The sequence below is a fragment of the Haliaeetus leucocephalus genome, unplaced genomic scaffold (assembly GCF_000737465.1).
Source record: "Haliaeetus leucocephalus isolate CR32 unplaced genomic scaffold, Haliaeetus_leucocephalus-4.0 Scaffold3, whole genome shotgun sequence".
Taxonomy (NCBI): domain Eukaryota; kingdom Metazoa; phylum Chordata; class Aves; order Accipitriformes; family Accipitridae; genus Haliaeetus; species Haliaeetus leucocephalus.
In genome coordinates this window covers 827,745-899,833 of record NW_010972439.1, presented here as the reverse complement: position 1 = coordinate 899,833, position 72,089 = coordinate 827,745, and positions in this window count along the sequence as shown.

Below are 72,089 nucleotides of genomic sequence, written 5' to 3'. Positions count from 1 at the left end.
CTGAGTTCTGCTGCATCCTACTGAAAATAATCAATTTCTTCAGCCTAGAAAGAAGAATTAAGAGTCTTTTGAAATACGTAATGCTTACCAAAAGTGCATAATACCCAGGGTTTTAAAGAGGGCAAGAGCATCTTGTTACATTAGTGGCTATTGGAAAGAATTTAATTTTATTTAAATATTATTACTATATAGGTCATACTCCTCTCAATGTGAGAAGTACCATAAGCAAATCGTTTTACCATCAATGAAAGGAAGCCACACACACAACAGGAAAAAAAAAAAAAAGGACCCTTACGGGTAAAGAAAGGAACACTTCCAGCCAAATCTTACTTGTGCCACATTCACAAAACACGTTTAAAAGAATTTACTTTGGAGAGGCACTTATGTCATGAAGAATGAAGCTCACTCTCTTACAAGTACAACAGACAGAATTCAATCCTTATAGCACAAGCTGCTATAGAAAATTACAGCACAGCTATAGCTTTCAACTCAGTACCCTAACCTGAAGACCCAGAAAACACACTCAGCCGTACAGCCGAGCTGATAATTGAGGAGATAGAAGATCCTAAACAAAGCGCACAGATATTCAGAATACAAAGCAGTCTATACCCAACACGTTCTTGCTGCATTCATTGGAAGAGGAAGAGTCCCCGCAACCTGGTCCTTCAGTTTAATTGCTTAAAGGGGAGCCGAGTGCTGAGTTCATTAAAAACACAACCACAAAGAAGAAAGCACAGCCACCTGCACTGCAATAATATATATGATCCTACACTGATTAACTACATGACTATGGAAATCCATATTCTTTTCTTGTTTCTTTGTAATCTTTTGTTTGGGGGATTTTTATTTTTAAAAAATTTCGTTAAAGACCATCAATAAAACTAAGTAATATATACATACTAAAAACGTCTCTCGAAAATTAGCAGCTGCATTACAAGGTTTGGAGGAGGAGGGTGGGAATCAGACACCTGTCTGCTGAAGTTCATCCCATATGTATGAAACCTAAATAGACTAGTGCTCTTTCCTTAAATGTAAATGAAGGAACTATGGCAACATTGCCTTTCTGTAAAAGCAAAATTGTAAGTGTTTCAGAACCTAATAGAAAGGTGTGTCTCCAAAGTTTAACTGTAAATTAATTTTTTTCTTTAGTTTAATTTCATCCTGTCATCTTTTATTTAACAACATCATGGGATCAAACAGTGAGTTTGATCCTGCATCACTTATGTCAACAGGAGTTTTTCAATAGAACTGCAATTATGCAGGATCAGAAAGGGCTAGGAAATTACTTATGCTAGAATAATCCATTATAACAATGTCTCAAAAATTAGTATACGTGATCCAATGGAGAGCAGAACAAAAGATTAGAAGGCTTTCATTTTGGGACTAGTATGGAAATTCCAATATTCTTCTACCTGACTGGTCTGCAGCTACTCTTTGTTTACGAACAAGGTGACTTAGCAACAGCTTCTCCCTGAAAAAAATCAGAAGGTATCACAGATGTGAGGATGAGGGTCAAGGATCACTAGACTATTCTGTTTAACATTGGTTCATAGGATATCCAGTGTCCTATTTGTCTTGCAGTAACTGAATGCATTTATAAGTGCCCTAAAAGATTAACTAAATAAAACCATCAGTAAAAAAAAAAATCAACTCCCATTTACTGAAACATTTTTATTCACATATGCACTAAGTCTCATTGAGCTCAACCAAATTTATGAGTATTCTTCACGAGGACCTTTAATGCCTTGGAATCTTACATATATCCAGAAAACACTACCCAGTTCAGAAGCAACTCTGACACAGCACTATTAAAAGGGAACACTCCATGAGGCAGGTTTTTCATTATTTCTGCTATTCATTGAGTACAATTGAGCTCTGACCCTCATTTGTTTTTAAATTAAAGAGGAAAAAAAATATCTTAAGATCTTGTAAGTGTTGCTTTTTCTTTGAGAAAGGGAGTAAGGAATTGAAAAAGAGGTCCCTGTTAGAGAGGAGAAAACACCTTCCAAATGCACAGAAGAAATGAAAGAACTACAAAAGGTCTAGTCGTCTGTTACTATTAGGAATATCCTCTCAGGACCAAAAATCAGATTACATTTCCCCTTGAAAAGATTCACTGCTTCCTGACATTGTGCTTCCATATTAACCTGTGATAAATAGCAAATTATGGCAACAAAGTTCCTAACAGTAATGTTCCTTTGAAGCAGCTCCACTCTATCCCTCAGGAACCTCAGAAGTCAACATCATTGTGCAGTGAAACAAAAGGGTGAGGTTGGTGAAACTGAATACTTAAAGCTGATTGTGTAAGCAACTGCTGTCTTCCTGCTCTCACAAGAGACAGGGGATAGTTGCATGGTACTGCTTTATCTCCTTGAAGAAACACGAGGTCCTCAGTCACACTTGAGGTGCACATCTAACAATAAATAGCTGCTGCTGCATGATTTGCATTAGATAAAGGTCTTAACATTATTCCAGTGAAGTCGAAATGATTAAGCAAGTGATGATTATAAACGCTCTTCCAGAAACAGGTGTTGTGTGCTTTTTTTTTAAATAAAAATAAAAAAGCACAAAGTGAAGAGGATGGGAAGTGAGGGGTAAACAGAAGTTCACCTTGTCCCAGCACAGAGCTCTTAACACAGTAAGAGGTTAAAGAAGCCAGTCAACAAGGGTAAAAGCCAAGATAAATCCTCTCCTCCTGATTATTTTGTACCTTACAGCAAAGTCCGAGCTACTAGATGCTATTCCCAGTGACCATTTCCTTTACAACAAACCTTAGGACCCCCTCGCAGCAAGGACCAGAGTTCAGCATTGCCTTCCGGAGGCGCGTCCTAATCCTGTAAAACACGTTCCTTTCCACATGCTCTGCCTTGCTTTGCAGGGATACGCTCAGAGTTACTTTCTGAACAGCAAGACATGAGGGGTGAGAATGGCAAAGACCTTCCTGTCTCAGGCCACAACATGGTAGCAGGACATGTTCTGGAAGAAGAGATTTACATTTCAGCCTCTGCAGTCTGGGGAGGGAAATTAACCCAGAGAAACTGCTTGGGTCCTCGGCTTTTCCTTAAAAAAAAAAAAAAAAAAAAGACATCATCAGCTCCTCCTGTTCTCTTAAAGAGAAACAATAACGCTCGATGCTTTTTCTACAAAGCTTGACCCTGTCAGCACACAGTAGGTGTGCTCAGAGAAGGGCTGTATTCTGGTTTCCAGGTCACGGTTAGATGTGGATGCAAGACATACAGCAAGCAGCTCTACCTGGCCAACACCAGGAGTGCCACGGACATACACAGAAGCAGAATATTACAATATTTAGAATCTTTAAGGTAAATTGCTTTTGTAAATAGAGATGAGAACTTCAGAGTTAAACAGATACTAAAGAGACTTTTGGGAACTGTAAATTTGGAGGCAAGTTTCACTTATTTCCTGCTTCAATGTTTATGTTCTTTTTCAGGTCAAGATCTTTCTTCTAATCATTAATGATCTCTATCTGAATAAAGAAAATAGCATTTTCAGACATGGTCTCTCGGTTTCACTGTAGAGCTTTTGTGGAGCCTTTGTAGCCTACTTACCATACAGCTTCTTGTGCCAATATAAAGAAACACTTAAAATCCTTGTCTCTCTTGACCTATCACACATTATTTTCTTTCCAGAACAAGCAATATTCAGCAAGAATTAATTCTTAATGTAACATTAAGTGGCCAAATGACTCATCTTCCACTTCCAAGCTAGCTTCATTCAGTCCCTTTTGTTGGGTCATCAAATTAGTCAACTTCTGTTCAGTAGCTTGAGGCAGACTTTTCAACACGTACTGTTCTTCTCATCAGACCATGGCCAGAGTATGACTGCTAATAGGTTCATCACATAATTGTGCTGTGAGTGGAATTTATCCAGAGATACGTTCCTCCCGGAATTAATATTTTCATTTATGACAGGCGTTTCTGAGTGGCACAGTTACAGCAATAGCTACAGTCAAACTTCAACCTCTCTGAACATTGGGTGCATTTCCACCGCTAAAGCAAAATCTTTGGTCCCTCAGATTTGAAACGTCTTAGATCCAAAACCTTCCAACAATGCATGGACAATAAAATGTGTGTGTGGAGCTACAATGCCCTGACTGCTAGATGCACAAGCAGCTATCTGGAATCGCCAACAGGGGCTTTCCTCGGACAAGTTTCTCTGTAAGATGCGTGTTATTTACACCAAACTTCCCCTATATGGAATGAGGGGGATAGCAGTACCACTCTTCTGCCCCTGAAGACTTCTAAGCTGAAGACTTATGGTCACCATTCCTTCTGAACGAGAAAGAAGAAGGAAGCAATACAATTTCCAAGCAAGAAAGAAGAGGTAGCATTGTAAGCTTAAACTATTCCTCAAACAAAGTTTATGTTTGCATAACAATTTGAGCACAGAAAAGGTCTTAAATCTATTTATAATTCTGTTAGAGTAGCTCAACCTGTTCCAAATCACACTTTGTCAGGCAATACAGATTTCAAGCTGTCTGGCTAAACCTGGCTCTGCTGAGAAGTAAAAAATTGACATGAAGGGACTCGTATGTAACATTGACACTATTGCATTGGAGGAGAGCTCACATGCCCCTTTGCTCTTGTTTATGTAATGGGTATCTTTAGAAACACTGCCCGTTCCGTGCTATTAAGTAGCCCAAAAGAACTAATGATGCACATGAAAGGAATTTGATGCAAACCCAGCCATTTACAAAAAACCCTGTATGGTCAAGTTCTGCCTTAAAACAAACAAACAAATTTAGTGAAGAAATTGAGAACTGCACTTATCACATGTGGTGGGTTGGCCCAGCCACCGTCCTTCCCCAACAGGACAGGGGAGGAAAATTAGATAAAAATGCTCATGGGTCAAGATAAAGACAGGGAGATCACTCACCAACTACCTTCACAGGTAAAATAGACTCAACTTGAGGAAAATTTAATTTATTGACAATTAAAATAAAGTTGGGAGTGAGTCCTGAGGCATTCTAGCCTCAATCACCAGGGAGACAGACTTCTAGCACCCTTTCAGAAAGCTCTGTCAAATATTCAGGGTCCTTAGAGCCACTGTCCTAGCAGCTAGTGTATGCCAGAAGGTGTGCAGACCACCGTGCTCTAACTGAGGAGCAGCACTTCCCATGCCTTGCCAACCAATTTTCAAACCAGGGAAAAAAATAACCCATAAGCCTTAATGACTCTTAATTCCATACACAAATATATTATTGAGGATATCAAGTATAATTATTACAAGTATATAGACAAGCGCCTCTGCATATGCAGTGGGACCACTAAAATCAGCCATTCATTATGCGTGCCCCCAAGAAAACACATGAACAGTGTGCTCAGACATGATTATCCAAAGCCTGTTTAGGAAAGAGCATTTTCGCACTTGAGAGGAGTTTCTCTTTTGCAGGCAGTCTTTCTTCCTCAGGGCAACTGTCCATTCTTGAATGATGGCTTCAAATACTCTCTCAGCTCCTGTAGCTTGAGACATGGCCAAAAGGGAAAAGAGACAGAGAGAACAAGGCTAATGGACTTTGTCCAAAATGATACTATCCCTTATCAGACAGACAACATAGAGTTGTGAAACAGGTAACAGGAGATAAATACAAAGCAAAAGAGAAGATGCAGGGATATACCTTTAAAAGAGAAAAGGCAACTTCAAGAAAAAGACCGTAAAAAAGAGTGAAATACATGAAGTTTAAGCAGATAAACAAATCCATTGCTTGCACACCTGGGCCAAATCCAAGGGAATTAGACCCACTTAACACAAGAAGTGATTTGACCTGTGACTTTTAATTAGCCCAGCAGAAGTAATTTGCCTCATGCAACTGCCACATATTTTTATTCAAACCAACCTTTAAAGTCACAGGCTAAATGTAACTGCGATTTAATATCCAAAGCTGCTTGGGAAGAAGTGGCATATAGCCAAGCACAAAGGAACAATTGAAAGTGACAGGCAGAAGAAAAAAGTCACCAAAATTCCCCATCATAGGATTATACATGTCATTTGATGTTGTCTAAAGGAACTGATCTTACCAAGAAGGGGAGGAAGAAAGAAACGGAGGATATGCACTGTTCACATGTACGACACTCCCTGGAGACAGAGGTACTCTGCTTGTGAATCAAGGACGGGTCATGGCCATGACTTTCCAAGAGTACAGAAGATGCTGTCAAATTATATCTGCTATAGCATACTCTCTCCACAGCCTATTCAAACCGTCTTCCCTCGTGAGGCCCTTTGTGATTTCCTTTGGCTTTTACAAGGTCAAACAAGCTGCCAGCTTCCCTTCTGGGCACAGAGCTGACACTGCCTTCATACACAGTCTCTCGTACCACGTTGTACGTCACTCAGCAGGATATAAGTAAGTTGTTCAAAACCGGAACGCTATTCTAATCACTCCAACCAAATGCTTTATTGCTGTTATTTTGAAAACGCTGGCTTACATATTGCTAACAATAACAATCAGTATGTTGTAATAATGGTATTAAGGAAAGTATCGAATATCTTTATAATACCTAAGGGTCATATAGTGGTATTCCATCAATTAATAGGAATGATACTCTATTGATTCCTAGGTGAAAATAAAAAAAAAAATCAATAACAATTAAGAAACTACGTGTTCAGACAACCTTACTTACTCCAAGGAAAACAGATTTTTTTTTTTGTTGGAAAATGCTCTGATAACAAAACAAGGTATCGTTTGAAAATAGAGGTTAGCACAAACAAGAAAATAGTAAAGATATTTTAGACCAAGCTTCCAAAACTATTTTTAAAGCCATATTTGCTGGGTTATCATTAAATATATAGTGATATGAAATCTCTAAGAAGGAGAGGACGTGGACAGTTCAAATTACTTTTCATTTCGTATTCACAAACCTTGTTTTGTGAGCATTTTAAGACATTGTGAAACAAAATGTATGGCATGAAATCCTTTCTCAAATAACAGAGGAAGAAAGCTCATCTCATTAAAGAGCATTTAGAAGGACTAGTCCTTGGAATTCACTGAGCACACACAAGGTTATAATACACTTGAGAGATCCTGGAAATGTCATAAGCTAGCAGAGAGCAGCTCGAGCAGTTTATGAATGACAAAAAAGCCAAGGGAGATGATTATAACCTTGCACTCATTCAGCAATCAAGCATCATCATTATCAAATACAGAGAAGCTTAAAATGCTTATGCATTTTAAGGTTGCTCAGGTCTGTCAACTCATTCAGCAAAATGTCATATGAAAGTAAAGCAGGGTTGGGGGGTTGGCCTGGGGACTGTTTTTTTTATTGCCCCAGTTACTCACATAATAGTTAAGAGCATGAAAGAGATTATTTTTAGGAAGACAGGGTCTTGCATGAAAGACAGTTTCACTTCTGACCACTTCAAAACCAATGAAATATACCTGCAGGTTTTTCGGACTTCTTTTAATAGTTATCAATGGACTTAGTCAGCTGAATAGGTCAAATTGATTGTACTGAGTAGTACATTTGTGTATCCCACATGCACACATACCCAACTGAGCTACCTCTGCATGAAGAGCAGATTCTTCAGTATTAAACCAAAAAAACCTCATGTCAACAGAACCTTTCCAAATTGCTTATTTCTGTATAAAAAGAAGTTACCAAAAGAAAAATAGAAAAGAAAGCCATCTTTAACAACACTGAAATACTAATTTAAATAACTGCTATCATTTTAGATGTGCTATAAGGTCATTTTAGTCAGAGATGATCATTCAAACTTGGAAATCAACTGCATACTTTCTTTCCCATAAATATGCTTAGGACTTCAACAACCTCGCAGCAGCAGGTTATAATTACAGTATTAAATTTTCACTGTTCTACCTTGTCCTTCTCAGGGCTGCCCCAGTCCTCTGACAAAGGCTTACCTGATCTGTACGTGATGTTGCACCCCAACCATGATGGTTTTCAACTTGGTGAAACTTCGCTACGCCAGTTTTCATTTCAGAACAACTGCTTTTGGTCTACTACATCTTTACCCAGATCTACTTAAAATAAATAGGACAGTAGCAAAAGAAACTCCTCTGCATGAAGGCCCATGAAGAAGAGGGGACCTAGATGGAAAAGGGACATCCACACCCTTCAGCTTTTCAAGGATTACTTACACCAGTTAAAGCTTCTTAAAAAAACTCCTCTCACCAGTTCCTTCTTAAAGAAGAAGGACGAGGGATCAAACTACTTATTTACAAAGCAAACAGTAAATGGAAGAAGTCTTACAGTTACCCTTTTAGAAGAATATCTTCAACTTGGACTGTTAGCAAGCTTTCCATAACCTTAAAACACACCGAGTTCATAAATTGCTTCTTGCTGTCAAACAGTAAGCACTTCCAAACCTTAATGTTGAAAAGGTATGACTCAAGCTACAAAAAAATAACTTTTTTGATACACACTTTAGTGAGGTTTTGGGGCTGAATTCTGAATGCATGGGACAGCTAAACTGAGAAGTTTTAGGAAAAATACTTAAAGGGCACTTATGCCTTCATATAAAGGCTGAGTATTACCCACAGTCTGAAAAATATTGATGTATCATCTCTTCGCATTGAAAAGAGAAGAGACCCAAATACAGATTCTATATGAAATACAGGTAAAGTGAAACACAGAGAAAGCTCATTTATGTAATTTATTTCAGTTTTAGATAGATTTTCCTGGGGTAAAAACTGCTCCCGTTAAACTGTATAAACCACGTACAGCTTCATATTTTCTCTGCAATCAGATATACAACTAGAGCTACAGCACAGGCATAAAGCTAAAATGATGGAAGACTGGTTTTATAAGAGGAATAACTGATTAGTTTTCTTTAAGAAAGTTATCTACGCTCAGATTGAAAGACTAGTTGCTGCTGCCTTTGTGTAGGACTGCGAGTTAAAAATAAATCAGTAATTAAAACCCAGCAATAGAGAATGGAAACAGCTCTCCAGGCAGGACATGCTTCTAACCTGGCCAGCCCAGCTGGAACTACCCCAGGTTTTCCTCTTTCCCCCTCAGCTCCCAAGCTAATACACCCACCCAGTGTCAGAGCTGCAGAAAGCCAGATCCACAGCACTCTCTAACCAAGACCTGGAAATCCTATGGGATGGAAGGATCCTGTTAAAGTGCTGAATTATCCTTCCAGTAAAGCAGTTTATCCCAACACCTAATCCAAACTTTGAACGCACTGATGGCTTTCACTCCGTAAAACTAATTTCTTTTCAGACTACAAACAATAGCAGCTTGGTTTCTTTATATCTTTAGAGGAGATGAATGATTGTGAGGGAAAACTCTCAGATCACCTCAGTAAAATGGACTGCACAATAATCATTGCCTGTGCCCTCTATTCTCGCAGGACTGGCCCTCTCCTGCAGTCAAAAGCCGATTATATTAACAGGAATGTTGTGCAATGGCAGCAGATGCAGAGTGAAACAGTTGCTGCTGAAGAGCCAGGAACTGCACAGTACCCATTTCAGGAGGTTTTCACTTCTTACTGGCTCAAATCTGGTGGCATGCATTAAATGCCCACTAGGAGAAAAAGAATAACAAGATACTCTTGGAGCAAATCTTCCATTTTCAAGTTCTTAAAGGAATTTCGTTCACACGGTCCAAGAGAACTCCGTAACCTGGGTCAGATTTCAGTAAGTGAGGACCACCAGGTTAACTTGAACAGCACACTCCTGATCCGAACTAAAACATATCAGCACACCCTCCCTTCCTAATCCAGGCACTCACAGTAACTCTTACATTCAACATTACATTCCCTGCTGTCTCCCCGGGACCCTAAAAATGACTGCTTTCTCTCACGTCCACAGCTGTAGTGTCACAAAGGATTTCAATTAATACCAACTGCCAAAAAAAGCAATCCTGACCTCCACGTCCTGTCCACTCACTCTAACGCATAAGAAAATTGGCATGTTTTAACCCGTCACCTGAGGTACACTTAGTACATGCTAAATACTTGTGCTGTGATGATGGATGGCGCACAGACCCTGACATCTTGGAGGATTTCTATTGCCCAGGTGAAAACCGAAGCATAATTAACTGTTCAGTACCAGGCTGGTTATACAGGAGTCTAAACCCAAGAGAAGTTTAATGTTATGTTCCTATCCAGAGCTGTAATAGCTAGGCACTAAAACCTAGCCGGGATGAGACTCATTCTTCCAAGAGGATGGATCCAGGAGGCATTCTTGGATCACGATTGACACTGGAAAGCAATGAGTTTAGTGCAGAGAATAGCAGCTTTCCTCCCATTCTTCACATAAATGAGTTGCATTTTCAATGGTTTCAGGAAAGAGACACATCCAAGCCCTTCATTTGCAGGGTGAAACAATTAACCAGCAGTCTAGAAAGAGCATTACCAACAGCATTGCAGAAGAGCGAGCACTGCTTTTTCAGAGAGGGGTTGTTCACCCACTAGACAGGATTGGTGAGTTTTCAGAAAACATGCCATTTCAAGCGCAGTAGAAGCACTATGAGAGTTTGACTTTCAGAGAACAGCCTCCTCGCAGCATAGGTACCGAGATGAATTCCCTGTAACGTCAGGGAATTATGCATAGGGAGCAGAGATGCTACAGCTCCTTTTAAACTATTCTCAACAGGCAAGACAGAGCTATCAGACTGTTTATACACATATATGCTCTGCCAACACATTTCTGTGTACAGATGTAAAAATTGATTCAATAATTGGAAAGGGTAGAGCCCCCTAAAAAAGGTACTTGTACTGATATATACAAAGCAAGCGCTGAAAACGCAATCATATCTAGGTGTTCTTTTCATGTCTTCATCTTGGTTTGATCTAGCTTAGAATAAGCTTTTCTGGCTTTTAATTATTCCCCAGGTTCTTCTTTTTAATTGAAAGGAAGTGACACAAGCATCATTTGTCAAGGGTTTTTTCCTCATCATGTATCTATTCTCACAATGCCACTAACAACTTAAAAGTAAGTGTTCTCAAAAATAAATCTTTATGACAACGTTATTTAGCAATCCTTCTGTGAAAGATCACCTTGCTAATTGCTAGTTAAAACAGAGGAACAGATCCCCTCAATCATTTTCTTCAGTTTGCAGAACAACCCTCTTCTTCCTACCCATATGAATAATACAAGCAGCAGGGAGAGCAATAAGTAGTGGCCTCATTTAAATCCAAACCAGTGAAAATCCAAACTCCATGTAATTCAATGACTCAGCTGACCTCTGTGGACAGATTCTGACCACAAATTGGTACAACAGATCAACATTGAAGAAAAATTCCTTTTGCTTTTCTTCAGACACATGAACTGTTCACATGGCTAAAACTAATCAGATCTGTGAACATTTGGAAGATCAAAGACTTACTTTCTGGTTTAAATTAGTTTCATAAAGCTTTTTTTCCTAAGCAAGCAGGTATTAATCTACTGCTTTCTGTGAATTTGTCAACTGCAGTTACAATCAGAGGTAGCACATAGGTCTCTGGTGGAAGCAAACATTATCACTATGCCCTACCATTTAAGCGTAAAGACTAAAAATACTAAGTTAGGGCAACAGCAGACACTCAAATTTCCTCCTTATATCCTGGTTTTAACGGTTATCTGGGTCCAAAAATTTCCCTAGAATTTGAAGTTCAAATAAGAGAAGGATGCCTCAGGACTGAAGCCTTAGGCCCACAATCACATACTTGTATAGGTGCCATTCAAATCATCCTCAATCTCCTTGAAGATTGAAGGCAAAAATTCCAGGTGGGCCCTGAGAAGAACTTGAAACAAACACCTGGAAAACTGCAGAAGCCCTAGCTTTACTACACAGTTTTCTCCCCCTGCTGTGTAAAGGGTAAGCTACACTGCCTATGTTCTTCTGCAAATAACTCATTTCCCTACATAGGGTCCTTCACACAGGATTCAGGTTCAGAACAGAAGAGTTAAGAACTGGAGACCTTCATGACACAACCGTGACTGTACTGTAGAAAAGCATCTACACTGCTTCCTGTTAAATGTCATGGAAAATACTTCATTTTTTATGTCTTTTTGTCCACTGTCCCTATAATTGCAGTTGCATTACTAGTTTAGTAGCATGTTTTCCAGTAACATACATTTTTAACAAGCAAATGCATCAGAGCATTGAAGGAAAAGGATTTGGTCTAGAACGATCTTGTTCAGATGAGGCTGTTAAGCCACAAAGGCCATAACATATGCAAGCAGGATTTAACTTTAAGTATGCTAGTCACAGCTGATCCATAAGGGCAGTTAAAGCTAGCCTTATATACACTAAAGTACTGACGGCAGCAGGGACAAAAATATTTTCATACTCAAGTCATTATTCTAAAAAAGAATGTATAGAATGCTTTAAAAAGGGCCACCCTTTGCTTTTATACTTAATTAAGGAAGGAAACTTCCTATAAAATTACTACATTATACAGCAAAAGGGAGAAATAATCTCTCAGCCTTTACATGCCAAAAATCCTTACCAGTAATGTACCAGGTCAGGAACTCTGTAGAAGTTTTAAAGTCTTTTCAGACTTGGAATTCACTTAGATTTTCTAGTATTTTCTTAAATTAGTCCTACAATATGTAAGGGGTTAGGACTTAGGTCAGAGTTGTTAAAATACACAGTCTCTCATTATAAACAAACATACCCCAGCCTACCACAATGATCCCACTGGACACGTGTACAGCTATCGTATTCAGAAGTGACCTGAAAATTAATATAGCATATCTACAGTTCTCATTTTCTGCTGCTGAAATGCAGAAATCTGACCCACACTTAAGTTTATCTATGCTAGTGTGCCACTGAATGTGGAATAAATTCCCATAAAGTGAAAATAACTTTTAAAAAGCTTATTGCACATTTATCACTTCTATATTTTCACAAAGGTTTTCATTTTCCTGTATGCCAAACTACCTTTTTTTTTTCCTATTCAGCTGGAGATGATTATTTACTTCATACCCTATGGTCTGTAATTCATCATGTGACTTTGTCCTTCTAAAGAAAAAAAAGACATGTGCAGCTACAAATTAGGTACTCTATCAAACTATTTTTGGTGGAGAAGAGAAATTATAGAAATCAGAAAGGCAGCTTTGGATTTCTGTCCTTGTCCCATCCATCCCCGTCCCCCCCCCTTTTACAAAATAAACCAACACACAAACAGCTAGCAACCTCTAACAGTTTTCTCAGACAAGTCCAACCCCAAAGTTATTAATTTGGTCTTTGTACCTTCTGCAGTCTACGATCAGTGGATCTGATCTCTGCCAGAACAGAGTCTTCTCTCAGTCCAGGACTCTGTGCCGTAAGAGCTTTACCCACAACCTATCACCCTGGTCCTTTGGGGAGTCCTCTTCCATAAAAAACAACCCACACAACTCCCTCAATATGAGTATGAAAGAAGAAATGTGCTCAGAAGTATTCATGTGAAAAATAAAGTGGTTATGAAAAGATTGCCAAAGCACAGAGAACTACTGAAAAGAACCTACTCAGAAGTTTAAAGGATGAGAAATATTTTTTCCAGTCTACATTTTCATCCATCATGCTTGATGAGCATATATAGATTCCAGTGGTTGATGACTCAAACTTCAAACAATTAAAATGAAATGGACCTTTTTAGTAAACTTCTTTCAGCTAATTTCTTGTTAGCACCAGCCTTGGTACTACCCTAGCAATTGTGTTTGTAGATACTAAACCTCTGCCCCTACAAACTATACTTCTTTCTTTTGGCTGTACTACATTCAGAAAAATTCCATGTGCTCTACAGCAGCATCAAAAAAAAAACCAACAAAAAAACCAATCTAAAGGCCTGGATTTCTTTTTCTTCTTTTATTTCTTTGTTGTGCTGAGAAAAAGTTATTTAATGCCCACTTTAAAACTATATTGTAGAAAAATACCACTTTCTTATCTCTGTATCTCAATCACAGAAATTAAGCATGCCAAGTTAAAAAGCTAAGATATAATTCCCCTCAAAATGACATGTGTATAAATGATTAAGTATATCACAACCCTATCAAAGCAGAGCAAATAGCTCTGAACTGAAACAGTTGAATCCTCTCAATTCTATATAGACTTATTTCTCAATGGCTTTCTTGAAATGAAATAATGAAAATATTTTATTAGAAAGTGCACTGACGCAATGAGCAAATTTTATCATCAACTACCATACCATATTTACAGAAAGATAATGTTGAACTTACAGATACAAAACCCAGCATTAGGAAATCCACTACAAGTTTGTGCAGGCTGTTCACGCTTTTTTTTTTTTTTTTTAAGCATTTATTACCTTACCAGATGAAGGTTCAAAGGAAGGGAAAAAAAGTGCAACATTTCATACATTTATAACAGACAGTCATCCAAATAAAACCAGGAATAGCACCCTAGCAATATGACCAATAACAAATTCCCTTCCATTTCTGTACGTACCACTGTCCTACAATGAACCACTAAAAATGATGACAAAGAACAGTAATTACTTAAGTTACAATATAATTCTGACTACAGAATTTAAGAACACAAGTCAGCTGCAAGACAAGTTGCAAACAGAATATTGAGAAAGAAGTTTTGCCAAACAAGTTTCAAAGTAATTAATCTTGCTTGAAATATCATTGACCCAGTTCTAGACATACCAGCATAAACTACTGTCACTTTGAACACTTCATGTTTGTGCTGTATCTACACAAATAAATCACTCTTCTAGACTGTATACAGAATAAGTGAAAACATAAACATGAGTTACTACATGGACCTAATACTGCTTAGTTTTCCTGAAAGCAGATGGGTATCAGTAGGCCAAGCTGATAAGGTATTAATACATGAAAGTAAAAAAAATAATAATTAAAAAAAGGGGGGGGACACGACAACACAAACCAGCCTATTCATTAAATATTTCACAGAACCCAAAAGTTTACTTTAAATAGGCAAATAAACTAATTATTGGACAAATTTACTATCTATGTGAATGAACACAGAGTAAGGACCATGTTCAACCAATAGTAAAGACACTGGCACATTCGTAAACCCAGCCTGTAAAGTACAAGAACCATAAGTTCCCTGACAACTTTTCACTCAAATAAAGAAACTTTCTATGTAGCTCGAACACATTGCACACGATCAGTCTCTTGACGTCTATCCTCCTCTCACAGTAAAGCTCATATATAAGTCTAAGTAAACCTTCAGAGTTTTGCTATACATCAGGCTGAGCTTAAACACCAGATTTCCATTTTGAGACTTGAAGTGGAAAAAATAAGTAAACACCTCCTTAGGTTCCTCCTCTCTGAAACTTTGTAGTTCTTCCAAATCTCAGATTCAAGCAATAAGTAGAAATAATCTGCAACACATAATCTGATCACCACTGCTCATTTCATTTACCTACTCTTTATTCACCAATTACCTATAGCATTATCACTAACACTATTATTTGCCAATAAGTAATAATGATATCCATTGCAGTGTGATCTTACACAAGCAACCCTAAGGATACTATTCGACCTAGCTTCAAATTCAATAAAATATTTTAAATAACTTGCAAATTCAAGAACAGATTTCAATGAACAAAAGCATAACAGAAATACATAGTCCAACCCAAACATCAGTGCAGGTCAAGTTCTGCCACACGTACCAACACTGAACCTCACCACAAGCTCTCCTAGTTTGCATTAGCGAAACAACTTTCTTTTTTAAAAAAAAAACAATTATACTCTGATAAAAGCCCACAAAAAGGAGTCCTATGTTGCTCAGGACAATACATAAATAATAAAAAATACTTTCTACTGCTGATGATCAATCATACCACACATACACAAAAGCTATGGGCTTAGTACTTACATCTCACCCAACACGAGGCTATAGAGCCCTGCTACCATCACACACATACTCTCTTCTTCTTTTCTTCTCTTCTCCCCCCACCAAATGAGAGTTTATACAATTACGTACAATTAGCCGCACCCTGGGCAGCACCACACCCCATACCCAATAGTCTGCATGTGCTCCCTTGACCTCATATCCAATTACAAGAAACAAGTTTCATTCTTGTTCAGTGATGCCTCATTAAATGGTTTCACCTGTGAGCCGATTCTCCAAGCACTTTGCTACAACAAACCAAGCTCTGCTGCTGCAAACAAGATTAAATAGCCACTATAAATCCCTCTTGTCAGAAGTATTATACGTTTGATTCTGTTTCCATACTGCTAGTAATTTTCAGTGGTAAATGTAGTACAAGGTTACAGGACATATTGTCAACAAGGTATGTGGGGAGAGAGAAGCAGAAGGGACAAGCAAAGTTACGTTATGTTCTTTGAAAATATTCATTTGTATCTTTCTGCTTAAAAATAGGGAGGTCCTCTACAATCATCTACGCTGTGGGGTATTGTGCTAATGGCATTGTATGTAAAGCATGGAAACTTAAACAAATGCCTATTGAAATTATATCAGATGATGAATAATTTAATGGATGAGCTTTATAGAATGTAAACATTCTCAAATTACTTTGCCATGAATTAGTAATCAAAAACTAAATTATTTAAATTTCTGCTGCAAAGGGGAAACCTAATGAGATCATAAAGATTCCTTGTAAGAGAATTCCAGACTAAAAGTATGTTTTCCAGGAAGGTAATTTACAGTCCAATAATTTATAGCAATAAAATTGTGTTTCTGCAGTCACGATGATTTATTTTCTGCACTTACCACGATGAATGTTTAAAGTACAGCGGTAACCTTCTTTTGCAACTGTGCAATATCATAAACACCAGGACAGTCTTTTTATAAACTAGAATTACTTTCGGTCTAATTTTCCAGGAGCTGCCTTCAGGAAATCGGTATGTGAGAATACAGTCATTACTGTATTTTAAAACATTTACATTGTAATTAATCTTCAAGAGTGATGCGCCTAAGAGTGTCAGCACTATAAGAGGCGAGAGACTTAAATATATTAAGATGCAACTATCCAACAGCTTAGTCTCTATAAGAATTTTCCATAGCAAAGAGACAGTTGCAGACTTCTCTTACTTAGTTTTACTCTGAAATCCTGAACTACCGATCGTTGTCATTTGTTTATTTTCTTATGGTAAGTATGCACTTTTTCTTCCGCTGTTTTTAGTTTAATTTAGACTCTCAGCATGAGGACAGCACACTAAAACAGATCAAATGTGAAAACATGATTGACAGATTCCTGTCAAAGTTGCCAATGACGAAGATATCTGTGAGACACTTACTATAACCTAAGAAATATAGTAAAAAGAGATGGAGATCCATTCCCAATCAGGCACACAAGCAGGCAGCTAGAGAGAAAGCTGCTGCACTGGAGCAAGCTGGACTCGTTAATAGGAGGGAAGAATGATGCCTTCACTGACAGCAAGTGAGTGCACCTGGCAGAATCTCAGGTTTGCAAGGTGGGGGCTCAATTAAGACGGCTCGCTGCTTGGCTCAAACTCTTTGGGAACATAGATGGTAACTAAACCAAATTTAAACGCTACTCTCTGCTTTATCAACAAAGAATGAGAGTAAGAAAGATGGAATATAGCTTTGAAGCACTGTTCTAGAATTATATACTTAATTTTTGTAAAATAAGTTGGCTACCTTTTCTGCCCTGAGTAGAACTGGAAGGTTTTTATTTTCCTAATAGCTTATGACAATCAAAAAAAGCTTATAAATTATAGAAAACACAGTCATCTTTACTATTCTGATGCTGTGTTGGGATCCAGGACAAGAAAATTTAAAGGAGGACTACAGGGTGAATTTTGATGAAGTAATAAGAATTTTCCTATGAAAGAATATCCATGAAAAAAACAGGGGAGGCAGACAGTGTAGTGCCATGCAATTGGGTAAAGGCACAAAGTAATTCTTTGATAATCAGGGCCCAGAATGTTGGTAAAAACAACAGTGAAAAGTATGATGCTTTTGTAAAGTCTTATTTTGGAAAATATGCAAGAACAGTAATTGTTCACATCATTCTGTAAAAGTACATAGGTATCAGGACAGGGTTCGTATCTGGAGTAACTGCACCACTCGCTCAGAGTAGTTCTTCACAGGGACAACAGACAACACCGCAGATGAAGATGAATGGGCTATTAGCTTGGAAGCACACGCAATATTTATTTTTGAGTTTACAGGCTTATCAGCTTCTGTCAATTACATTACCACCAAAAAGAAATCAAGAAAACAATAAAACTTGCAGTGCTGATCTAATCTCTTAAACAAGTTCATGAAGTAAATATGATTCTGAAGTTGGTAAAAATACAATTTGTAAAAGTACTGTGGGAAAATTACTTTAAAAAGTTATTGGGTTAAAACTAAGCCCATGTTCTCTCTCTTTCAAGAGGATGTAATTTTTGAAAAAGGCAAAGGGACAAAAACATCTGAAAGAGAATTTGAGGAGTGGCTCTGTAAGAAGTGGAACTTCTCAACACAGTCAGAATAAAGCCCAGTTGGCCAGCCTGTTGCTCTGGGAAGGAAAAAAAAAAACCAAAAACCAATACAAGAACAATCAGTTACTTAATTCTAACAGGCAGAAGTAAAAAAATTCCACATTTACGTACAAATACCTATCATAGCCATCTTTTCTCTAAAGTGCCATTTAGGTTGTGCATTCAGACACTTGAGAAAATCCACAGAGGAAAAAGCTGAAAGACGATACTAAGGTCTCTAAGGACTGACTACAGTCCAGTGGTAGAAAAGAAAGAGAGCTATAGCTGCAGGGCTTAAGCTGAACAAAGAACAAACTCTTTGCAGAATAAATTGTAGAATACAACAGGGGGAATACTAGCATCTTGTGTTGTATAGGTATAAACAAAAAAACAGATTAAATTCTGCTTAGTCTACCCCAACGGGTAAAGAAGGAAGGAGCACAAAGATCAGAGACTTGTACAAGGAACTGTATGTCCCAGGCTGTTGTCCAAATCAACCACCTTAGAACACGACACAACCATTTATTTCCTAAGAGAGTTATACGCAGCAGTAGAATTAGCTACAGTCTTCTGGAATTGGCAACTCAAATTCTTACATTGACAAAAGCCACAGAACACTTCCGATACAAATTGGAGAGCGAACTAGAGGAAGAGCCAGAGGCATAATTCCCAGGAGCTGACAATGGCTGCATATTCCAGACCACTCCAGATATCTGTGCCTCCAGGGCAGCGACACCAGCCCCAGGGGAGTCGCACAAGGAGCTGCACTTGAACTGTCCACAACGCTGAACATGGCTCAAGAGGGTCATCATCTGTGTGTCACCCTTCCCCGTGATGGCATTTCACAGTCCTGAGGCTACGAGACAGTCATTTTTTAATAGCTGTCTCTCTCATAACCACAGCATTAGCAAAACTATGTAAAAAAAACCCCAAACCTAGAACACATTGAGTTTATGAGAAGAATAAACAGACAATGAGAAAGAATACCCACCAGTGAGCAGGAGGATGCCTGTTCAGGATGCTGTTCCAGAGCTGAGCAAATTACAGCACCATGTTCCTCTCAGAGGAAACCACCAAACTTCAACATTGACTTTTTTTTCAGAAAGGAAAGATGAGGAGGATTAAGGCCATATTTTCAATCTCTGTTCTTCATGTCTATCTCCTCTTCTCCATGTCTATCGCTATTTCAGTATATGAAGAGCTTCACGCCACTCTGAACTCAGACTGACCTGCTCTGCTACTTCTAAATGAGAAAGTAACAGTACCCTTACACAAGCATGAGATGCTTTGGATTTAAAATAACTAGATTTATTTCATCAGCTGTAACAGCCCAAGTCAAATTTATTTTGTAATTCTTGTACATGATGTTATTTTCTGTAATTTCTCTTCTAATTCATACATTTTAGTGTTGTAATAAAAAAGAAAACCGTTCTCAGTGTTTTCTTCTCATCTAACACGATTAAGGCAAATTGTGACAACACTTAAACTCTTTAAATGAGCAAGCTCAGAGAGAAGCAGCATTGCAGCCACGGCAGCTCGGGCAGGTTATCACAGCACCGTACAGCTAGTGAATCCCAAAAGACCCACGAAGGAAAACTGGTGCCTCTAGACAACCCAGCTCCGTGAGAATGAAGTAGAGTTAGTTATAACCGAGTATGATGGAGTGACACAGTAGTGATAACCCTTAGTCATTCGCAAACTGACAATCCAAGAGTCAGTGAAAACTGCCCAGTCATACAGCACATTGGTTACTGCCGACCACAGTCACAAAGAGATACTCTGAGTGCTCGCTGTAGCTTACCGCCTGCTGGTTTTCCACCGTTTGCCTCCTCTATTCCTCCTTTTATATTACTCTTATTCTTTCTCCTGTCACAACCCTTTCTCTCTCAGACCTCCCTCGAAATACTTCTTCTTTCATGTTTCCCAAGAATCTCCCAAGAGGTTCCTGTATCTTCCATCTTTGTACCTTTCCTTATCCCTAATTCCTCCCTGCCTCCCTGCTCTGAAAATCCCCTGGTATCCATCCCTGGAGTAACACTTCCTTTCCAAGTCGTCCCTTTTTCCTTGAAAAGCCCCGCCTCTCAAATTCACCCCTTGATCCCTTATTGCCTTTTTTCCATTCTCTGTTTCTCCCAGACATCTCTTTCTCCACACAAAGACACATTATTATACACACATTTCCCACGATAAATCCATTCTTTCTTCTCCAGAATTCTGATTTTGCTGCCAAGACTCTTTCTCCCCCGCTTGACGCCTGCTATTACATACCTCTTTCGAGCGAAACTCCCTCTGCTTCCAAAAGCTCACATCTACTGCAGATACAGTGAGGAATTACAAAACCCACATCTTCCCTATCATGCCTCCTGCATCACTTCAGCCTTCACAGAGCCCTATTCCTTTTTAGTCTCTGTTTCTGTAACCTAGGGTGTCCCATAAACTTCAGACCTTCTCTCTCCTTCCTACTGCAGCTACTCCTAAACCTCACACCTTTTTCCCTCACACCACCTATTTTGAGTGCCATACCTTCTTACGTAAGCCCCAAAACCCAGGTAAGCTGACTTACATCTTCTGCTTTCGCCACATGCAGTATTATCGTTCTCTTTTCCAATATAAACTATTACATTGTCCACTTTGGACATATATCAAGCAAGACTCTCAAAAGACATTTTCTTTCTAAAAATTCAGAGCATTAAAACATGCTTTTGTACAGCTTTATTTAAAAGCTCTCTCACACATTTCCAATAATAGATTAAGTAATAGGATTGTTCAAACTGCTTTTAAAACTAAATGAATCAGTTAGGGATCTTTTGAAAGAGAATGAAGGTACAGGTCAAAGGCAGCTTTACTCTGTTAATCTCTCACAAGGATTTTGCCAATAATCCTGAGCTGATAAAAAAGAGATTGTGAAGGGTAGGATACTGCTTATGACATAATCGTTCTTAAAAGGGAAAGACACTTTTTGTCTCGACATGCAAATGTAAGAGCAACAGATTAAAATCACAAATCTAAGAGTGACAGATTAGAAATCAGTACATATGTGCACAGAGCTGCACGTACAGCAACCTGATCCAAAACCCAGAAAAGGAAATGGAGGTCTTTGGGCTAATTTACCTCACCAGGCATGGATCAGGCCTGAGGTGTACGACAGTGGCCACTGAGAAAAAGGACACTTGCAAATGGCCGGTTCGTGTTGCACATCTCCAAATTTCTAGCATGCTTAAACATGGTGTTTTCATCAGGTTTTATCTCTACTTCTGGATTTCCTGCATAATTTGGGCTGTTTTATTCCTAGTAGCAGCAGAGAAGATTGGAAAAGCCTACTCTGCTAGAGGAAATAAAATATGCCCACATTTCTGATGTGGAAATTATTAAGGGACTAAGTATGAAATTCCACAATGTCAATTTTTTACAGTAAAATGAAAGGAATGCTTAATGCTGGTAACAGTATGGCTCTACAGAGACTTGAAATTCACTGTGTGAGGTTAAAGAATATATCCAGAAAGCACAGCAGCTTAAGGAAAAAAGGCTTCTACCAGAGAAGAGAAGGTATTCTTGAGCACAACACATTTTTTCTAAAAAAGGAATTCCCCATTGATTACATTATAAAATATATGAAAGGCATGGCAGGACATGGGTATTCTTTCAATTGATTTCATCAGTGTTGATATTGCTTTGTCCCGTGTTTAGTAAACATACTGTGTTGAGTCCCAACTCTAAACCACTCCAGCTCCATTCTAGTAGTAGCTATTGAAACTTTTGTTCTCAAAGAAGAAAACACCACTTAAAGGGATAATAAAACCACGCAAATGCCTGTGTGGGGGGAGAGAGGGGGAAGTATGTGCAGAGGGGCGTGTAGGAACTCCCAAACGCAAGAGCAGCACCGAGGTGCGCTTATCATTAGTGTATCAATTCATTCCATGGGAGTGAGTATTACGGTTCTACGTGATTCCACTTCTGCCTTCTAGGCTGATCAAAATGTCTCTCACCCTGGAAAAAGCTATGACTAATTTAACAGAAATGTAGTTTTTGGTGGAGGTAAGACTTTTCCTTCATACACCTCCTTCCCTGGTACTGTATAAATCACAGTTTCTGCTACACAGAATCCTGAATCCTTTGCGGACAAGGCCATGGTGCCCTCGTAACTAACATCACCTCACCATCTGCAGTTCCCTGCTCCATACTTCAGCCTTCCCTCAGGCATTTGCCCACTTGCATTCAGCAGCAGCACAAAGTTTTGGTAGTACGCTAACCTCTTTGCCAAATTTTACCCCAAGGCTTTTACGGAAGGGAGGTAGCTGCCAGACCCATTTTACCCTCCAGCGCTTTTTCTTATAAGTTTTTGTTTGCTTGTTTGCCAGGCACTCCAAACGTAGGCTTGAAATTAATTGATCTGAACATAAACTTTATCTGAAGTTTTTCTCTGAATATAATGTAAGTTTTATTAATTGTGCAGAGAAAAATGGGTTTGCCTGATGTACCAAGATACACACTTACAAACTTTGCAACAAATTTTATCTGTAGTATAGCAGTGAAAGTATACAAGAATGTATGCATCCCAATACTGATTTTTGTGAAAATACATAAGTGGACCAAAACTTAATCTAATTAAACTGAAAATGTGAACAACTTTGCTTTCTTTTCAGAATTTAAAGTTTTTATGTTGCGTTAAAAGTTTTCCTTTTTTTATTATAGAATTTATTTAAACCCACTACCTAAATTTAGGATGCCAATGATTAAAGTAGACCTTTGCTTGTCCATTGGTAACTTGGAGAACATGTCATAAAACAGCCCTTTTACCCTCAAAGTCACACAGAATGAAGTAAAAATATAATGCTTTAAAAAATTAAAATGCAATGAAGGACAAACTTGCATTTTCAAACACAATGCCTAAAGTTCAGGCTTTCTAAGATACTTCACTGCATACAATGGAACTTTAAATTACTCTGTACTCCTGATCTGTAGATCAGGAGACTGTTTCAGATGCCTCATATTTTGAACATCAGGACTTTTTTTCCTAGTGAAAACTTTTTTCCCCCTCCAGTGTTTTTGCCTTCCATCCTTGCAAAGTAAGCCATGATTTTAGCATCTCAGTAGCACTAGCAGCTGTCTTTTGCCCATACCTGTCTTTTGATCAATTGAGCAGAGGCAGAGAAAAATCATAATTGTCACTGTTGCTCAAGGAATGATCAAGAAGAGCAACAGAGCTGCTAAGAAGATTCAAGAAAAGGTCAAAGAAAAAACGAAAGAGAAAATATATGCTCGGTACAACAAAGCACAAAAACAAGAAAATTGAGCTCTTCAGGACTAAGCAGGTTTTGGCTACATCTTTATAAACAATGTGCCGGCTCATTTTGCAGTTTCTGATTTTAATGATGTACTGCACAGAGAGCAAGTGATAATAGACAAAGGTTACCTTTAGTGCAAAGAAACTCCCAAATTTGAAAGCAATATGATTTTGTATTTGCACTTCAGTGGGGAGCTAGTTCAACTGGAAGAATTAATTGAGGAAGTAGTAAATACCAAAGAAAAGCAAAAAACTGAAGAACAAAGGGAATTCCAAAAAGAGGACAGAACGAAAAAAGGGGGACGTGAGATGTGCCAGCAGTCATCAAGTATCTGTCACAAGGAAACTGAAAATAAAAACCTACCACTCAAAGGAGAAATGAATTTAAGCATCTTTTGAGGAAGCAGGACTAAAACCAGTCCACTCCACACCAACACAACTCTACATATTAAGGACCAAAGTTAATCTCTGTGTCTGAATTTTACTTGATAAAATTCAAAATCTGTATTGTCTTTAGTTTCATACACGTAAGGAATCAATAGGGAACACATTCACAGCCCAGTGAAGAAATAATGAAGTCAGTGGAATGAGTAGGAGCATCCCCATGCAGGAATACTGACATTTCAAGAGAGCAAAGTGAATTTGGAAAAAAAGAAGAAAAAAAAAAAAAGAAAAGGAACAAAGTGGGAATTTGGGTTGATGAAATACAGTGTAACAGCTTTTCCTATGAATTGATAAAGTAGTGTCCTTTCTGTGGGCTGGAGCTAAAGATAGTTCTTTACAGTTGTCATTTTTATTTTGCAACAAAAAAGGAAAGAAACAAATGAAAAATGCAAGTTTTACAACAAAAAGCTAATTTCATCAGAAAAGTGGTAATTTTTCCCCAAAATGTTTCAGTTTCTGAATCTTCAGGCTATCTGCTTTTTAAAAAAATACTCCTATGCTATGATGTCTGAATTATTATCATTCCATAGAGCAAATATATATTCAAACTTTTTCTGTTTTTTTTATTTAGGGGGAAAAAAATGTTGTTAAGCCTGGAGGCTATTTCAACAGATTAAGGTCTGACATTTTTAGCATGTTAAAACTGTACCACAAATCAAGTCAACAGAATGCTCATTTAGTTCTCTAACAGGAATTTAAAAAGCAACAACAACAACAACAAACCCACAAAAGAAAAAAAAAAAAAAAAAAAAAAAAAAAAAAAAAACCACAGATTTTCCCGAACATTTTAAGACTTCATTTTCTAATTTTTTCTACAACAATGTGTGACCATAAAAGTACAATTGCACTCATGTTTCACAAAAAGCAACACCAGTCTTCACTCACTTGTCAGAATAACACTGCCACAGCAGCTGGCTTTACCCACAACAACAAAGAACAACTGATTCTGCCATGAATAGCTGAACTGAATTGACTCAGCTTAGCTATTCTGTCTCTGATGTGTTCTTCTGCTAATTACCAAGTAGTTCAACAAGCAGCAGAACTACAATCTCACTTTCCTGTGGATTTGTGTCTCAGGACCAAGCTTCCATAAGGATTCTCAGTTTTCTGTTCAATGGGTCTCTCTCTGACCCACAGCATTTGTAGGCCATCAAAGCCCCTGACTCTTCTGCCAATTCTGGTTGAAATTGGCCGACAGGTTTAAAAGGCACCAGGTGAGAATGAACTTCTTGTGATGTGCTGACCTGAAAACCAAGGGTTTTCATGGCACTCACTATGCAGGATTATGAGCTATTAAAAATCTGAACAATAGTCACCACAAAGCAAACTAAATCTAATAGACCAGTAATCTTCCTATAGTCATGATATGAAGGAAGCCCTCTCTGCTTTGGACAGGGAAAATGGAATAAATATTTTCTCAAACTCAAATAATTAACGGAAGTTGCGTGCCTTTTTTCATTAGCTCAACCTTGATGTTTCTCCTATACCAGTCATTATCAACACCACAGCTTCACATGCAGCTTGCTCCAGTTAGACCAGACAGCCTGGGATACATAACATGGACTCTCTAAATTTCTACCGTTCTATGGCCGCAGCTGAGAGATTCAAAGAAAGAGAGGAGAAAACACAGTTCTGACAGGATAAGTTGGAAACACGTTTGAAAAATTTGGTGCTAATGTTTAGAAATAATTCTCCAACAGACAAAAATGAAAGACATCTTATTGGACATTTAAAAGAGCGTGGGACCAAGCACCAGCTTTTCTCTGATGAGACTCCACAATTCATGTAAATCAAGTAATAATATACAGTAATACAAGGACACACTAGCAATATAGAAGTTCATATGCAAAAGTGATAGCAGCTTGAGAATTAAGAGAATTAGTCTTAACAACTATCAAGACAAAATTTATTGTAGAATTTACCACTTAACCATTAACCATTTTGTTAGAGGTATTAATTTTAGCACCAGTATAATTGCCTTGGAAATAACCTTGATAATAGGTTTCGTGACTTTTTTAAATTTAAAAACGTGAGTCAGTCTGCAAGGTAAATCCTGAGGAAGAAAACCAAAACTCTGCTAAGTTTAAAGCGTCGTGGTTTTATATGAAGATGAGGGGCCCACAGAAGAGTCAGGTACATAGAAAACACATGTTATAGACCTTCTTTATGTAACAAAATACATGATGGACTGGTATGAATGTAAATGAGAATGAGGTCTCAATTTTTCTAAGCACTGAAGGCGTAAGTTAAAAATTGCTAGCTTAGTAATACATTGGCAAAGATGGTAGATTACGTAATAGAGATTTGAAAGCTGTAATTAACACTGAAATTCACAAAATTACACTGCCATTTTAACAGATCTTGTAGGTTACAAACAAAAACTTAAAAGTAAAAAAAAACCAGTCTAATCAAGCTGTATATGAATTTGGCAAGGGTGGTGGCGCTGGGTGTGGATGTTGTTAGTAGATGGTGTTGTTGGATGATGATTTCTGCCAAATGAGATAGAGAAGATCTGACGGAATTATCTTAATTTTCCACCTTTTTTTGCCTTAAAAATCAATTAGTCTACGAGATTGGATTGCGAAAGAAGTGCCAACACCTCATATGACCATGCTTCAATCAGCAGCCTGTCAAATTACGAACAGGCTACACATTCTGCAGCAGATCTAAGCCTACGATTTCTTTTTCATTGTGGTATATTTTTTGTTCTTCCTTTTCTGTGCAATTTTTAACTTTTGCCTGGAGTTTTTTGTGAGCAATGAAGAGTGGTGGGTACAGGAACGCCACGTGCTTGCCCAGTAAATTTCAATCTCCTTTTTATTTGGGTTTTTTTTTCATACAACAATAAAGCCCAGATTCATAAAGCTGCTTGAACATCTCACCCAAACAAATGGAAACAGGAGGAAGATGCGCAAACACCTTTTGTCTGAAGAAGTCATTTTCTACTAATTTTCACTGCTTGTACATCTGTTATGGGTTCATTGGGACTGATACCCCAGGAGCGATGCTTCAGTCTGGTATCATAGTCTAAATAACAATGATTTAAGTTACACTGAGAACAGCTGATTCATATAAATTCCTTGCACCCTTAGGAGTCCTACTTCTGATAAAGATTTTAAGGGTCACAAAGGATACCTCTCTTTTACTTGAACCTGAATTAAGTTTTCCTGCTGACTACTCGGCCTGTGAGTGACCCATGCTGCAATCTTGGTGACACACCTTGAGGTGAGCTCACTGCGGGTGACAAATCCAGTGGAAAGGGCCTTAGTTTGGAACTCTGCAAACTGGAAGGCATTGAGAGGGGAAGAGCACTCTAAATCATCATCAGATTAGCACAAGAGTTTTCTCTCAGTCCTTGTGACATCTGTTCTTCAGGTTCTGAGGCTGGAAGAATCTGTCATAATCTCAGTTGCTGCAGAAGAAAAGATGTGCAGTGAGCATCTCCTCATGGTCTATATATCAACTTCAGTCTTCTCAAGAACAGCCGAAGAGGACTTTGAAAGTCAGTGACTTGGCAACTTAGAATTTAGTCTAGCGACTGTGATTCATCTTCACAGTTATAACTTGTCCTTCAAAGTTGCTGGTTAAGCTCCTGGTGCCTGTCTAGAACGTCATAATTGTTCTTATTTGTTTGGCTGTGTTTCCACTACCACTCACTGAGCTAACATTTTCCATCTCAGTAATCTGACCATGGGTGGCATCCGTATAAATTATTTAAACAAAATACTCAGGACCTTTTCAAAACATTGTGGCTGTCTTAGCTTTCTTCATTCTGACTGTGCCGTGCACATCAGTTTCTGTGGCTTATACCAAAGCCAGGTCCAGTTTTGATACCCTAGATTAAAATACCAATTTACTTTTTATCATTGGTATATACTCCCTTGCCTCTGAGATCTTGTAGTTATCAGATCTGCACAAGTAAATAAAAGCTACATATAGACTCTGCACATATTTTTATACATGTTGTACATTACACGTTTTGAATTTAAGTCATGTAACTCATACTCAAAACAGCTATTTCTTCACCTTCTCTATGCTCCTACTTTTCCATCCTTACCAGAGTTGTAAGCTCATCCACTTAGCATTTATGTCACTTATGTTCATGTTTGTGACTATCCAGATGCTTCCCTTCTCACAGGCATTTTTCAGTATTTTCATTAGCTCCTAAGGAGTCCTGTGCATTCATTCTATTCTATTTTCCTTCTCTAGGGTCAGGCCATCTACAGTTAATAGGTTTTCATCTGTCTCTGAGGTATGATCCCATTAAAATTCTGTTTTAACTTGTCATCTTCATCTACAAATGCACAGTTTTATGAGCAGCAGCTGAGCTTCCAATTCATCTTTGCTGTCTAGTGAGCCTTGGGTCCTCTCATGAAAGCTTGTAGTTTGAATGGAAGTGCTTTCAGGTGGCTTACACACTTCAAATAAGTTGGAGACTTATGATCATCAAGAGTTATTTGTCCACTGGATTCTCATTCTCTTTCTTTCTGTCCCACGTATATTTGAAAGTGCTCAACCTTTTAAGTTGCTGACCATCTGTCTCCTTCAGGTCCTGCAGACATCAGCATCATGCAGCTCCTTCCATCTGGCTATGCTTTCAGAAATGTTTCCATTTCAAAATCTACTGGAGATATTTCTCTAACAACAACAACTTTATTAGCCATCTGAGTTTTCCTTTGACACTTTGCCTTGCAACCGGAACAATTCTTTAATTTAACTTCCAAAAATCGAAAGACTTGCTTGGCTCCCCAACGTACTTCCTGCCATTTAGATTGTGTACACACACTGATGAGGTTCGGTCTCTCGTTTGAATAGTGTTTGTGATAGTTACAGCAGCAACTCCAGTCAAAATAACTGCCTCGTTACATTAGGCATCATGCAAACACAGTAAAATGATAGCCCTTGGACCCAAACTGTTTCCATCTACATTCTCCTTTTGAGATCACTGACATGTCACCTATCAATAGAAGTCCGTATAGAAACATCAGAAAGAGGACCTATACAGGAGCCTTTTACATTACAAAGAAGGTGACTAAATGATAGCACATTTGCATAGTTAATTGCTTATTTAATGGTCACATAATTAGCTGGCATTTCTAGCTGCAGTTTAATCTCTTCATTTAGGCATAAAATAGCACCATTAAGCATTTATTTTTGCTGCACTCTTCCTGTTATTTCCAAGCCTAAGATACCAGATAAACACCATGGTTAATTACTGTGAATGGGTAATGTCCAGTTTTTAATGACATCCACTCCATGTTTCTCTCATCAACAGATCAGAAAGGGAAAAAGTAATTACTCTGCTTTGTCTTTTGTTTTGTCCCTCAAAATTTATTACCTGCCAACTTAAAATACGTAGCAATACCTTTGTGCTTCATCAAAGTTGAACATATTCAATAAAACACTGTGAGGGCATTCAATTTTCCATTTTCTCAACTTTCCTTCCATCTCTATTGTAAAACACTTTTTCTCGTCCTTAGAACTGCTCTCCTACTTTAAAAACACTGAAAATGAATCTCTTTTACTCTTTGCAGAATTGTTTCAATAAATTAAGGGGGAACAAGTGGGAGGTTGAAATGAAAAACTGATTTTCATTTTATGATCTCAATAAAGTAACCTACTGATAGAAAGAAAAATCACACATTGACAAATCACACTGTAATACAATAAATCCCCTCCACCTTATGAGCTTCCGTGTCATATCAACAGGTTGAAAGTCAACAAATGCCATAAAGCTGAGGTTAGAAGTTTAGGAGGAGAGAGGAGGTGGCAGAGCAATCTCTCAAGTGTCCCAGTTTCTTTCACTCAGAAAAGCAGAAACGCCTGACATAGCACACAGGCCAGGTAAGTAACCGTTTGCTACTCAGGGAAAAGCAGCTAAGATGGTACCCAAATGCAAATTCTAAAAATCCATGAGTCTGACTCTTTCTCTGCCTTCTGTTGTACCTAACCGCTTTATTCCTGGATACTTAGTAAAACACAAATATTTCAAAAACTTTAATGCCACTGTGTCTTCACATATCGTATTATGTGAGCACATTCACTTGCTTTCTATACAACTCCACCCTCTGATTTTTCTCAAAAGGACCATTGCCACACTATCTCCCTAAAGGCTTAGTTTTTAATGGTTTGGCGGAGAACAGGGAGAAGCCAGGAGTAAGGGGGAGGAAGAGAAAGGCATCTCACCCGCAGTGTACCAGGTAACTCATAGGGAAACACAGCCTTTGAGAATAACTGCAACAGGCTTTATTCCAGAAATTACCCTGGAAGTCCATTACCAGCTCCACACCTCACAGTAAAACTGAAGACAAGGGCCAATCTCAGTGCTGAAGGGCAAAGGCACAACAGAAGCCCTTTCACTTGAGCTAAGTGAGCATGGGAAGTCTTTCGGCAGGTTCCTCAGGATCTGAACGAGAGGGATTCTCCAGCCTTGAAAGCGGAGAAGAATATTTCCTTGGAGTACAGCTGTACACCTCAACCATCCGACATCTATCGGACACCCAGCTAGGCTAGCACGGCACACCAAATGCGGGCAGCAGCATTTGCATTGACCAAAGAAGAAGAAAGTATCATTTCCTCTACGAGGCTGGAAAATACATCTCTGTTACCACATCCTCATGCCTCGGTTTTTGTAGTAAATGCTGTTAGTACTGGGAAGAGTAAATGAATGTTAAGTCAACAGCCAGAGAAATGAAATTAATATCTGCTGTCAAACTGTTACATGTCGATGAGGTTGTACAACAAATATACCACAGCAGGGTGACATTTGTATTGACTAATGACAAGCAACATGTAGCGAATTGAGTATCAAACAGGACATTCTCAAAGGGCAAAATCTTGAGATACAGTCTCAAAATATACTTGTGATATTCATCATCATCATGCTGTTAGAATATGCATCAGTCTAAACGTATGAAACTTACAACTGTTAATCGCAAAGTGATTTCTGAAACCATTGTGATCCCGCTGTACAAAGTAGCTATATAAACTTTTAACATGTACTATGGTATTTTCTACATCATAAGCTGACTGCACATACCTTAGCAAAAGTTATAGCTTTACTGAAAATCTAAATGTTTTCAGTGATATGAACAACACTGAAAAACTGTCCCTCTGAATAGGTTTAAACACACCACAAAATAAGGAAAGAAAAGTTGTTATACATTTACAGCTGGGAAAAAAAAACCAAACCAGTTGGTGATGTCCAAGTAAGTTGTAGCTCCTACACGTCATTTCACTTAATCTTTACTATTTCATGCATGTGGAAGTCTCTCCAGTTCTCCAGATTTACTCCTGTTTCACAATCCTCTGAGCAAGAGCAGATGAGGCCCATCAGGTTAATACATTCTTATTACGTACTCATGGATTTTAGTGTTCTCGCTTTTCAGACATAAGGTTTTATTTATTTAAATGTGGCATTCACCCTTTAGTACATTTATTACAATGCTGACATTTTACAATTTTTTTCCATCAGAATCACACACCAGGAGCATTAACTTTTATTGAGACCTTTATAAGCATTTATCCGAGTTAGAAGTTTTCAAGGCTACTTATCATTTAGATGTGGTGTTGGCTTGTATAATTTTACTTCATTTTCCTCCTAGAAGTCACACATGTTATTCAAGGTGCAACAGAAAAGTCTCCCAAACAGCAGCACTGCTCTGTGACTCAGAAAGGGGAATGGAAAGGATTGCTTTGGGCAAATGTGGGTTTCTTGTTTTTTGTTTTGTTTTTTTTTAAGCTTTCTGAGCCAGGAAAGAAAACCCTGATTTCACTCAGAGTGAAAAGAAGCCAGAAATCCTTCTTATCCCATTTTAATCTGTTCAAGAAGACCTCTCCGTTCTGCCACTCCATGTAGTAGGAGTAAAGGATAAGTTGAAGAGAAGGGTTTGGGAGCAGGTGTGAGGCAAGAGTCAGAAAGGGATAAACTGGCTTTGTTTTTTAAATTGTCCCGCTGCATCTTTCCTGAGATATGATCTCAGCAGAAAGGTTATAACCCATTTGCTCCTCGTGCTGTTGCCACCACTACCTTTCCTGATACTAATGCACCAGCATATCATCCTAAGAGCATCTACCAGGAAGAGTCTTCTCTTCCTGGTCGGAGCTGCCACCACTAATAAAACCAGTTTTGCTGTTCCAAACCGTTCAGTCCATGATAGAGAGCAGGGAAACACTGAACACATGCTTTTTAGTATTTCTAGTGGTTTAAGCTTAATAAGAGATTTCTCTTATGCATTTTAAATGTCAGGCCTAGCATCATTTGAAAATGTTCCTTTAAGCTACTTTCACAAGACAGACATTTACGAGATTCACTGTTAGGGAGATAGTTGTCCTTTCTCCACCTCCAGTACATCCCTTCTGGCCCTGCCCCTGTCAATCATTTTCTTGATTCAGAGTGATCTTGGATTAAAATAGAAGAAGATAAAGGTTAAAAAAATCTCCATAGTCGTCATATTATTTCTGGATGTGACAACAGTATTTGGGAGAGACAAACTAAAGGATTTCTAAGTTGATTATAATAAATCTCTGTCTATATATAGATTTATAGTTACTCTCTGAGGGAGTGCTAGCTAGTGCTAAATTTAATTATAAAATTACTTTTACAGACATTGCTACTCTGGATAATAATCCCACGACTGATATTAATCTTTTATGTTCAAGAACTCCATTCTTGGAAAGTTCAGTTCAGAGAACAAAAGAGATTCTTCAATCTGTCATGATTATTTTTTACAGTTTGAATTGATTCCATATTAAACTGCTTCTACAACTAGGAAGAAGGCTATATGAACTTCTAATTTTGGACTAACAGAAACATGACATAAAAATTAAGAAACTCTGGCCTTTTAGACATCAAGGAAACTTCAAAGACAAGTTCTTTCTTTCTTACTTCTTCTCCATTTGGTTGTAGGGGAGTAGGCTCCTTTTTTTCAGATGAGGATTAATTCACAGTCTGTCAAAAACTACACTTCTACTCTAACCCTGAAGAAACACTGTAGTGCTTCAGAAGTCTCCATTTCACAATTATGGCAAACCAAAGTCCAGTCCCTCAGCAAACGGCCATGGTAAAGGTTGTAGTTAGGACTGGACACTGACAAGATTGAAATGGGAATATATTGCAAGTGGAGTATCTGAAATTTTCAGTGTCACAGAAAACAGTAAAACCACAGTCAATTAAAGCCACAGAATGCCAAAAAATTCCTAGGACAAAGTACATTCATAAAAAAAACCCAAGCAGAATACATACACAGAAAATTCAAATAGTACACACAACTTTTCTAAACATTAATGAACCTAATTTACATTTATATTTAATTTAATGAATTTAACATTTGGAAACCTAAAACAAACCTTACAAAAGAACATAACCTGACTAGCTTAGGTGAAAATAGTTCTGCAAGCAGCAGAGCAATAGAAAACTCACTGTTTCACTACAGATCTGAGTTTTACAGCTGATTATGAGCAACAACTGAAGTTTTCTCCCTAGCATGGGAATTCTCTTTTTTGTACTCATGACCAAAACACACCATTAAAATGAAACCAGAATATTATTTTAGAATTACATAAAAATTAAAAACTATCTGAAACTATGACTAGCTGCCTTGAGCAACTAAGGCATATTTGCTAATTTTCAAAAATACCTGACTAAACTCTAAAAACAGTAAAACCAGTACAGCAGGTGACCTTACTTCAGTTAGTTCATGGTTTAATAAAGGCTTTCAGAATAACTCATGTAATTTAAACCAAATGCCTCAGATATACATTAATACTTTCCATGACTGCTGGACCTCATGTACATAGTATGGGCATAATGACCTGATCGTGACTCAGCCATCCTGTAAGCATCCAGGGGTTGATAACCCCCTATCCAATCCTAAAAATGTTTGGGATGAATGATGATGTAAGTGTACCTTTTAATGACAGAGAGAAGGCCTGGAACTTTGCTCATACCACAGGGGCAGGCAGAAGGTTTTGCATCAGCATGACTTGAGTATAGTGGGCCCATTTTGAAAAGAAATGTACTGCAATAGTGTTAATCTGTGGAAAGTTTGACAAGGATGCTCAAGGACAGAAAACTACGAATCATAAACCACTAGTGAGGACTTTTAAAAATCACTGTCAGTCCTTCAAAGGATATTCAGCACATCAGTGTAGACGTGTGCCATGAGAAAGGGAGCAAGTTGCACAATAAAGAGCAGCTCCCCAGCATGAAAATAAAGCAGCTGAGTATTGAACCCAACAAAAAGTGTGATTGTATCAATCAAGTCACTCATATGCCAGTTTTCAAGGCAAAGACTAGAAAGAGTCTGAAAACCAACTATGAAAGAGAGATGTACAGGTTCTCACACCAAACAATCTCTCAGGTGGGTCAGACGTCCGGGCTGAAGTCTTCACCTGTCTTCTAAGCGCACTCAAACTATTCCAGAGAGGTAAGTCTCAGGACAGCATTGCACATAAAAAGAACGGATTCTTTAGTATCCAGGCACTGGAAAATGGAAATTCTCTCAAGAATACGTTGAGAATATAAATAACAATAGGCGAAGCGTGACTGAAGATAAATAAGAGATCTGATAAGCAGCTGCAATACCAGCAAGAGACAAGAAAATGTAAAGGCAAATTACTGGCTGAACACTGAGAAAAGTAATGTTCTCCACCCTGTAATCTCTCATCTCAATCTAGGCTTAATTATAACTCAATTAGCGCTCTCTGGGAATGTGAGAAAGATAGGCTTAACTTCCTTCAGGCCAAAGGGGTATTTGAACTTAGGTACCTCATGTCCTGCACAACTGCTCTAGATTTGCAGGAAAACACATACTAAAAACCACCAATCCCTCTGCTTTGCACTCATCTCGTTGCTTCTCAAAGAAAGTAGTCTGAAAAGGACTGATTCTATAACTGGTTTCGGGGTTCTTTGCATTTATTTTGTGTCTTCCTACCAAAGCAGGCACCTGCTAGAGCTCTGCAGAAACACTTAACATCTGAGTCCTGATTTACGTGGTTGATTGAACTCCGGTGCTCAAAGTAGGAGCAGATTCCACCCTAGGCACCCAGGGAATTTTGGGGAACATCACAGACATGTCTGCAAGGTCAGCAGGATATGAGTGCAAGATATGTGCTGCACTGTAGTTTTGCAGCTAGGCTTACCAGCTTCACCTAGATAGCTCTTTACCATCAAAATCCTTTATTAGCTTTGTTCTTTGAGTACAGTATTTTAAGATATTTTGAGAAAGGAAGTTTTGCAATTGTTTCTTTTAACTGACTTTTTATTAGAAACATTTCCGCGTGCCACCAATGGTTGCTACCTATGCTACGTGTATTACTGTGGTGGGCTGAGCCCAGCCAGCAACTAGGCACCTACCCAGCCACTTGCGCACTCCCCCCCCAGTGGGTTTGGGGAGAAAATTGGGAGGGTAAAAGTGAGAAAACTCGTGGGTTGAGACAAAGACAGTTTAATAGGTAAAGCAAAAGCTGTGCACACAAGCAAAGCAAAGCAAAATAAGGTATTTATTCGCTACTTCCCATCAGTAGTGAATAAAAATCTGTTTAGCCATTTCCCAGGAAGCAAGGCTTTGTCACGTCTAACTGTAGCTTGGGAAGACAAATGCCATGACCACAGATGTCCCCGCTTCCTCCTCCTTTCCCTGAGCTTTTATGGCTGAGCACGACATTGCATGGCGTGGGATGTCCCGCTGGTCTGTTCGGGTCACCTGTCCCCGCTGTGTCCCCTCCCTACCCCTTGCCCACCCTCAGCCTAATTGCTGCGGGGGAAGAGTGGGCAAAAGAGAAGATACTGTGCAAGTATCTATTGCTCAGCGATAGTCAAAACACTGTTGTGTTATCAACTGCTTTAGTCACAAATCCAAAACACAGCACCATAGGGGCTGCTATGAAGAAAGTTACCTCCGTCCCAGCCAGACCCAGTACAATTATGTACTTTGGACTGATGATCAAGCTTCCATACTGCTTCACTATGAAAAAACAACAGCATTACAGATTCCCATTAGGGTGGTTTTACATGGTAAATCCCATTCTAAAAAGTATAAAGGTAAATCCATGCTTAGAATAGGGTAAGAGAGAGTCTAAACCACAAAACGTACCCAGCTCTCAAAGAAATGCTCAAATCACGGAAAATAAAAATTCTGTTCAACGTGGAACATAGCTACACTAATTCTGAAACACGGACATGAATGAAAAAGACAAAAAAGGCAACGCTCCAGTTGTTTTCTCAGGCAGCAGCAGATGCTTTCAGAGAGGCATAAATCTCACCGTTATTTTTTGTTCTGTAGTCTCCCTGGAATTTACCACTAGAATCTCGGCTGGACCTTGATTCAAAGAGAGGTTAATACGTGCTTCAGATTAAGAACGAAAATGTATGCCTGCTTTAACCAGGCACAGACGGTGCAAGGCTTTGGATTTTGATCTTACAATCACTCACACATTTTTACATTAGGAGTACCTGCCAGTTCCATTTACGCCATTGGAATTATGCACGGACTAAGCCACTGTAATTGATGAGTTCATTACTAGTCATAAATACAGAAAACAAAGCAAGAGGAAAACAGACACCAAACATTGGATTACAGACCGAGCGTGAAGAAGCCCTGATTCGTGATCCTTTAGAGAGAATCCTTATATAGGTGCACAGCTCCTTACATGTTTACATCTTATTAAAAGGAGGAGTAGAGGGAGAAGAGAGTGAGAGAGTGCATTATGATTTAGTGGCCTATGAGAGTACTTCACTGACTGGTGTGTTTCAAGGGACAGAATGAGGACTTTCCATTCTACAATACTGCAGAATATCAACGTGATCCTGTGGGTAAGGTTTACACCGTTATAAGATACAAGTAAGGGACACTTTTTTGTAGGCTCTGAAAGAGCCAAGGCTGAAGTAGTAGAAGGAGCAAACTGTAACTTTTCTATGTTGCCTCTTTTTACTGTGACCTTGGGGTCACCACAATTCTTTTTCTAATAACAGAAAATTCAGCTATAAACAGATGGTGTTGTTTCATCTTCTTGGTCCTTCTGGGCATACCATAATGATAACACAGTGAATGTTTATCTCAGCTAGTCTTTATCGCATTGTTTTAGTGGTAAAGTACACTTGACTTATTGGATTCTATACTTTTCATTAAAACTTATTTTATTGTTATCTGTTTTATCCGAGTCACTAGAGGTAGAAAAGGACAGAAGCTTTTAATTAGAGAACTCGGGATAAAATAATTAACAAACAGTAAATTGCAAGCAATAACCATATTTCTCAAAGTATCTACAATAAAATCTTTCTGCAGCTATTTGTAATGAGCTAAATACTTTCCAGAAGAGAAATAAAAAGACAGTTAATTTTATTAAGTGCTTCGCTTTCCATCTTGGTGACATTTTCATCTCAGTGAGTTAAATGCCCCAAAAGGGAGGAGGACCAGAGCCTTGCCTCTGTAGCTCAAGAAGTAAAACCCTAGAGAGATCCAGGGTGATGAATAAATAGAAGATCCTTGTAAATATGTGAGATCCCAGATCCAAACATTTTCCATGTCAAAGTGCAGAGGAAAATCATGGTCTTTCCTTCAGGGCCATCATTCCAAAGTTAGAGCTCCACTGGGCCAGCAGAATTTAGGTCGCAGGCATTAGCTCTGTAAAGGACCGCAACGTTGAACCCACTTCTTTCCAGGTCTCCCATGTTTCAGTCTGCTTGCCTTTAGTTGTGCACTGCGTCTTTCTGGCAAGGTCCCCTGCAAAGAGGTGGATCTTTTTTGCTTTCTCTGTCTGTTTATACCACAAAGGTCACCTTTTAGCAAATATAGCCTCTACGTAGCTTTCGAGTCACGCGTAGTTAAAGAAGGAATGTAGTCCTGAGGGCGGGACACAAAGAGCTCTGCAGCGGCGAGGAACAGTTCGAAATGCGTCTCTCCTGCTCTTACTCATGTGAGTACGCGTGTCAGCTCCCTTACATGTGAGCAGCAGATCACGGACCAGAACAGGGACGTGGCTCCTTCCTCCCGCAGTCACCACAACAGACTGGGAAAGGAAGCGGATTTGTTTGCTTCTGCGTGCTTTGCATACTTCAGAGGCTTTTCCTTATTTCTTGCCCTTTATGAACATTCATGCACTAGCCCCAGGTAGACACCAAAAGGCATATTTATTCCTTGATAACATAATTGTCAGCAGCTACTCTTCTAGCAGTTGTCAAAAAGCAAACTTCAGAAGAAAGATCCCCTAGACCTTGAATAATAGGTATTTGACTGTCCGCTCATTCACACACATTAAAAGATGTGCTACTGCACCTTATCCTTAATCACAGTTCAGAGTTATAACTCAGAGGGAAGTATTCTGGCTGAGATCACCTAAAAGCATATGAAGAACTACAGTGGAAGAGAACCCATAGCCTTATCTATGCATACACACATTGGCTTTTTTTATTCTTATATCTCAAGCATATAGGTTAGACATCATTTTTATTTCCTTTATCCTTTGTAAAGTTCTTCTACTCGTATACAGGAAAGCAATCACTCTAAATGGCAGGTCATATATTAGAAAGTACTTTAGAAACCCTGCCATGCAGTCTTCCAGTAAAAGCTTTATAAATATTTCTCTTTTTCTCATATTCATTTAAATGCAGAGGGGAGAACAACACAGGACACAGCTCCATGGGTTTCTAATAGTTTTTTAAAAAAAACTGTTGCTAAGTGCTTTTTCAGATGTTTAATATGTTAATCGCCTCAGAGACGGGTCTTTCAGCTTCCCATTTGTACACTATTCCTCTAGGTGAGATCAGGGAAACTGCGTTGTTTTGATCCTCAAATTCCATCTCCAACCTCATTTTGTTCAGCCTGGCAATACAGTTAGTAATGATTATATGTCTCTCCCACCATCAAGAATCCTGTAAGGTAGGGTATGTTCTCTTCGCCACTGCTTCAGTTTACGATGTGACTTTTTTTCCCCACTGCCAATCAATCATCTCACTTAAGTGTAATTTTATAATATAGATTCCAGACGTAAATGAATAAAATTTGTCAGTATTTTCAAATCTTTTAATCTGATTAGCAGTTTAACCATATGTTCTTATTAATTTGCATTTTCTCCCTATGCTGGAGATTTACAAAACAGATTTACAAGTCTGGCCCGCTCATCTGTGTACTTCTAACATAGAGCAAAGATTAACAACGCAGGGAACATATTTCTACCCCTAATTTGCTACATCTTATGATAATTGATTTCTGGTGCTATACAGCTACCGATGATGATAATATTCTTAGCTGCAAACACCAAACCTGAAATCTTATGTTCATGTCACAGAGCAGAAGGACAGGAGCTCACATCAGTGAGATCCTCAGAGAAGGTCAGAAGACTTTGAAGCTCTAAAAACCCCAAGTTTTATGAGAATACGAACTAGAATAGTTAACTTCTTAAGCAGAGAAAGTTCAAAGTGACTAGGAAAGACCAAATAGATGTGAAGGGTGGCTACACTGCTCCTTTTTTCACTGTCCTTGAAGGCATTGCTCCCGTCTTCATTTTATTAACTTCAAACATCATCTGAGCTGTAGCAAGCTCTGTTCCACCCGCCGGTCCTCAGGCCACTCCTGCCCTCAGGACCTCCTTGCACTCCCAGGCTCTGCACTTGACCTGCAGGTCTCTGCGGAGACTTCTACCGTCTCTCCCTCTGCCTCGCGAGAAATGGGCGACCTCTCCTTCCACGCAGGTCCTCTGGACTCCTCCACTCTATTTAAACAAAACGGATGAATACCAACGAAATCAAACACAGCAGGTGCCACAAGGAGGAAATCGCGGCTCCAGGTAAAACCGCGTTACTGAACTGTGAAGCGATGAGGCAGCATCTGCCCCAGGTCCTCCCTGGGGCACCGGGGCCTTTTCCAGAGCTGCGGGCGATGGCTCCACGCTCTGCGCCTTTTGCTGCCGCACACACGTACGACAGACAGCGTTTTACTGGGAGGTCACACGCTGCTTTCCTTGGGCCACATCGTCATCACGCAAGGCACCCGAGCTGCTCACTCCTCCATCGCCACGCGAGTGCCTGAAGAAATGCACTTTTGCTGCATGCACAAACTCACGCCTCGAATAATGCACAGCTCTTAACTTAAAAGTCATATAGTAATTTAAACTTAGCTTGGTTGCATTTTCGCAGGCTTCATCTGCAGCAGTGCTGCGCTCCAGGCACCTCAAGTAGGTGGGTAAACCTTTTTTTTTTTTTTTTTCCCCCAGAAGTTCCTGGAATGTAACTTTTACAAAGCAATCTCCTTTTGTACAGCAGACCAGCCGCATGGGAGAGGAAGCTGGTGAGCAGGTCACCTCTCCAGATATCTGCAAAGGTGCAGAACTTCTAGGGCATTACCTCTGAGGGACTGCGGCAGAAAAGCAGAACCGTGTGTGACAAAGTGACAACCCTGGGGGATGCTGGAGGCAGAGGACTAGCAAAGGAGCCGAATTCTGGGCACAGAACGAGGACACCTGCATTGAAGCTCCTGGAAAAGAGGCTTCCTTTGCAGCTTTACTGCTTCAGAAATGTTGTTTTGCATCCACTATGCAAACGCGTAATTTACTGTGAAAGAACCCACTTAATACCATGGGCATTCAAATGGCTGCACGGCTGGCCACAGCTTGGCACAAAAACCAAAGCTCAGTGCACAGGATCTTCAGGGTCTCAAGACAACCTTGATTTCTTACAGTGAACTACTGCCCAGCTCTGAAGGGGCTCAATCTTAGTGCTGAACTATTTTGTTATATTTTATATAGATAGGTGACTAGAAAGAGCTATCCATTCTTTTTATTAATCCAGGACAACCTGAAATATTTATCTTAGGAGTAAGCAAAGCTGTTCTCATTTAGTCTTTCCTTATCAAAAAGAGTTAAGATAGTAATCAGCAGTCATTGACTCATTTTACTGTTAAGAATCCAATCTGTTCAACAAGAATTAAGCCATAAGAATTAATGTGATAATCTATGACCCTTCTTTTCCCTCCCTGGAAGTCTTAGTACTGTTATTAAGGAGATTATTTTCACCATTTGCTGGGGTCAGCGTTTTACTACAAAAATATTAATTTCTCATGTGTGAAAGAAAGGTGATTACATCTGACAAGGTAGTAAGACTCAAGGCTGAGGATTCCTGTATGTCATAATCTTGGCATATTTGGGGATTGAAGAGGAGCATCATCTATCAAAGGATAACATACAGAATCATAACTGCCAACCAAATAAACCTCAGGCATTTATATACATCCATCAATACTGTCTCCGTGGCACTGTTGACGCCCGAACACCATTTTCTTAATTAAAAACAAAACAAAAACCAGACAGAGTGACAGGTGTTAATAAACCAGACCTTCAACACACTTAGCTCCTCCAGAAGAGTGTCTGAGACCCTTTCAAGAAAGCTTTCCTACTGGGCTGTCTTGCTCAAGGCCGGATTCCTGTAGCAATACACAGCAAAAGGCCACTCAAGCAGCTTTTGCTGACATTCGCAACATCAGTGTGCTGGTGTGCTAACACTCTCAATACCACTATGCTGATATTCTCAGCTGGGAATAGATAGGAACGTACGAGGAGTTCATGAAGATGTGGAGCTGAGGAGCAGCCGCTTTATCTAGCTCGCACTGCTTACATAAAAGCCTAAATTCTGTCACCAAATGCAGATGAAACTGCCAACAGCATCATGATACCCCAAAAAAGCAGCAGCGCGTGTGCACAAGCCAGTGAGACCACTTATGTTGGGAAGAGGCTGGTCACAGCTCCGAAAGCTTCTCTGTACCTCTTTGGTCACATAGGTGTTCTTCACAGGGCATGCCAAGTAGATTTTTCCCCTCTCCCTACAGATCACTAAGTAACTAGAAGGAATGATATAGTTATGATTAGACCTGGTTAGAAAGGATTTCCCCTCCCAAAATCTAATTTGTTTTTTTAAAAGAAAATTTTTAAAGTAATATTTTATCCTGCACTGTGTAGGTGACATAGCCAGACATGGTAAGTAACTTGTTCTCTACAAGAAGGGATTAAACATAAACTGAATTTCCTGCAGGTAAACCTTTAGCACAAAGGTACTTAAAGCACCTAGGAGAAAAGAAATATTCTGCTGCTTATGAAGTAAAATAAAAAAGAACTGGAAATCCAAACAAAGCTTGGAGTAGCATAGTTGCTTATTATGGGGAATTTTTCTGCGCATGCAGCTATTTTCAAGGATTATTACTCATAGTCGATTGAAAGGAATAGGAATATTCTGCCCTGGAAATACTTCTTCCCTACATACATAAATCAATGCCTTGGTCATGATAGTGATGGTTTAGTGGCAAAGCTGAAGAGAACGAACAGAGCAAGCAGATCTGGGGAAGCTCTTCCCACTGCTTTTCCACCACACTCTACTCCTGCCTGTCAGCTTTTGCTAACTGCTGGACACCAAAGGCCTTTCAGTCTTTAATTATTTAGACAGAGGGTCCCAAAAATCATCCAGAGGTATGCCAAATATAGTAAAATGTTTTGTGATTTTCAGAAACCATTCTCAAATTTTTAAATAACTTGAGCATTTTTATCAGCAGAAATACTCAGAGACAGTAGTGCACTACTTTGACTATCATCTAGACAGGTACATCCTTATAGTAGCCTCCATGGCAAAATTAGCAGATATGCACAGGGGTTTCAGCTTTGGAGGTGCACTCTGTCATTTGGCTCTACCTGTTCTTCTTGGAAGCATTTAGGTTAGTACCTGTCTGATCCAGACAGACCTTAAGAAAAATACAGGCATCAAAAGTCCCAAACTTTGAGGAAGATTTAAGTGGGATTCAGACCTATGCACTCTGCTTCCTAGCACTAATCTGACCCAAATCCTTGTTTGAACAAGCACTACATAGCTTGTGTAATGTTCTACTTTGAATCCGGATGCAAGTTCTGTACCTGCAATCCAACTCTACACTCTCAAAACTGATTTAAATGAAGTGATTTAATAGGACAAACCTACAGTGCACTAGAGACACTGAACTGCTTGTTACATCCCCATTCCTCACGGAAAGCCCCCCATTTTTGAGCAATGAATTGTCTGCAAATTTCCCCAGAAGCAGAAGGTATTGCAAGGGGCACTTTTCTGTGCTATGGCACTGCGAACCATTTGCCAAATGCCTGCTCCTGTTTCCTGAATGGGTTCATTTCTCATCAATATTTCCCAATGTTCATGTATACCTGAACAACAAAACAGGGAAAAAAAGTCAAGTGATGTCAGCAGTTTTGTTTGATAAACCGCTTAACAATCTTTCTTTTTTTTCCTTTTTTGCAATAGCTCTTGATTAACTTTTAACCAAATAAAGGATGAGTTAGTGTATTTGTTAAAGCATACATCTCACAGGCTTTTACCCCCAAATCAGCTGTTTTCTGCAATTCTACGAATTGTTCCTGCTTACACAAATAGCTCACAAAATTCTTCTGAGCTGTAGTATTTCTTTAAAGAAATAAAAGGCCTACTTAAACTGTTAAGTTTTATGTTTCATCAAGAGTTACAGCAGACATCAAAGTTAAAAGTACTTTATGTTATCCCTAGAGTCCTAATGGGAAAAATTAGGTTTTATATAATTAAATTTAAACTGCAAAATGAAGCTTGTCAATCCACATTAACATATTGAATTTTTTAATAGCCATTCTCCAAATAAGGAAGCATCACACCATAAAAACAAAAAATAAAATATTCTTATAGCTATAATGGTAATAATAGCTTATGTTTTAGATCATATCATCAAAGAGGCTAGTAAAATTGGACAGCTCCTCCAATCTCAAACGACACAGCTTTTATGCTTTTTATTGATTTAAGGCTTAAATACAATAAAATGAAAGAAGCGTACTAAAAATTAATAAGATAATGAAAACGGGGGCCAACACATTAATAAAGACTAAATCTAAAAGACAGGTTGGACTTCTTAGAAATGATGGTGTTAAGAGTTACATTATTAGGAAAGTAAAAAGTATAAAGCTGCTACGTAAATCCTGACAGAGGGGACAGATGTTCTAAAAAAACTCATAAGTTTCATCTCACAGATAAAACCAATTTTTACCAATGAATTATGGTCCTGGAGTTAACAATGCTCTCAGCCCCTGCAAACTTGTAAGCTAAGGAGTTCTTGCCCTATGGAAAACATGTTTCTTCATTCCATTTCGGGTCTCCATTCTCCATACTACTTGCAGTGCATTCTCACAAAAACTCCTAGTGAAATCTCACACCTTGTGAATAATCCAGGTAAAGAGATTTTCTCTAGGCAGAGCAGGCATGTACCTTCACCTCTGGGCATAGAGAAAGCCTGGCTTGCAGTCATCAGGGGGTCCTACAGCCACAAAACAAAATACATTCCAAATACACTGACAAAAAGCCCTCAGGACATCACAGCTATTTCACCTGAACTGAGCATGGTATTCATCTCAGATGAAGTTTAAAGATTACGTGTTTAGTCTAAGCTAATTGTCTAGGCCCTTTCTGTAGACAGTGGGAGAAAGAGGCATCTCCCTACAGCAATTTATTCTACTCTGCATAAACGTTTAATATGGGCAGCGTGGAAATAACAGCGACTTCCTGTTTACCGTAGGGGTAAATCAAGCAGATTAGACATCTAACTTACCAGACAGCTAACGTGTGATGAACCCTACTGGGAAGTGGTTGCGGTGATGCAGAACTTTTGATTCAAAGCCCTGAAAGGGCACTGGTAAGCTCCGTGCATTGAGCAGCGCAAAAATAAACCACAGTCACTGTCAAAGGTGCTTTGATTTAATTACACAATGCTACTGTTTTTGGAAAGTAAGCAAGCTAAGAAAACACCAATGAAATACTTTTTGCAACAGCAGACTGAAAGTCAGTGGCAGAACCCTGCTGTTCAATGTTCTTCCTCCGGAGCTCTCGCCACTGAGAGCACACGTAACAACTCTGCTACTTATCACTTGTCCCCCCACGTTTCTTAATCAGAAAATAGTAGGAATGTCGTCATCTGTAGTACATCTTAAACTATACAAGTTCCACATCCATTTTTCTGGAATAATTCCCTGTAAAGTCATTTAAAGTGAAACCTTGAAAAATTCTACTTTCTATTAGAGCAAGAGGTAGCCTTTCCACTCAACAAGATAAAAGGAACAAGAGGAAACGTACAGTAGCAACCAGTCTGCTAATGAAACAATTTGGGTCTCTTCCTTATTAAACTATCTAGTGCTGTTATAATATTACGCTCTGAACAACTTCAAAAAATCAATTAATTTGTCGCTGGAAAGTAATGTGGCTCTCCTGTCACTGTTGCTCTTGTTTCTGATAATAAACCACTATTTATTTGTAAGCTCTTATGCTATTTCCAGAAGAGGTTTAATTAATTGCCTGAGTCTCTTCAGCAGAAAAGCTCTTCTTTCTTCATTTTCTTCCCTTTTAGAGAATGACTTTCAAATAACACTTTATTTCAATTGCAAATGAGTTCCAACTTACTGGACCTTTAAAGAATTCATAAATCTGAGTGTGCATCAGTCAGGTTTAACTTGAATCTATGCACTGAAGAGAGCTTTGCTACATGATTTCAGGGTACGTCAGGACTCTTGCTGTACTGATATTTGGCAATGAACTGCATTCCTAGCAGATATTTTCTGCAGCCCCATAACCTTTTTCTTTTGTTCTAACATAGACTTAGCAGCTCTAAACAACTCCAGTACGCCCCACAGAGAACTGGCTGACAATTAAACCAGCAGGGACTTAATTACAACAATGCTAAACTGCGCTTCCTACTTCATGCATTAAAAAAAGGGATATGATTATGCTTATGCAGTCAGTTATGTATCAAACTGATAATGTACATACAAAATGTACTGGTTTTGCATTAAAATCTTCTCTTTGTTCACTGTAGGCTGATAATATACCAGTTTATGGTTCAAGTAGTCAATTTCCCATAGCTGAAATTCCTGAAATATTTCATGAATGTTTTATTGTAAAAGAGAGCTTTGTACTGGGAAAAAAAACGAATGAGGAATATTACATGAATGCCCATAAGCATCCATGTGTTGCTGTGGTGCTGACAGAGAAAGAAAAAAAACCCCAACCTGCTTTAGGTCAGAGACTATTTTTCTCTCTCTCATAGTAAACACATAGCCATGATGAATTCCAATCACATCTGACTAAAAGCAGAGACCTTTCCCAGCTGCGGCTAAACCAACATCCTAAGCTACCCCAGCAGATTCTCCTAGTGTAGACATCAGTGTATGAGGTAATTCCTTAAAGGCAGCATGAGAGAAGTGAGCCTTACGTGAGAGAGGTTAAAAGCAGCTTGAAAGAGAGAGATATTTTATTATTGTATTTTTATTTTACTTTATTGTAATATTCCTATCCAGTCAAGACAAGGGGAATATAAACAACTCTCAAGATGGAGAGCTGTTTAAATTTAATTTAAAACTCAGACAAGTTATTGTGGTAAACGTTGCTGTGTATGCTTTTAGCAACGCAAGATGATTAAACTTAACTTAGCCTATAGTGAAAGCTACAGCGGAGGAAATAAAGACTACTTAGTATAGCTAATAGATTGGCTATGAATAATTGAAATGTAATTATGTTCATTTTCAGGGTTATTGATATATTTGGTTGGGAAATAAAGAGGTAAAGAACTGCACCTTTGAGCAACTCTGGCATAAACCAGCTGAATTTTATGTCATACCCTACGTTAGAAAGAGGACTCTTTTGCAGAGAAAACCACCACTGCATGAAACAGGAGTCTGTCAGGGTCCTCAGCAGTTCTCTTACCATGTAATACTGTTTTCCAGGCTTCCCCAGAAAGCAGTAAGTCCCCCTTAAGTCTCCCCGTTATTTTACATACATTCTTCACAGAAGCACCTTACTTAGTAAAGGTTCAAGTTAGCAACTTAACCCTTCAGGGATCATCTGAAAATGGGAGAGCATACCATATTTTAAAATCAGTACCAAGTACCGTCAGCCTCTTCTGCAGAGTTTTTGGCAGTCTCCTCTCCCCGGGGGGCTGACGGGCAAGGAGCTGTTACTGGAAAGTCACTCGGCAGCCTTCAATGTCCTGCCAGAGCACCGGCATCCACCTGTTAATACCCCTGTTCTCTTCCTTAGATGTTGAGTGTTTGTAGATATAAATGGGGAGATTTAATCCACATTGAAAGTTATAGCCAAATACGGAGTATACAAAAGCAACTAAAATGTGTAACTTTATGAATTGAGGGTTTATTTATACCAACCAATTTTGCCAGAGTATCTTCCCCCCCAAAATATCTTATTCTGACATCCCACAGGCCAACTGTCAGGACACATTTTTCAGCGGAATAATTTTCCAGTACGATACAAACCAAATTGACAAACATCCTACCTGTCTACATAGCTGTCAGGTTCACTGACCCTACCACATAGGGTGAAGTAAGTGGGATGGGACTTCTTGCCAAGTTTCTTTGTTTTTAATGCTGCCATAACAATTTAGTCATAAATACTACATCACAGATCACACTGAAATCTCTCCTTATCCAATGGAGTACACAGCATATAGCGGAAAACTTTTCACCTAAAAGCATAAGGAGTTCATGCTGAAGTCCTGAACTAGTTGTCTTTCGGATCATGGATGCATTATGATTTTTTTTTTTTTTAATGTTCTGGCTAACTCTGGTTGAGAACCTACTGATTGCTGTCAATAATTTACTCTCTCCATCCCATGTTATTCAAAAGATCCTTACTTTTTGTGCATGTCTGTCTTTGTAATTCTTGTCCTTTGAATTGTGTAAGAGTGATGAATCCATTAAGAAGGCTTCTAAGCTCTTGTACAAGATCAGCAGGCCAAGTGCTATCTATCATCGAGGTATGTACTTTGTGAATGGAGGGGAGGGAATGCCAGCGTCTCTGGGATGTAGTTGAAATGCAAAGAACTGCTGGTTTTAAAGCTTAGGTGAGTCTCTGCATGTGGTGTATAGCCACATGTATAGATCGGGGACAAGGTCAATTTTCATTTTCATTTTGGTTTCAGATCATTTGCACTAGGGAGGATATAATTTACTGTGCTATAGATCTATAATTTTCCTCTTCATTTCTTCTCCCATTTTTGATTCACTTTCCTGGTAACTTTTGACAATTTCTTTCCCAGAGGTGACAGTGTAGATCTGTAGATGTTGCAAATATTTGGTAGCAATTTATATCAGCCTAGCATTTAGTCCAATATGGTATAATCAATAGAATTTCATATATTCTAAATACCAATTTGTTAGTGGTGTTATGTGGGGCAGTTTTGGTTACAATGTTCGTGGTTTCCTTTTTTTTTCTTTTGTTTTAAACCCCAGGATTATTTTTTTTTTTTAATTCAAAGCTATTCAATGATTTATTTTTTTTTATTAGGGCCCTGATGGTTAATTTTATCATGTTCCACTGAATGGGAGACTGCGTGCTATGTACTGTCTTCACAGTGGGACAGACACAGGGAAAACTCATTTTGTTCAGAATTCCTCACTGGGCTATGAAAATAAAACATGTGCAGTTCCTTTGAGATTTTCAGTCAAAATCTACTCAATGTCCAGATCTAGAGCAAAATTGGCCATCTGAGAAATCCCATCCCAAATAAAGGAGTACTCTAGATTTACACCAATGCATATTTAAGTAACTATTCTTTTTGACTTCCAATTTTATGTAATTTATTTCCTTATGCTTTGCAGTAGGTGCATTTGATGTTCTTTTTCTTATATTTAAAAAAAAAAATATTGGAGTAATGGTAACTTCTGAATGAGTTTATTCTTTTAAGAATGTTTCTCTAAGCATATTCCTTCTACAGTCTCTTGTAAAATTTTATTTACTGTATGTGCCAGGCTCGATCAGCTAAGAGACACCTTTGTGGGTTTTTTAGCTGTATTAATTTTGGAAGCCAAATGCAATAGTTTAGTGTAATTGGTACAAAAAACCCTGAAGCAAACAGGAAAGCAGGCTATTTGCTACCATATTGCACAGTCCATTCTTCTTTATTTGTGCTTCATTTTTATGTCAATGAATAAAAAGGAAAACATTCCTGTGAATTAATTTTTCAAATAGTCCTACAACTCAGGTATGCATATAAACCACCTAAAAAAACCCCAAACATCTGTAGCAGACACTGTTACTTTCATACATAAGTCATCTTGCCTATGTGTACATTTACTGAAAGAACCACAGGGAGCGCTTAAGCAATATGGGATAATGGGTAAGTTGTTCTTTATTCTAAAGCTTCTGTATTTCTTTATTTATAACTTCTAAAACACTCCTTCAGGTATGAAACTCTTCCTAAATGTTTTTGTGGTGAACTGATGGGTTCTAGTAAATCTTTCCACTTTTCTCTAAGGTTGTAAGTTTAAGGTGGGTGGTATTTACATTTTTATAATACAAGAACAGTTTTTAAACAAAGAAATGGAGTAGTAGTCCATCTTAGCTTAGAACAAAGAGACTGACAATAGTTCATCCAAGTAAGAACAAGTTTCGTTTTTCAGGCTTGTTTTAGAAGAATCGCTTTAGTACTATTCTAATACAACTCTTTGAACGCAACTCTAACACTCAAATTACAGCTAGCAAAAGCAATAATCAACAATAACTGTTCTTTATTATAGCATCATTCAGATGTTTTAAACGGAAAAAGAGAACTTGAAGAAAACATGTTTCCAGGATTATCATACAATGTTTTTTTACACTAAACAGAACCTGAGTGTTGGCACAATAACATAATGACTTTTTATCTGAAGATAAAATCTTCCCACAAAGGGAAGAGAGATGCAGGAAAGCCTGAAGAGTTGTTTCCACCAGGTTTGTCTTCTGGTGCTGGCGTTATTGCAAATATTTCAGGGACAAATTAGGGACTGTAGTGCCTAATATTGAAAACATGCTAAGATTCAATAAACCCAAAAGGGGTGAAGGTCATGAGGAACAATGTGAAGAAAATTCTTTTGTTTTCTCATGTTTGTTTAGCAGCAAAAGAAGAGTTCAGAAATGAGAGCTGCTAGTTGGAGAAGTGCTAAGGAGAGCGTTGGCGTCTGGAGGTTCACCGAGAGCTCTGGACAGACACTGCATTACTCAAAGTGAAGAAATTTCGCCCATTTTTTGGTGCGTTGTTTGTGGGGGTTTTATTATCTTGCTCTTGTCTCCCAACTTCAAGTATCAGACTCTGAAACACCCCCAACTCTACTCCACCAATGCCCACACTGAAGGATCTCGGGAAAATAAATTTTACATTACAGACAGCAAAAAGGAACAGAGATTTCTAAAGCCTCCTTCCCCAGAGCTTCACCTCAATGCACTGTTCATGTTCCCAACTTTCAAAGGTGCAGCGTCTCCACTTCCTTCACTTGAAGGTCACCGAATGTACTTCCCATCATCCCATGAGCAAAAAACTGTTCATGCATTACTAAGTCTGCCACCTCCTTCAGTTGTTCACAAAAGTGAGATATAGCAGTGATACCAAGAAGTTACACTGCTTGGGTCTGTGTATGAGGCATAACTGGTTTATTTTCAATTGCATATGTTTGTGCCATATCTGTCACCTTTTATATCTCTAAAAACTCTCAGCCTAGCAGGCAGCTCTTCACACACTCCTCCAAAGGCTGGCTTTCTGACTACTGCTATCTGACACAAACAAGCTTTGAGTGAAGTATGTTGGAGGCGTGTTTCTATAAACTAGGTATGACATACGTTCCTGTCAGAAAGATACCACTGGTATAAGCACATCATTTATTCTCCTGCATTCACGCAAAACTAGCTACTCTGTCCTAAATGTCTCATTCTCCCATCAGGCAGGGCATTCACTTCAGAAACATTCACCTCAAATATTTTTGAACTCTCCACCCACCGCCTCCCCTTTCTTTACAAGGGTGCCCAATCTGCATGGAAAATGTACAGCATGAAACAATAATTTATTGATAAAAATAAAAAAAAAATTACAACGATGCTCCTGTGGTACCAGCAACAATGGAATTAACAAGATAGGTGGGGACCTGGTCAGGTTTCATGCTGGGGACTCCAAAGACTGACACTGGAGCTGACCACTATAAGAATGAGCAGAAAGATTCATTTGTAAAGTACAGATGCCAGCCAAAAGGCATAAAGGTTACAGTGTTGTCAGAGGAGGGAGAGATGCAAGGCGATTAAACAACTTTTCTAAAATATATCTTTTTCTCTCAAATTCTCACAGAATAATATTATTTTTACTCTTGTCATAGCAAATTATTAAAATTCAATTTTATAAAAGCTATAACTCAGACTAAGTCACAAGCAGAATGCTTTTATTTGATTTTCCTTCGTCCTCTTATTCCTGTCTGAACCTCTGTGCTTTGAATAAACTGAAGACAAGATCCTATTCATCTCTCATTTTGTTTTTTGCAAAACCATTCCTAGACTGATAGGGCTTTACAAAGTACAAACCTAGCCTCCTGCATTGAACTGCAGCCATTTCACTTCACTTAAAAGGGATGCAGTGAAAAAGCTTCGTGGCTCAGTTATTTGCAAACATCTGGATTGCAGCGAGCCTTCACGTCAGATGTTAATTAAGACTGTGTGTGACGGAATTGGTGCTTAGTTACTAAAGGAGCAGGACACTACCTTGGAGCCATTTCACAAAAGCGGCAGCACACCACCACTGGAATTCCTCGCAGCAGGCTGGGTTTTCGGTCAGACTAGCCTGTCACGACGTGCTAGTGAAAGCTTCTCTCAAGGGGGGACTTGAGGCCGTTGTTGAACTTGCAGAAGAAAAAGAGGTGGGCATGGTTTGAGGTTGGTACCAAAGATAAGTAAGGAACTCGGAATAAGCTTTTTGACAACATCCTCACAGCAGAAGCCAAAGACTGATTTATGTTTTATCATTAATGGGCTCAATTTATTTCAAGCATTCTTATAAACTGCCATGAATATTAAATGGTAACAAATATTTACCATTAAACCTGGATAAATTAGTGTTTGTTTTAAAACCAGGAATGTTAACCACCAACATACTAATGCAGTCTTCTTGACCTACCTTCTGTTGTTACTAGATGACTTTGCATTTTCTCTGGAAACAAAAAAACCACATTATGCTTATAACCTCCTAAGCCCAACCACCTCTTCATTTATTTTTGTACTAATTATAGACATTTTCAATGTCAAACAAATTATTGGATTAAAAAATAATTGTCACTGGGGAAAGTAAGGGAATCAAAACAAATTGATGATAATGGACATTTTCATTCGTTCCAACCCCAGAAGCAATAAAGAAAGAATTAATATTGGCGGGTTCTGGCTTTCTCACTTTGCTTTATATTAACTCATTTCAACTTCATTAATGAAAGATAAAACTTGAAGGTTTGTTTACACATCACCAAACAGTAATGCTGAACTTCATACCAGAAAAGACAATGTGATAGTGAATGACATCCCCTCGCAAATTGAAACTATCAAGATACTCGAGAGCTGGAGGCACAGCCTTCTTATGGCATAACAAACTCCTCCAGCTGAAAAGAATACATTTAAGGCAATGTAAACCTAAAACATAACTATTAGTCACATGTATTCATCAAGAAGGATTCAAAAACATATTCCATTGACCAAAACATTTAAATGTCCATTTATATGGGTCTGTGCATCTGTATATATAGTTACTCATACAAACACACACACAGATTTTTTTTCAACTTGCCATACAGAAAGACATATTTATAATATACATATACGTGTGTGTATGAGGATGAAATACTTAAAAATATATTCAGCTTGCTGCAGAATCACCAGATTTTAAAGTGTTTGTCAATATGTAACTGCTTTGCAAGGAGCACATACACTAATCCTATCACTGAAAACAATAAATATGTTCTTGTAGCTTAAGTTGTTCAGTATTGCGGTTTGGGGACAGATTGCGTTATTTTCTTCCCTTGATGCTGCATTTATCTGGTTTATACAGTAGTCACATAGGCTAAACAAAATCCCAGAGATCCCAAATGAGATAGCTAAGTACATTTGTGTGAGTTTGAAGCCCCAGTTTAGTCATTCGGCTTCCACGCTTTTCCCAGAGGTTAGGTGTGCATGGTTAGCTTCCTTTCAAACCACATTTTTGTGGAAAAACAGACTTCCTAAGTTGTTAACACTACTACTGCCACAGAAAAAGGAATAATTCATGCTTTCCAGGTATTAAAACAAGCATCTCACAGTGTACATCCCATGGCTAATGGTTCATCTAATGGTGACTTCTTCACCCACAAAGGTGTTATAGGAAACCTCTACCCACAGAACTCATAGCTCTCCTTGTTTGCTGCTTTTGGTTAATTCATTGAAGTGAATCACCTTCTAAATTAACATCCACAGTTTAACTGAAGTTTCCTGCCTGCTGCCTGTCTATGACACTGAGAGTCACCTACAGAATCCAGAAAACATCTCCATTAGACAACACAGCAGAGGAAATTTCTGGAAACTGACCAGAGGACTTACAGTTATCTTTTGCGTATGGTCCTGTCTGAAGTACTTTATATGAATTTACTCAATGTTTTCTCAGAAATGCAGGAAGACAGACAGGATGTGATAAGCAAAGCTTAGCTATGCCCTAAATTAATTAAATGCAGTCATCTGGGAACTATCTGACAATACCTCATTCCACGCAGAGGGAATTCCATTCCTTATTGTATTGTTACATTTTTAAAGCTATTATCACATGCATAAACACACACACAAACTCCTTCTTCTAATTTTTTGCAACTATAATCCAATCGAGTGTTTGATTGTACTCCCCTTCTGGAAAATGAGAGCAAGGGAGCTAAGGGAAAAACACTGGTTTAGACCACAAACCCCAAGAATAAATACTGCACAAAGACATGTGGCTTTCACTCACACAGATATATCAAATATCAATGTCCTCCATCTGTTCTAAAAAGGTTCAGTAAAATGCCTTTGTGTGATCTCTTTAGAAAAATAGTATGGCATGGGAGGTCATCAACTACACAGATACTATGGAGAATATATGTTTTCAGCATGTACTACTGTAATATTGTAAACTTAAAAAAAAGGTGGAAGAAGGTACGCAAGACCATCTAGGCATGAAAAATATCATTATAAGTTAAAAGACAAAGACATCCAGCAAGGCAAGTGTATCAAGAGAGCAAAGAGTGAAAACCAGAAAACAGCAAAGACAACTTTTCTCCTTCTGACCATTACCCTTTTACCTCCCCTCTATCCCAGCCTTCAATAGTCCATCTGCAGTGAATCAAGGAGAAAGCAAGTGTAGTATATCTAGGCAGGAAAACAGAGAAAAATTATTCAGTACTCAGAGAACAGAATATGTGCAAGAGACCTGGATGGCCAGACCTCCCACTGCTAACCCCAAGAACTGCATTCGCAGTGAAATACATCAGAACAACCGAGAAGGCATGCACAAAAAAAGCACTCAAATTGTTTTATTTGTAACCTTTTGTTTTCAATCGTTTATCTTCATGTAAGCAAAACAACCTCTATGTTTTATTGTTCAAGCTGTCTATTGCCAGAGGATGCGGTGAAATGGGCAAACTTTTGGATGTGCTGTCCCCTTGGCAGCAGGAGATGAGCATAAAATGCTAAAGTGCAAACAGGCCACAAGCTGTGCTCCAGGAGGAGCTAAGGGTACACCCTGCTAGGCTAGAAAGAGCAAATGTGGGTCCTTGTGCTTCTTAGGAGTCCTCTCAGGGATGCATAAATATGCAGTTCTTGCCTAAGAAGGGAAGACATCAAAGATCTGGGTAAGAATTTGCACTGAGATCTTAAAAAAGGCATTGAAGTCAGCTGTGAGCCAGTGCAGAAAACAATCCTGATTGTATCAGGATGCGTTGGCAGGCGTGCTTCTATGTTTTTGTAAACTTGCATTGCTCTTACGTAGTTATACATTCTTAATGACTTCTGGAATTCATCTTTTGGGGACTAATTCATTATTTGCAGTTTATTTCAATCCTCCACAGTATCTTCTGATTTGGGATCAGTAAAATACTAATCTTTTAATCCATTCTGGGGAGAGAAACAAGGGAAATAAACCCTCCAAGTCTCTACCAGTCTATACATACAGAAAAACTATGTATATTTTACAACTTCCCTTGGCACCAAGCTTTTATGCTTTAATATATACATCAGGATGTGGGGGGGCCAGGATCCAATTTTGTTGTGAAGTTTATATGATTATTGAATAAAGACAACAGAGAGATCTCTTAGTTGGTCTGGGTGATTCCATTTCATTCTGCCTCAGGGAAAAGATTCCACACAGGATTTCTTGCCAGTGAGCACAAATTCAATTCAGCATTTCACAAAATATCATCAATTGTAAAACGTCAGGCTGTGATGATCTAAGTATTTGGCTCTGCTTTGGTGCAACCAGCTTGCACTTCCATTTGGAAAAAGCTGCAGTGAAATAACCGAATAAATATCTCAATATGTCCCTACTCCTTTGATGTCATCAGTTTCTGTATGGGTCGTTGAGGTAATAAAGGCAAGAAACAAGGCTAACTGACAGGATAATTTTCAAGCCTGTTAGAGAACAAGCAGCCTTATCCTACAGGCACCATCTTCCTGCACAGCTGGTCTTACTTCAGTTGAAGCTTTTCTCTTGCCTATACCCACCACTCGTCAGAGACACTATGCTTTGCAAACACACCCCTGGGTATTTCTTCCCGCTCATGATGAACTCAAAATATCAAACTGTGGTTTCCATATTAATGAAATTTTGTTATTTTCAGCATTTGTGTTTGGTATGCAATGTTGCACTTGAAGTGCAAAATTGTCACTGGTCAGACGTGGGCAGGGTTGATGCTGCCTGCCTTGTCCCCCAGTCCATTTATAAAGTGCAGAGAGATGCTTCCTGGTGATGTCTAGTGATGTCTCGGTTTTTCACTCAAGACCAGCTTCCATCTGTAACCTTCACTTACTCATATTTGGAGAATCACTTACAATTATATTTAATAACAGTAAAGAATTCTGCTTAACGTTAGCTCTTGATAGAGACTACACACAATGGATAACAAGCTATAATGGAAATAGTAATCTGTCAGAAACTAATCATGCTTCCTCAGGGGGATTCAGGGGATGCCATCACATAAGGCTATTGGATTTGTCCATAAATTGAACACTAACTTAAGGTATTTTTAAAGCCATGGACATTTTCTCCAATAGTCAGGTTATGACTTTATGGAAGATTTACATGTATTATATAAATAATCCAAAGACATGCAAAGACAGAAAAGATAAACCTTTAAAAAGTTATGCTAATAAGTTCCAGAATACAGTGTTTATATAGACAATACAGCTGCCAGTCCTAAAAAGTTCATACTATAGTATGTACATGGACTTTCTCAGAGCTCCCCTTTTAGATCACATATCAGTGCAGTACACTATGCAAATCCAATGCAACTTTCACAAAATAATCAAAGCAGAACACAAGTAATTATCCTTGCAGGTCATGCATTCAATTGTTTTTATAAGGATTAATTAAAAAGATGGCTTCCCACAATTTAAAGGCAAGACTCACATAAATATCTAAATGCCTGATCCAATTTTCAGTAAAGCTATCAGAAACTCTCAGTGGGAGGTGAAGTGAACTCCTAAACACGTACGGCTAAACTTTAACTGGCAGAACGCTACAGTTCACAGGGCCAGATTCAAAGTATATACAAGTCAATGAAATCATTCCTGTCGATTTCAGTGAGCTGTACACTTGATACAGACGCGGATGTTCACTTAGATACAGAGCTTTTCTGATGAGGAAAAGGGATCTTTCACTGATGCCAGGCCAGCACCACTGCGGGCTGCCTTCCAGTCTGGGGATCCTGCCTGGGGCCACCGAGGCAGCTCCTGATTCTGTACCCGTCTCTCCTGAGATGGAGAAAAAAGTGCATCTCCCCTGCCTGTGCCTTGCTTCTCTGCATGTTTATCATAGACCTAGAAAAGAGTGTTGCTGTCCTTGCTCCCAGGAGGATACTGAGCTGTGAACCTGCATGAGTCTTCTACTGATCAAACAAGAAAATGGGAAGGTGTGGTAGCTACCCAAACAAAGCCAGCATGCAAAATTCACATAGTAACCAAGTGTAAAAGAGGTTGAATATGTATGTATGTGTGCATACATGCACAATACTGAGGATTTTTATCAGCTGCCTTTATTCAGCTCTTTCTTCCCATATCTGACTTAGTATCCGAGTCCTGGGAGAAAAGTACATTGCCCATCCCACGGCATGATTCACCTTCACTGCAGAACTGAGTGCAAGCCCTCCCTCCAAAATCAGTTTTGGTACGCACACTGCATCTGTAACTCCTCTCAGCCAGCTGAGGCCTCTGAGCAATGTGGAGTGAGGAGCACCACCATGTGGCACCTGGGAAATAAAAAATAAAGTGACTGCAACCAGAACAGCATCTGCAGTGACACAGATAAAGCTGGCGAGGGAAAGTTGCTATGAAAAGGCACAAAACTTCCTTTTTTAAGGCAACTACACCTATTTGCCTTGTTCAGTTTTTTTAAAAAACTCTAAATATCTAGTAATGCAGCCAGCCAGCTAGTAGATAATTGCTGTGTAGCATGTGTAGGTGTGGGACCAAGGAGAGGAGATGCTTTGTGTGTTTTTTGGTTTCTTTTAAAACAAAGATTGTGTTATCATCTGGCAGTGAAGGTTTAGTTGCTATAGTTACATTTTGTAAAACATTGCCTGGAATACTGCTAAATTTGGCTTCCGAACCTTCTATGACACAATACTGTTTGTCACAAGAACATGGCAGGCTGTCACCCGGAGGTAACCGTTCATCCCTGTGACATGCTGAATAGGGTATCAATGCCAGATGAGCCTTGTGTGTAAAGGTGCCCAAGGAAAGATCTAACACACAGCATTGTTTTTCCACTCACAAGAATATGCCCATCCTTTCAAACTGAATGACTTTTAATTTTGATTAAGAGAAAAAAGAAAAAGAAAAAAAAAAAAGGCCAAAGATGAGCCAAAGCTAAACCTTTGTGCCAATGAGGACAGCACTGGGATGATCCATAAGATGCTGTGCTGCTACAAAACAGCTGTTTGCCACAAAGCACAGTCAAGGAAGCACTTGAAGGTGCAGGAAACAAATTACATACATTAAGCTTACTTAGCTATATACATCACAGGTGCATAACAACAATTTTCCCTTCCATTTCTGCTGCTTCCCCACTACCTTCTCCCCTCTGCCCCCTCCAATATTTTGAAGAGGATATGGTATGTTTCTTTTTCTAAACTGTTTTTACTGTCTTTTCTCTATATTTCTACCTCTCCTTTGGGCAGAAAGACAGTTTATATGTCCTACAGATATTTGTTACAAAGCGGCACAAGTTCGACAACAACTGGAGGCTGCCAAAGGTGAGAGCATGGCAACTGGTCCTTTGGACAACAAGCTTCTCCCATTTTGCACTATCAGAAATGAATAGGATGGCTGGGCAGTACTGAACTCCTGTCAGCCCCCACCAAACTCTTGTTCACTTTTAAAACAATCACCTTTGTGCTCCATCCCATTCCCCCTTTCAGCATCTCAGAAACATCTGCAACCTGTTTTATTGCTGTTTTCCAAATCTCCTTAGAGCACTGCCTTTCCCGATGCCTGTATAACACAACGATGGTTAAGCTTCTGCTGTGCTGAGGGTCCTCACTATTATCTTAACTAATAGCACCGCTTGCATTTCCCATCTGCCTGTATCTGCCAGCTGTAGCTTACACCTCAACTGCAAACTCAGCGATGACCATTTTTTTGTTCTGTGTTTGGACAACTTCTCCAGCCAACAATAAGATGCTGCAGTGATACAACGGTTTTTGGTGCATGAGGTAGGTCAGATCCACCTTGTTTGTACAGCAAGAAGAGTTACAGTTAAACCATTATTTGTTTTAAATGCATGTAGGTGAGCAATTAGTTCCAAAGACGTAGAGCTAAAAGAAATGTTGTATCTGTAATAGAATGTTTTATAATAGTGATAAGAAATATATAGCAGTCTCCCTGTATTTTCTAAACTTAAGGAAAACAAATCAAACAACATAACTAAACCCAATGTTTTAACCAACTGCAAAAATCCAGTATTTCACAAACCAAGCTTTGTAATATAGGACTGTGCTGCTCAAATGCTGAATTCTACCCTGCATTTGGGCTATGAGTAAATTTTACTCAGAACTGGCCCAGGTCCCAGATGTATGACATACTCCTGTGGGACCCTGTATTTCCTACCTTTCTCCGAAGCTCCTAAGATGTTAAGGTGAGTTTGGCTGAGGAAAGCAGGCCCCAGTGCTGGGAAACAGCTATGATACGTCATTGCTGGTCCCAGCATTAAGAGACCAATGCATTTTCCTCCTTGGTGGGTAGCCAGACCCCCCAACAGGCAGGTGGGCTGACCTCCTGCAAGAGACTAGCTGTGCATCTCCAACCAGGAGTCGATCTTCCAGCAACAAAACCAAATTCTGTTCTCTGGTGAGACTATAACTGATTTCTCAGGTTGCAACAACAACAAAATGCCTTAGGCGCCCTTTACACAATAAATATTACAGAATTAGTGTAACAAGTTCTGACGACTGAAAAAAAAAATATAAAGAAGAAGAAAGCCTACAATTAAAACTGCAAGAGTTCCAGTAGAAATAAAATATATACTCCTGTAGTACAGAATTGATGTGTAGGCGTGCTTACGAGCGTGTTTTACTACACTGTAGAAACTACATGTAAAAAATTGGCTGGTTTTCAAGATGCAATATACAGTAACATAGATTTCGATAAAATTTAAGTAGCCCTATCTAGTTTTCTAATTTCACAATGTGCAAAAAAAAGAAGTACTGTGTACAAAGTATTAAGGTCTGGTCTGATTTACAGCAGTGTAAGTCAGAAAGGATCCCGGACTGAGTCAGAAGCTCAAAATAGGAATCATAGGTTGTCTCCAGAGAAAAACATCCTCATGGTTACAGTTAACAGTAGTTAAACATCAGAGCGATTATTTGAATTCTGGTTGAGCTTAGACATTAGTTCAGATCTTGGTCACCTTCTACCACGCGCTCATACAAATGCACGCTCAGAAAGAGTCAAGGGTCCAAAAAGAAGAAGGGAGAGGAGCGGTGAAGCAGCCGGCTGAAGGCACGCCGGCACTGCCAGGCCCTGCAGAGCTGGGACTCGACCGCGGGCCAGCCCGCGTCCCGGCTCATGTGCCCGCTGCACAGCTTTGTACCACCACAACTCTCTACTGGAAAGCTGGCAATCAGTATTTCTCAAGAGATTTCTAGCTTTCCTGTTGTTATTCCCAGCTGGAAATAGTACTTTGTGGTTTTTCTTCTCATCTTTTAAGTATTATTTTGACATTTTTTTCTTTCGAGACCAGCTTGCTTTTGGAAGTACAGAGGTTTGCAGCAATAGCAAATAACCGCAAAAATATCAGCTAACAGAACACTTCTGACCCTTCAGAAATGTTTGGTTCAGGTGTTTAATGCAAGGCACAGTGGAAACCCTCCTGCTTGCACACACACGACAAACATTTTGAGCGCAGCTGGCTGCACGTTTTCCTGCATGGCCGTATTGCCATCACTAGAGACGGGAGGCTGAGGTCTCGCCAGCGCCCTGAAGCCTCCCCCACCAGCCAAACCTTTCACTGTTGCTCATCACCCTTTCCACAGTGTTGCAAGAGACGGGAAGAAAAAGATTGGACATAATCCTAAAATATAACCTACTGTATCTATTTCAATGCCTTCAGGGAAAGATTTCTTCAGTGGGCATATGGGAGAGAAGAGCAGTTTCTCTCTCCCACGTGGAAGTTCCTATCCACTTCACCTTTCTCCCCAAACGGTAAATCCTGGCAATACCAACGATTAAAAAGACAATATGAACATATGGACTTTTCTAATTGCTGTCCTGCTGCAGCTTATTAAAATAATAATAGACTTCATTTATGTAGCACCTGTCTGTGAAAGCATCCCAGACACTTTAAATACAGCGCATGATAAAAATAAGTATGCACAAGAGGAAAACAGAAATCATTAAATGTAACTCAAAATAATAAATACAACCAGTGTGCCTTGAAAGCTGTATTATGATTAAAATAATCCTATAAAACTAACTCCCTAAAAGAGCCTTTTCAAGTCCCAGGAGAAAACCTCGTCCAACACGCCAAAGCCCCAAGAACAAAGATAGAGACACTCTTGTCAGCTTTTGCAGTGTTAAAGCAACACATTTTTAAGCTCCCAGAGGAAAAGACCCTATGACTGTTTTTTCATCACCTTAGTACCTAGGAGGGTAAGAGCAGCAGAGACCAGATCTCCATTAAACCAACCACCGTGCACTCGTAGCACATAGGGACACGCACGGCGCGAGCCCCGCGGTGCTGGGAGGGGACCCGTTCCTGACACCCCCCACAAGCCTTTCGCCTGAGCTGTGGCAGCCACACAAAGATGGGAACGAAGGGAAAGCAGAGAAACAGGAGGTTGCTTTCATAAATTTAGTCTCCAAGGCGGTGCCAAAGGCGAGAAATACAACCAAGATCTCCCATGCCTAAGCCTAAATCTCTGTTCCTTGAACTTGACGCTGTAAATATGGGAGCACAACCTGGGAATCAAGCTGCTACTAAACTACTTGATCCACAAGGAAAATCTGATGTGATGCGTAATTGTACTGATAGCTACAAAAGCGAATCCAGATGAGAATCAAGAGCAGAACCTCATATACCCTTCTCAGGCTGCATAATTACAATTCTGTGATTCTATGATTCTATTCTATAATAATTACTGTATTTTGGACAAGTCCGCCAAATACTCAAGTAGTTCAGCAAAACCATGTTGTTAAAGTCTGGCCTTGAGCTCAAGCATGTGAGCATCCAATGAATATACAACATGGAAAGCGAGGGCCAAGCAGTCTTCCTGAGAGGGGAAACCCCATGCATGGACATAAAGCTCACTGAGATTAAGTCTTGGCCCTTTTGCAATCATCAGTACTTTTTCTCCTCTGTGTTCTCCATAACATCATCTCCTACACAAGAAACAGCCTGGATTTGTCCTGTAGACCAGACAGTAGTAGACCTTGTGCTGTGCAGAAATCGCTTGGAGGCGAGCAGTCGGTCGGGGAGGCACCTGCCTTGCTCAGCCCCATTGCCAAGCCAGGCAGGTGTGCAACAGCACAGGGTGCTGAAACACTGATATAGGTCCGATCACCTCTTGTAAAAGCCCCTTAAAACATAACTGTGCACATTAAATATTGCAGTTTATTAACTAGAAATAGGCTTCTGAATATGCAGTCACACACAAAGCAAAATAATTTCTTTTTACGTTATATCTTGATTATGTATATTTATGTATGTTACTGCCCTATACCGAGCATCATACCAAAACCGAATTCCCCCACGTTCCTTCCCCAGCCTTTCCACCGGCCAGACCTGTCACTTCTGAGTGACTAGTTTTTGACAGCTGAAGCGAACAGATCTGTAACATGTCACTCCTGCTCCTGTTGCAAAGCGAGCGAAAGGAACATTGCTGCCTATTATCAGCAGCAACAGGGGCCAAATTTTAGCAAGACATCTTTAAATGGCAACACTGGGGAAAAAACGAAGTGCATTGAGGCTATCAGCGACTCTAAGATCTCTGTCCCTAAGTGGAGCAGGGCCTCATGAGAGCTCCCTGATAGATTTAGGCAGCTCCAACCTGCTCTGACGAGGAACGGTCCAGAACATCCAAGCTGACAGCAGAACCACCCGGCGGAGGCACTGCTGTCTGGTGACCCACCGCACCAGAGGCTATTGAAATCTGAAAATACTGACAAGGGCTCTTCTGGCCCTCTATGATAAGAAAGTCATTACTGAGTGACAAGAGGAGTCTACGACCCGACTGAAGCTGGATTGAAATTCTCGGTATAAATCAATGCTCCTCATATACAAACACGAATCTGGAGACACAGCGAGACACCGCTATTTCACCAGTTTTGCAGCTTTCAGATCACTGTCCCTGACTGAAACAAAGTTCATAAAAATGAATAAAATTATCAAAATCTATGTATTATACCTCTGCTGGCCTTTGATTTTTCAAAACCACAACTTTTCAGGAATAATTATAACAATTCTGTAATTTCTGGGGACAACAGTTGCTTCCTATTTAAAGTACCATAGCAATTATTGCACATGAGGCAGCTCACGGTCTTAGAAACGTATGAAAAAATGGATAAAGAGCTCAAAAAATAGACATAAATATCTTTTTCACCCATGCAGGGTATAACTATCTCCAGTTACACTCAGCTCTCCTTATAGCACATTTGCAGAGGTGGTCAGATCATTCAATCTAAGGCATGTAATGTGGGTGCCTTGCACAGGGATACGGTCTCCCAGGGAATCACTTGCAAGAAGCATGCTCTAGCAGAACATATTCAAGAGCACCCAGATTGAAGACACCTTTGTAATTATGCCAAGTTCCCGAATTTATTCATTAACTTGCGCCATCTTCTTTAAATTCAACCCAAATCACAGTGCTTCTAGGAGGCAAAGACTGTTCAAAGATAAAGTAATATCACGACACAACCTTTAGCTGCTTTATTAACTTTGTCGGCAATGGGTGAACCCAAGTCAGAATGACCTCTTCCCCAAGTCACCTCGGAGTGGGGTGGAAAACACAACAGAGGATAGTCACGGGGAATGTGGTCTTGCCCCAGAAGAGCTGATCTGAGGGCAAATTACCATCCTTCTAACATTATCTCTGTGGCAGAGGGGAGAGACTTTGTCTCCTGTCCCATTTATCTTGGGAACAAGACTTCACAGCAGCGGCAACTTTTTAATCAATTCCTCACAAGGCTCGTTTCCATCATTTGAAGGTGCTGGCATATATCTCTGCCCTATAGTGATGAGACAAAGATTTGTGCAGCGCTTTCTCCAAACTTAAGTGTGCAATTGCATGAGTCATTTGTTTTCCAAAGTCCCCATTGTTCATGTTTCAGAAACTATTCATTCTGAAGGATTATATGTCCACGGTTAACAATATACTGATGTTTACTTCACACTTTTCAACCACCCACATTTACCAAAAAGAGTATGTGCTGTGGCAGCTGTGCACACAGCTATCATTCCCGTGAGGCAGATATTACACTGGTTACTCTCAGACAGACAATATAGAATCGAGAAATTAATTTGATTTGATTTAGTCTGCATGATTTGCAGATTTAAGGTACAGTTAGCCCCCCTTCAAACAAAAAAAAATGGTTGTACAGCATGAAAAGAAAATCAATAGAAATTCAAACAGCAAGTCAGAAAGTGCAGTTCTCAACTGGATTATCAAATCCCCAAATGCCAAACATTTTCTAGCACTAAATAAGGTAAAAGCCAAATCCCCAGCTATAGTTAGTGTAGAAACAAGGCTTATTACAAAGCCATGCATTCATTTCCATAGGCAGTGTCCTGAACTGGCCATGCCTCAGGCTATTTCCAAGCAGAAGTTCCTAGGCATGAGGAACTGAGGTCTCACTCACTGGACAGAGAAACAAACCCAACTCCCATGCCTCACAGCATCTCCAATACAGAGGGTATGAATGTCACCAGGGTCACAAAGTGGTTCCTGTTCCTTTGCAATGCTTGCCCTATCTGCTGAGCAATGTTTTGGAGATGCTGCATGCTCACAGCCCGGTCCACAGCTGTCATGAAATTTAAAACAAAAAAAAGTAAAACCCTGAAGACATACCAGACTCAAACCAGTAACTAGCTTGAAACATTTCTATCTTTTGTTTCATTCTTTTATGTTCCAGTGCAAATAGACCAATGCTGCACAGACCTGAAAATAATGCACTCTTCCAGGAAGAAGTTCCTGAGAAGGAAAAAACCCCAGTCTCAACAGCAACCAAAACAACTCTTACATACGGACTTCCAGAACGGGGGATGACTTGTAGACCAAATTCCCTAAGGAGTGCAGAGAAGCCACAGTATGGCAGCCTTATGGTCACAAAGCAACACAATGTGGTGTAAACAGATCGCAGTTCATTGTTAAAAGCAGCAAAAAGTGAGGAGACTCATTTCTATACATAATTTACCATTATGAACTATAGTAAAGACCTTCTGGTTTTTTACCCCCAAGGAAGAATTCCAGCAAAGGGAAAGAGGACTCACCTGGAACGCATCTGGGATTCAGCAACCTCGGGGCTGAGGCCAGCATAAACACCTTGTGCAGAGATAGGACAATGGCCAGTTCTAGAAAAAGATAAAAAACAAGAGGTCAAAACAGCTTAGAGCCAATTTATACTTTTCTTCTGTCCCAAAGCTACAGAGCTCAGCCTGGGATCTGTTCTACTTGTTCTGCAGCTCATGATCCACGAAGATGCACAATGGTTCATGTGCTTCCACTGCCAACACATTCTCCTTTAAATTCATCGTTTGATGCCTCCAACCACAGGCTGAGACTTGAGGTGCATCAGGCCGTGGAGCACTGCCATTATAGCTCCGTTACAGAAGGAGGACCTCAGGACCCTCCTGGCCCTGATGCTTTCTCACCTTTCTCCTCATTCCCTGTGAGTCTCATTTCTCTGTGTACTATATCCCTATGGTAACTTGTAAAATGATATCATAAATAATGCAGAGAACATGCTGGCATGTCTTACTTTCTCTCAGACACTCTGGGAAAAAAGAAAGCGATCACAAATGTTCCCTTGCTTAGCCAAAATGGCACAAAGTACTCATAGCCTATCAGCGGATCTAGCCCACTGCATGTGCAGATAGATCTGTAACAGCCGCCCAGCTAGTTCCCGATCTACTTTCTACAAATTAAAGACTCAGTGACCGATGCTCCTTTGCCAAACTCCCAAAAGAGAAAAATCCCTCTCTTGAAAGGCTTCCAGTTCTGCTTTCAAGTTCTAACAGGGCAGCAAGTGCTCCAAAAATTACCCTTCTCCAGCTCCAGGAGACGGAGAGAAGCACATCAGACAGTAGAAAATACGCTGTCTCCCATTTCAAAGTTTCTGATCTTAGATTTTATCTTAAATTACTGTAATTACTTCATTAATCTCCACTTGTAAAATGACTATAAAATCATCTCTTCCTCTGGTATGGACAGCAACAAATAACACTTACAAAGAATGGTTATATTTTATTTTCTCATCAGAGCTTGAAAGAAACTATTATCAAGTGTAAAGATCAATGGCAAAGAGGCTCTGCGGAATTAGCACAGACACAATATGAATTCTCTTTTTAATCTTCAATTTCATCTGTAAATACAAGCACATAATCTAGGTGTGTATCTCATATTTTGCAGCTCAGTGCTAATAAAAATAAGCCAGAGAGCGATGTAATGATAAAAACTTCCTTTCCAAAGGTGCAAAATGACACAGAAGAATCATAATGAGTTTTTACACTGCAGAGTCTTTCCTCAATTACTCAGGAGATAAGGATGACTTGAGGACTTTGTCATTCAATTGCAAATTAAAGCATCACTTCACATGCAGCAGCATCAGGCACCGAAATCACTTGTCAGGAGTTTGACACTTGTAAGGGCTTCAGTGTCTGGAACTCATCCTATCTTTTTCTGCCGACTTGTGTTCCTGGATGAGGCTGCTCTGTGCATTCAGCCATTAGGGTCTCACAGTGCAGCTGTTTGTCAAGCCCAAAATATTTTCAATAAAATGGAGGGAGGAAAAAAAGGAAAAGAGGACGCATATAGCTCTATCCCTATTTCCTAGCTTGGAATCAATAATTTTGCACTAAACCAAAATGATTTAAAAAACGATGACTCCTTATGGCTAGCAGCTATGCTTATCAACGAAATATTTTATGTATGCACAGAGTATTTTTAACATCAAAGATGCCATTTAAGGAAAGCGTCACCGCTCAAGACACACAAACCGATTTGATTGGTGTGGGTTGTTCTTTGGCATAATGCCCCAGCGGACAAAGCAATTTCCACAGATCTGAGTTACTTTTAAACCTTTCTCTTTCCTGATGAGTTATTTCTCCAACATTCAAGCCCAGTCTATAGACTGTTCTGGAGATCGAGATGCATTCCTCCAACTCACCAGTTGCCTTCACTACATTTTCTATAAAAAGATTTAAAATGAACTGAAACAGAAAACAGAAACCAAGCTCTCCCTCCATTATTGAATAAGCTTCCCACGTAAACTTTCTTCCAAAGCACCCATTCTATTTTCACTCTAAAATATATATGCAATTTTTTTCATGTGACCTGTAATGGCTTTGGCAGCAGAGGTTGAGAGAATGCCAACCATGAAATACCCCATTACTTGGAATTTAGAACACTGTAGTGAAAGACATGGCCCAGTCCTCAAGTACCCTCAAGGACCCATGGGATTTTATGATTTCTCCCCTGTATTCTAGGTGAATTCTCCAACCATGAGGCTCTTGGAAGAAATGAACCAAAGACATGCCCTCCTTCGTTTGATGCCCAATAGATAAAATAGGTGGGGAAATTCATAGCTATCCCACGACTTTCAGTGAAAGTCCCGAGTCATTCTTAAGTGAGAGACAATACTGTTTGTTGTTTTTTTTTTTACCCTTACCATTTACGTCCAAATACCAAGAGTCAGGCAGCTTTCAAAGTGTATGTTTCAAGGTCTGATATCTAAGTCACCGCACACATCTTTCACTTTACATAGCTTCTGGAATCAAAACCAGAATTACTTTATAGAACCGCATTTAAAAACTGTGGAATTTAGCTGTGCATTGGAACACAAATAGGAGCAGAGAAATTGTAGCCAACTGTATCAGGACTACCAGTACAGTAACATCTTTCCGACATCAACGTTAAAAGAAAGCTTTTAAGATTAGATCTGAAGGCCCTGGCAGAAAAATGCATTACACTAAAAATAGTACAAACTGCTTAGTACAGATTACTTAGGGAAACAGTAACTAGGACTACACCAAAGCTGTGAAAGTATCCACTCTAATTCCAAAAATCCTAGGGGTTGCTGACTGCAATCATGAAACATATGAATGCAAGAAAAACGGGGTTTCAGTTTTAACAATAAAAGTTGAGCGAATTCCCTGCACATGTGTTTGGGCCCACTGACAGGAGGCTTGAAGCAGAGTCCATCATTAAACTAGCAATGCACCCCCACTGGACATGCAGCAAGAAATACCTTTTAGAAAACTAAGTACTTTTTTTCACCCATTAAGCTTTATTCATTATGAAGAAGTGCCATGCAATAGAGACAACCTTCTTCTCCACCTCCTAGTCCTAAATACCCATGGCTGCAGCAATCCAGTCATTCCACTACAGTGGACTCTGGCTCGGGCAAGTGAGGAATTACAAAGAAAGTAAAGCAATGAGGCATTGCCCTCGCCATCTTCCCATCATCCCACAGATACAAGATGAACACATCTGGCTTTGACCGCAGATACCTCAGTACATGCCCTGCCCAACATCTTACAACGGCCACAAGTCATTTGCAAAAGTAAGTTCTTATCGAGAAAGAAACAAATCGGTTCAAAAAAGCATTCAGTTTCTTAACATGTCAATTGACTTCACCAAAATATTTTCTGTCTGGCATTTTATGAGGTTTGACATTTTGCAATAAGCTGAGATTTATCCATAAACGGCACAAGCTGATGGCCTGGTCCCTTGGCACAAGTCATCACGTCTTCCCATACTCCGAAGCCTCTGATTTGCAGTACCCCTCAGGCACGGAAGCAAAGCTCAAAAATGCACTGTACCACTCACACAGGTCAGACCTTACTCTAAGTGGGAGCTTTTATCAGCAAAGACTTTTAAAACCACTGTACCTGAAGTTTTGACAGTTGTCATAAATTATGAGGATTCTTCCTTCCAGATAAGACCTTTTTCCCCAAAGCTACACTAAACATTTAATTATCCATTGAGACTGAGTAAGGGAGAAGGAAGGGAGGAGTTGCACATCATGGTGTGAGCAATGAGGGAAAAAAAAGAACTGAAGAACGTACAAGGCAAGGAAACTTTTAATGTCAACCAAATGAGTAAAAATTCATGAGGCAAATTCAGAATTTTGCTAGAAGGAAAGTAGGCCTCCTTTTCTCATTCCTCTTATGATGTTTGCCTTTCTGAGCCTTTTTCAGAGAAGCAGCCAGTGGTACTCCTAACAGTGCATCACTTTGGGGAAAAGCAATTATCTGCTTTGGGATGTAGTGAATCTAGCCCAGAACTGTGAGAAAGAGGCTAATAATCCAGCACTGTTATTTTTTCCTGTTTATTCTTGTACTTCCTTTGCCCTTACTGAACACACTGTACCAAGCAGGATTCTACTGGAGAATGATATTCAGCAACCACAGTAAATATATTCACTCATCCACAGGAAAAAAAATCTTGCCTTCACATGATTTTGAGAGGCCTACAGAGATGAAAGGGAACATCTGATTCTCTTCACAGGTTCTCCCTGAGGATGTAAGAAGGGAGAGAAAAATAAGGAAATGTGCCTGTCATTCAAGGGAAAAATTAAAGCAATGAAAGAAAATGGAGGCACGATCAAGAAGGCTGATGCTTGTTTAGCTTGCTCCTGCATCTCGGTGCCTGATTGAAGGCACTAACGGACAAAATTGCTGAACTCTTTCCAAACACCTTTCTGCTCTGGTGCTTTACAAAGGAGTCTTGCCTTGTGTCCAGCTACTCAGAGGAAAAATCGAGAAAGAATTCAATTTAAAGGTAATTTTGCATCTCACGAAAGGGATCAGAAACATGAAACAAATGCAGACATCAGATACTACCAGCTTTTTTCAGGAAACATTCTAGATATTGTTCCAAAAGATCATTTCAGAACACCTGTTGACCCGTGCATGTTTAGGATGAGAAGCCTCAACCAGAAATCCGGTGTGAATTTTAAATAAGAGAGGCTATAAATTTTAAGTGCCACACAGGAGAGACTACATGTAACTGGTTCAGTTTCACAATAGCTTGCATCTCAGACACAGCTATAATCATTCTGCTGCTTAGAAAATATAAAGATGCAATTTTTGATAGCTGGGGGGGATATAAAATCAATACTTTTATTATCAGTTGTGAAAAAAACATTTTATTGTCTTTTTTATTATTATTATTTTCTTACTGTTAGGTAATACCTGTGAAACATTTGAAAGCATGAAAGTTGAATTTGTGTATTTATATATGCTGTATGTGAGGTTTTTTCCATTTATATAGATTCATACATTATCTTGTCACAAATACTGTCCAGGCTGCTCCGTTTGTGTTGGAGTTTAGGTCCCATTAAAAAGAATCATTTCGCAATACATAAAGCAGATCTTCTATTACATAATTAAAAGAATCTACTTTTAAATGAAAAAAACCCCAAACTAGGCAAAGGGCTAACACAGCCCAAGAATTTCCAAGGAAGACAGTTTATTGTGGTTAATTGTGGTTGCGACTGCCTGTTTTGCAGTGGCCCGAGGGAAACAACTGTAGGTTTGTTTGCAAAAGCAGCAGACAGAGAAGCACCCACGTTGCAGGGAAGAGAGGAGGCACTAAAATATCTTCCATTTTGTACTGTATGTGAATAAAATTTTAGACACAAAAAGTAATTAGGAAGTAAGGCAACATATAACAAAACTTACCTTTAAAACTCTTTAGATATTCTATAAAAAATACTTGGATTGCATAAATGATCGTGCAAATTCCAAGACAGACAGATTTGCATAATTCCTTCTGTATCTATTTTATTGAAAATAGACATGCTTCCAGACTTGCATGACGCTGCAGAGATTAGCATCAATTAGCAAACACCTTCTTATTATCTGAATCCTTAGTCTTGTTTTGTGGTATGTTTCTTGATGACTGACTCAGTGTTTTACCTCTTTTTTCTTTACTAGTAAATCCCCTCAATTTTTTCCCCCCTTTTGCACGCAGCATGAATAAACAAGATTTGTCTGAATTTGCTGCTTGCATATGAATGACTGTATATGAAAGGTCACAAATATAGCAGAAAGGTTTGTGGAGACTGAACTATTTTTAGTATCATTTTAGACAGCTTTAGATTTCAGTTTGATGATACTAATATAGGAGCTAGTATTAGCACTGTCCTAAAAACAGAAAATAGAAAATGTCCAAAGACATAAAATAAAACAGAGAAAAGCACCCTTTGGGACAGCAATTAGTCATGGAAATAGAAAAAAATGGAACAAAAGGCTTCTTCAAGAATAACCTGTACTTTCTACGACCAGTCGTGTTTGCTGAAGAATTTAGGGGAAAGGAAGACCTGTAAGTGTTGATAATAGCATGAATCTTGTCAGGATGGAAGCATATCTGTCCCCAGGGCCTTACAACAAGGTAAATGTTGCAAAGATACAAATACCTCCCCGCAAGTATTTGACACAAATATTTCAGTCTAGCCATTAGTGAAGAAACAGCCTGACCTATTTCCTTCAGCATCTCCCATCTCCCCCAGCCCTCCAGGCACTGGAATACAAAGCTATTTGAATTAACATGTCTGGTACTAATTGTTTTAATACAGCCTCAGAGGACTTCAGTGAAATGTAATGACATCCAACTGCGTGCCATATATTTGTTTTCTACCTAGTTCTTGCCTGGCCAGATTTTTTCACTCTTTCCTGGCCGCGCTCAAGCACACAGACAAACATTTTGCTTCAGAGCCATTTTACTGGCCTCGGCAGCAAAGCAGCTGTCGCAGGTGACGCACACTGTGGCCCATCCACTTTTCCACTCTTTCAATCTTACATAATGGTAATGGAGAAAGGGAATATTCACCCTTTCAGGCACCTGATAAATTCTCCCTATACACCAGCAAAGTCCAGAACTGTGAAGAAACGTAGAATCTGGCTCAGCGTTATATGACTGGATTTAATTAACCTTTTCAGATTTTCCTTACAGAGCCCTTTGAGTTTACTTCTGGTTTGGCATTTTGTCCATTTTTATTGAGCTGCTGTTTTTTCATATACTTTTTAAAAACCCAGTTCATTCTGGCTGGCTTGGGTCCTTGCCACCTAGTCACATGAAGTTAGATTTGTTCAAAGAGACAAGTTTAACCACAGATACGACACATATTTACAGCTTAGACTACTTACTTCAGTAATTCTTTAACACCCCAAACAGCTACCCGGTTTTTACCTTTGCTTCCACAAAGGCACAGTTAGAACATTATCAAGAACTGACTGACATTTTTGATTGGTACTATATAAGTTATACAAGCACAAC